The 72089-nt window shown below is 39.9% G+C and overlaps 1 protein-coding gene across 1 annotated transcript; it reads left to right on the forward strand.

Annotated features, from left to right (window-relative positions):
• The first annotated feature begins 7098 nt into the window (after positions 1-7098).
• On the forward strand, positions 7099-19675 carry LOC116985415 (patched domain-containing protein 3-like). Its single transcript, XM_033040223.1, has 4 exons — positions 7099-7824; positions 16036-16157; positions 16259-16404; positions 17946-19675. The coding sequence occupies exons 1-4, from the start codon at positions 7099-7101 to the stop codon at positions 19673-19675; spliced, it is 2724 nt and encodes a 907-aa protein (XP_032896114.1).
• The last annotated feature ends 52414 nt before the right edge of the window (positions 19676-72089 follow it).

The following is a 72089-nucleotide window of genomic DNA, read 5'->3' on the forward strand; positions in this document are numbered from 1 at the left end:
TTTTAAATGGGATCAGGGAGTAGATCATAAGTATTGATGTAGCTAGTGAATTGCAATTGATGCAAGTCAATTAATCTAAGTAGAACCCTTGGACGATCCAGGTGATCCACAATCTACTGAGGCATTCAGGTCTGGCGATACACTGTCATATAAATAGTCCAGGTGAACCCTCAGACAACATTTGGCCACAATGGTGTAATAATAATAATAATAATAATGGGTGGGATTTATATAGCGCCTTTCTAATACTCAAGGCGCTTTACATCGTTCTTAAATCTTGTGCGGAATAACAAGTTGGACTTCTGGTGGAGATCTTCAATCCCTCACTACTTAGGTCAGAGGTCCCCGCCTACTTTAAAAGGACTTCCATAACCCAAGAAGAACAAGGTGGCATACTTCAATGACAACTGGATGGCACAGATATTCGTGGCAATTAAGTACTTTGAGAGGTTGATTATGACACATATCAATGCCTGCATTAGTAAGGTTCTGGATCTAATACAATTTGCCTCCCACCATAATAAATCTACAGGGGATGTGATTCCACTGGCTCTTCACCCTGTACGGAACCACTTAGACAATAAGAACATGTACATCCGAACATACAATGAAGCAGGGCTACCAACTCTCACGCTTTGAGCGTGAGACTCACGCCCTCAAGCAAACTCTCACGCCCTCACGCTCATCAGACATTTCTCACGCTCAGTGGTGAGAAATTTTGTGATCAACGAAAATGTCAAAACTCGGATAAACTGCATGGTCCGTGGGTGTTGGAGAGCAGGGGCTGCGGGAGGGATGGGAGCAGAACTAGCGGCGGGAACAGATGCGGGGAGCCGGGATGGACGAGTGTTTGCGGCGCTGTCGAGTGTATGCGGCGCTGTCGTGTGTTTGCAGCGCTGCGAGTCGCTCGCTGCAGCTCTGGCCATGGAGCGCTCCGGACAGTGTGAGTGTCCCGGTCCGCGGAGCCGTCGGACGCACCGCTGCCGCGAGAGTCTCTGTGCCGAAGGGACAGACTCTCAAAGGGAGGTGGAGATAGAGAGAGGGGAAGGAGACAGGGAGACAGGGGAGAGAGAGAGAGGGGGATGAGTGGAGAGAGAGGGGGGAGACAGAGGGGGCGTGAATGGAGAGAGAGAAGAGGTAGAGAGGGGGAGAGAGAGGTAGGGGAGAGAGAGGGGTGGTAAAAGAGAGAGGGAGAGAGGGGGAAAGAGAGAGAGAGAGATGGGGGGGGAACAAAGAGAAAGAGGAGATAGAGACAGAGGAGAAAGAGAGAGGGGAGAGAGAGCCAGGGGAGAGTGAGATGGGAGGGAGAAATGGGGGAGAGAGGGAGAGAGAGATGAGAGAGAGAGGGGGGGAAGAGAGAGAGGTGAGAGGAGAGACAGAGAGAGAGGGGAGAGTGTGTAGAGAGGGAGAGAGATGGGAGAGACAGAGAGGGAGGGAGAAAGAGAGAGAGGGGGGAAGAGAGGGAGAGAGAGAGAAGAGGGGGAGAGAGAGAAGAAAGAGAGGGGGAGAGAGAGAGAGGGGGGGGAGAGTTAGGGGGAAGAGAGGGGAGAGAAAGTTAGGCAAAAGAGAGGGGAGAGAGAGTTAGGGGAAAGAGAAGGGAGAGAGAGGGAGAGAGGGGAGAGGGGTTAGAGAGAGGAGAGAGGGGACGAGAGAGAGGGTGAGAGTGAGGTGGAAGAGAGAGAGGGAGAGAGAGAGGGGGAGAGAGGGGAGAGAGAGGGGAAGAGAGGAGAGAGAGAGGGGGAGAGGGAAAGGGGGGGTAGAGAGTTAGGGGAAAGAGATTGGAGAGAGAGTTAGGGGAAAGAGAGTGGAGAGGAGAGAGAGGAGAGAGGGGACGAGAGAGGGGGAGAGTGAGGTGGGAGGGAGAGAGGGGGAAGAGAGAGAGGGAGAGAGAGAGAGGGGGGAGAGCGAGGGGAGAGAGAGGGGAAGAGAGGAGAGAGGGGGGGAGTGAGGGGGGGAGAGAGAGAGGGGGAGAGAGAAGAGAGAGGGAAGTGGAGAGAGTGTGAGAGGTGAGACAGGGGAGAGAGGAGAGAGAGAGGGGGAGGGGGACAGAGGGGGAGAGAGATAGGGGTTGAGAGGAGAGAGAGCGGAAGAGAGGGGGAGAGGGGAGAGAGAGAGGGATGAAAGTGAGGTGGGAGAGAGAGAGGGGAGAGAAAGAGAGGTGGAGAGAGGTGAGAGAGAGAGGAGAGAGAGAGAGGGAGAGAGAGGGGGGGAGGGAGAGGGGGATAGAGAGGCAGGGCTGCCAACTCCCATGCATTGAGCGTGAGAATCACGCATTTCGCCAAATTCTCACACTGATCACAAATTTCTCTCGCTCTGTTGTGAGAAATTCTGTGACCAACGAAAATTTCAAAACTCATATCAACTGCATGGGCCGCGGGTATTGGAAGCAGAAGCAGCGGCGGGGACAGATGCGGACGGGGAGCGGGGCTGGCGAGTGTTTGCCGGGCTGGCGAGTCGCTCACTGCAGCTCCAGCCATGGAGCAGCCTCAGTGCAAGAGTCCCGGGCCGTCAGAGGCGTCGAAGCGTTGCGCCGCTGCCGTGAGAGTCTCTGTGCTGAATTTGCCCAGGTGACCGGCATGGATCAGGCTGCGGCTCGGTGCATCCTGGAGGACAACCAGTGGCTGCTGGAAGTAAGTACCAAGCACTGGGTAGATACGGTAGAAGATAGTGGACTTCAAATGGGGGTGGTTGGGGAAAGCATCCAGCTTGCCTGCTAGATTTTCACTTACTGTAACTGCAGGAAAAATGTTCCTGATGTTGGGGGCGTTCAGAACCATGGGTCACAGTTTAAGAATAAAGGGGGGGCCAGTTAGGACTGAGATGAGAACAAACTTTCTTCAAGCAGAGAGTTGTGAATCTGTGGAATTCTCTGCCACAGAAGGCAGTGCAGGCCAATTCACTGGATGTTTTCAAGAGAGAGTTACATTTAGTTCTTGGGGCTAACGACATCAAGGGATATGGGGAAAAAACAGGAAAGAGGTACTGATTTTAGATGAATAGCCATGATCATATTGAATGGCAGTGCTGGCTCGAAGGGCCGATGGCCTATTCCTGCACTTATTTTCTATGTTTCTATGCTTGAGTATATGGCAATAAAACTTGATCACTTGATTTTGAAGCATTCATGCATGGTGGAGGCATAATGTAATCATAGAGTGATACAGTGTGAAAACAGGCCCTTCGGTGCAACTTGCCCACACCCGCCAACATGTCCCAGCTACGCCACCTGCTTTTGGTCCATACCTCCAAACCTGTCCAATCTATGAATCAGTCTAACTTTTTCTTAAATGTTGGGATGGTCCCTGCCTCAACTACCTCCTCTGGCAGCTTGTTCCATACACCCATCACCCTTTGTGTGGATAAAGTTACCCCTTAAAAAGTTACCTCTTAAAAATACTTCATACAAAAAACATTGAAATCATACTTCTACAGTGCACTAAAACATGATTATAATACATCAAATTTCAAAAGGTTCCTACCCTGGGAGGGGGGACACCCTTCTTCCACACCCTCTCCCCACTCGGTTGCTCCACTCCCTCACCGGGTACCCCCAAGGCCAGTGATCAGTGATCGCACAGCCTCCCCCTTTCAAAAACGCTCCAATCCAATTTAAAGCATATATATTGCATTCAAGTGTGTTAAAAGACTCGCTACAGTATGTACCATATTGCACAATTTCAAGCTGAAAAATGCAAATGTTCTATACCAATGGGAGGGGGACACTCTCCCCCCCCCTCCCCCCGGTCGCTATGCTCCCTTGGGCTTGGTCTCTCGCAATTTCTCACTCCCAACTTTCACCCAATGTTGGCAGCCCTGAATGAAGTTTAATGTGGATAAATGTGAGGTTATCCACTTTGGTATCAAAAACAGGAAGGCAGATTACTGGCGTCATGTTGGGAAAAGGGGAAGTACAACGGGATCTAGGGGTCCTTGTACATCAGTCTTTGAAAGTAAGCATGCAGGTACAGCAGGCAATGAAGAAAGCGAATGGCATGTTGGCCTTTATAACAAGAGGAGTTGAGTATAGGAGCAAGTGTCTGGCAGGGCATTCAGCAACTTACCAACTACAAGGGCAAGGGGGGGCCGACCATCAGCAGCAGTAACAACTCGCTAGCTGAGGAGCTCAACCACTTTTTCGCCCGTTTTGAGCTGAATGAGGCGGAGCCTGCACCTGCAGCCGCACCCAGCACTGACGACCTGGCACTCACTGTGAGTACGGAGGACGTCAGAAGAACACTCCGCAGGGTCAACCCCAGGAAGGCTGCTGGCCCAGATGGCATCCCAGGGAGAGTATTGCGGGACTGTGCAGACCAGTTAGCGGAGGTTTTTAGCGACATCTTTAACCTCTCTCTGTCAACATGCACTGTCCCTAAATGCTTCAAGACTGCTACCATCGTGCCTGTACCCAAAAAAACATCTATTACCAGCTTGAATGACTATAGACCTGTTGCTCTCACTTCGACCGTGATGAAATGTTTTGAACGGCTGGTCCTGGCCCACATTAAGTCCTCACTCCCATCCACCCTGGATCAGCATCAGTTTGCATATAGAGCTAATAGGTCAACGGAGGATGCCATCAACATAGCTCTACATTCTGCACTGACACATCTGGACCGCCCTGACTCATATGTGAGGAAGTTATTTGTAGATTTTAGTTCTGCATTTAATCCCACATCCCCAGCAGAATGGTGGACAAACTGTCTGATCTGGGTGTTAATGCAAACACATGCAGATGGTTAAGGACTTCTTAACAGACCGCCCACAGACTGTCAGGATGGGGTCCAATTACTCCCCAGTCCTGACGCTCAGCACAGGAGCGCCACAAGGTTGTGTGCTGAGTCCCATCTTGTATACAATATACACTTATGACTGTACACCAACACACAGTACAAACAGGATCATCAAGTTTGCGGACGATACGACTGTGGTGGGACTGATAAACAACAACGACGAGTCTGCCTACAGAGATGAAGTCCAAAAACTGACTGTCTGGTGTACCAAAAACAACCTGGTACTCAACCCATCAAAGACAAAAGAACTGGTCGTTGACTTCAGGAGGAAGAGGAGAGAGGAACCTGCTCCTTTATACATCAAAGGAGACATGGTGGAGAGAGTCACTGGCTTTAAGTTCCTGGGAATAAACATCTCCCAGGACCTCAAATGGCAAATGAACACCGTCACTCTCGTGAAGAAGTCACAGCAGCGGCTGTATTTCCTGAGGTCTCTGCGGAGAGCAAACGTCTCACAGCCGCTGCTGCTGTCCTTCTACCGATGCGCCGTGGAAAGTATCCTCTCCTATGGCATCCTGGTGTGGTTTGCTAGCTGCACTGTGGCTGAGAGGAGGACGCTGCAGAGAGTTATAGAAACTGCACAGAGCATTACAAACGCTCAACTGCCCTCCTTGGATGATATATATAGGGCCCGATGCTTGCGCCGGGCCACAAACATCAAGCAGGACACATCCCACCCTGCCAACCACCTTTTCACTCTGCTACCCTCTGGGAGGCGATTCAGGTCTCTGAAGGCTCGCACCGGTAGACTAAAAAATAGTTTCTACCCATGTGCGATAAAATAACTTAATTCCAACAGAGAACACTGGGGAAGCAAAATGTAATTCCAAGAAATGCAACATTCTTTTTAAATTCTTTTTAAATACTTATTTATTATTTTTACTAATAAGTGTACATATGTGTCAATGGTTGTCGTGTTTGTATTTTTTAACCGGAGGAGATGCAATGGAATTTCGTTGCACAGTATTGTGCAATGACAATAAACGTATTCATTCATTCATTCATTCAAATAGGTCCTTCTGCAGTTGTACAGGGTTCTAGTGAGACCACACCTGGAGTATTGTGTGCAGTTTTGGTCCCCTAATTTGAGGAAGGACATTTGTGCTATTGAGGGAGTGCAACGTAGGTTTACAAGGTTGAATCCCGGGATGGTGGGACTGTCATATGTTGAGAGGATGGAGCGGCTGGGCTTGTACACTCTGGAGTTTAGAAGGAGGAGAGGATATCTTATTGAAAAAAAAGAACATGTGATTCTGTTACATTCTGTTTGTAGTTTGTTTGGTTGTTTGTTTGTCTTTTTGCACAAAGTCCGCTAGCATTGCCACTTTTCATTTCACTGCACATCTCATATGTGTATGTGACGAATAAACTTGACTTGACTTGATAAGATTGTTAAGGGTTTAGACACGCTAGAGGCAGGAAACATGTTCCCGATGTTGGGGGAGTTCAGAACCAGGGGCCACAGTTTAAGACGAGGAAACAATTTTTCTCACAGAGAGTTGTGAGTCTGTGGAATTCTCTGCCTCAGAGGGCAGTGGAGGCCGGTTCTCTGGATACTTTCAAGAGAGAGCTAGATAGGGCTCTTAAAGATAGTGGAGTCAGGGGATATGGGGAGAAGGCAGGAACGGGGTACTGATTGGCGATGATCAGCCATGATCACATTGAATGGCGGTGCTGGCTCGAAGGCCGAATGGCCTACTCCTGCACCTATTGTCTATTGTCTATTGTCTATCAATCCTACATACTTTTCCCAATGTGCACTCTCAGTCCAGGAAGTTCAGATTCCACTAATGGTAAAATCCCAAGAGCTAATCACAAACAATTGTTGTAGATAAGGGGATATACTGTTTGAGTCATGAAATGGAATTTGACAATTTGTCATGTATAAGTTACTTGACTATTCCCAGTTTTCTGAGAAGTAATTACTCAATGATTAATTTTTAATTTGCCCTGCACCATACTCTGGCATCGTTACTGATTTCCTAACCCCCTGCTGAAACATATCAACAATCTTTTGATGTCTCAATGTGGTGTCGAAGAGATGATTTAATTTTTAATCCAAGTTACTGGCATAACAAAAGGGAAGGTCAAATTGACCAGCAGAATAGGACACTGGCAGTTTCCACAGCAACTAGCTACATGCAAATTGTGCACAGAGTTGTCACACACTATTCATCTGAGTCAATTTCAGTTTACCAATCCACTGATCCAGTATGCCCAAGCCTTACTCTGCAGGATGTTTGTTCTCTTCCTCATCGCCTTTAAAACTTCAAGGGCCTGAAGCAATGGGTTCCAATTGACTTACATCATGTGTTATTGTCAGACAGACTGCATCGAGAAACCTCTCTGTAAAGCTTTCAGGAAACTTGGATATATCGTGGGCAAAAATCCCTGGTGGTTCTTCACAATTCCTCTGCTTCTTTCTGCAGGACTGGGAGTGGGTTTTTATTTTTTGCCAGTACGTGAAGCTAATGATTTGGAAGAGCAATTCACACCCATCAGTGGATCAGCAAAGTCCGAGAGAGAGTTTATACGAGAACATTTTCCAACCAATGATTCTGAATTCTTCTTTGCACAGAGACTTTACACGGAGGGGACATATGTTTCCTTTATTGCTGTATCAAAAGGTAACAACATCCTTACCAGTGATGCACTTAAAGTGATTCTAGCACTCGATGAAAAAGTAAAGCAGCTTCGTATTGCTGACAATAACAATGTCACATGGAACTATTCTTCTCTCTGTGCACGGGAATCGGGCTCTTGCTTTTCAAATACAAATTTAGATTTTATAAAACTCATCCCTATTTTAGTTGATGGCTACAACTTTACTTATCCAATAATGAATGGTGTCTTTATTGGTTCAACTGTTGGAGGTGTAGAAGTAAAAGGCAACATCATTGCATCAGCAAAGGCGATTAAATTTGACTATTATTTGCAAGAAGATAATGAAGAAATGAAAGTGAAAAGTTTGCTGTGGATCAAAAATTTCCTCTCCGTCTATCCTAAGGAACAGATGAACCTGAAAAACATTGAGGTTAGATTTTAAAGTTTATCTCTATTTAAATTTAAATTTCTTTATTTATATAGCACATTTTTAGTCAACTTGCATTGACCCCAAAGTGCTTCACATAATTACATTCACACACACAGGCAAAGGTGGGTGAAGTGTCTTGCCCAAGGACACACACAGGCAAAGGTGGGTGAAGTGTCTTGCCCAAGGACACAACGACAGTATGCACTCCAAGCGGAATTCGAACCAGCTACCTTCCGGTTGCCAGCCGAACACTTAGCCCATTCTGCCATCTGCGCAATGAATGTAATTAATACTCATAATTGATGCTGGACTGTGAAAGAATACATATGATGGTCAGTAGATACGTTATGGCTAGGATGTTGGGTAACCGTGAAATATTGTGTTGCGTCTTGGTGAAAAGTTGACTGTTTAGTGTCTGATCTCCTTCACATTGTGAAATGATGAAACAAAAAAACGGGAAAATAGCGTACGTTCTCTTGCGTTCACTCTGTCACTCAATTAGCTTCCCTTCAACAACAGCTTGGAATTTTGTATGTTTTTTTGCTCAATGAACTTCTCAGGAACATAAATGACAGAAGGAGACAGTAGGGCAGTGATTAAAATTAGAGATGTGCAAAAGGACAGTATATATAGAGCACAATTATTTAGATGGGGTAGAATTCTAATGGAGACCACTAAAATGGATGGACGATTTGAAAGTAAATAGGCAAATTTAAAAATTAAGGCATTTAATGTCCTCCAGGTCTCACCCCACATACTTATATGTTATCCCAAAGTATTTTAACAATTAAAGAGAGTAATAGAGTCATAGAGCACAGAACCAGCCCATCATTGCACGATCAAGTACCTATCTCATTAATGAACTCACTTGGCTCGTAGACTGCTAAATCTGGCCGATTCAAGTGTTCGCCCAGATACCGTAAATGTGGTGAGAGTACCTGGTTCCAAAACCTTTTCCAATAGTGCAGATGAGATTGTAGGCAAGACAATCTACCTCAGATGCCATCTAAACCACTTACTCCTTACATAAACCCATGTCACCTGGTCCTAAACACATCTCCCATGGGGAACCATTTTTTAGTATCTAGCCTGTATCTTGCATATTTTTTATACTTTTACCATGTCTCCTCTCAGCCTCTTCTGCTCCAAGGAAAACAGGCCCAGCCTATCCAGTTTCTCCTCATAACTAAACATTCCCTCTCAGGCAACATCCTGGTGAATCTCCACTGCAGACATCTATAGTCTAACAACCAGAACTGCATATAATATTCTAGGTGTGGCCTAGTAAATGTTTCATCGAGTTATACCAAGACCTCTTCACACTTATATTTAATGCTTCAGTTGATAAAAGCAATCATCCTGTATGCCTTCTTCTTGTCTGTCTGTGATCTTTGGTCTTGAACAACAAGGTCTCTTTGTTCTACACCACTCCTCTACCATGGTGCATGTTCTACCCTTATTTGACCCTTCAAAATGTATCACCTCACATTTTTTAGGTTTAAATCCCATCTGCCATAACTATCAGTTTACCAGTTGATCTATATCATTCTTTAACGTAAAACTACCATCTCACTATTAATAATATCACCAATTTTCATGTAACCTGTCACCTTACTAATCATACAATCCACATTCACATCTAAACCATGTAAGCATATAACAATTTGCCTGCCATTGCAACAGGTCCAGGCATAGATAGGGCAGACAGTCAGAATCCTTTTCCCAAGGTAGAAACATAGAAAATAGGTGCAGGAGTAGGCCATTCGGCCCTTTGAGCCTGCACCGCCATTCAATATGATCATGGCTGATCATCCAACTCAGTATCCCGTACCTGCCTTCTCTCCATACCCCCTGATCCCTTTAGCCACAAGGGCCACATCTAACTCCCTCTTAAATATAGCCAATGAACTGGCCTCAACTACCTTCTGTGGCAGAGAATTCCACAGGGCCTGTGTAAAAAATGATTTTCTCATCTCGGTCCTAAAAGACTTCCCTCTTATCCTTAAACTGTGACCCCTTGTTCTGGACTTCCCCAACATCGGGAATAATCTTCCTGCATCTAGCCTGTCCAACCCCTTAAGAATTTTGTACGTTTCTATAAGATCCCCCCTCAATCTTCTAAATTCTAGCGAGTACAAGCCAAGTCTATCCAGTCTTTCTTCATATGAAAGTCCTGCCATCCCAGGAATCAGTCTGGTGAACCTTCTCTGTACTCCCTCTATGGCAAGAATGTCTTTCCTCAGATTAGGAGACCAAAACTGTACGCAATACTCCAGGTGTGGTCTCACCAAGACCCTGTACAACTGCAGTAGAACCTCCCTGCTCTTATACTCAAATCCTTTTGCTATGAATGCTAACATACCATTCGCTTTCTTCACTGCTTGCTGCACCTGCATGCCTACTTTCAATGACTGGTGTACCATGACACCCAGGTCTCGTTGCATCTCCCCATTTCCTAATCGGCCACCATTCAGATAACAGTCTACTTTCCTGTTTTTGCCACCAAAGTGGATAACCTCAGTAGAAATGTCAAATACTAGAGGCCATAGGTTTAAGCATAGAGGAGTATCGTTTATGATGATTTACGAGGCAATTACTTTTCACAGCATTGATGTGCAGAGGAATCTTGGACTCCAAGTTCATAGCTCACTGAAGGTGGCAGCACAGGTAGAGATGACGGTAAAAATGGCTTATGGTGTGCTTCATTGCTGGGGGCATTGAATATAAGATTTAGGACGTCAAGATGCAGATAAGACTAAGGTGAGAGGCGTAAAGTTGCAGGGCAAGTATTTTACACAGAGAGCGGTGAGGACCTGGAACACATTGCCAGGGGTGGAGGCAGATATGATAATGGCATATAAAAGGCTTTTTGATAGGCACATGGAAGAGGAAGGAAATAGAGGGATATGGAGCAGGCATACAGGCAGATGAGAACAAACAATGTGGGCCAAAGGGCCTGTTCGTGTGCTGTACTGTTCTATGTTCAATATGTTGGCAGGTTAATTGACTTTTGTAAATTTCCCCTGGAATAGGTGGGTGGCAGGGAGGATTGGTGTGGTTGATGTGCATGTGAGAGAGAATAGGTATTGGGGAAATAAGTGGAGGTATGGAGAGGATGTGGAGAGGAAGTTTCCACAAATGGGAGAGTCTAGCACCAGAGGTCATAGCCTCAGAATAAAAGGACGTACCATCAGTAAGGAGATGAGGAGGAATTCCTTTAATCACAGGGTAGTGAATCTGTGGATTTATTGCCACAGAAAACTGTGGAGGCCGTCAATGGATATTTTAATGGTGAAGAATGATAGATTCTTGGTCAATAAGGGTTTCAAGGGTTATGGGGAGAAGGCAAGAGAATAGGGTTGACACGGAAAGATAGATCAGCCATGATTGAATGGCAGAGTAGACTTAATAGGTCAAATGGTCTAATTCAGCTCCTTCAAACTATGAACATGAACTTATGGATAGAACTATATAACCATATAACCATATAACAATTACAGCACAGAAAAACAGGCCATCTCGGCCCTACAAGTCCGTGCCAGACAATTATTTCCCCCTAGTCCCATCTACCTGAACTCAGACCATAACCCTCCATTCCTTTCCCATCCATATACCTATCCAATTTATTTTTAAATGATAAAAGCGAATCTGCCTCCACCACTTCCACTGGAAACTCATTCCACACAGCTACCACTCTCTGAGTAAAGAAGTTCCCCCTCATGTTAACCCTAAACTTCTGTCCCTTAATTCTGAAGTCATGTCCTCTTGTTTGAAACTTCCCTACTCTCAATGGGAAAAGCTTGTCCACGTCAATTCTGTCTATCACTCTCATCATTTTAAAGACCTCTAATCAAGTCCCCCCTTAACCTTCTGCGCTCCAGAGAATAAAGACCTAACTTATTCAACCTTTCTCTGTAACTTAGTTGCTGAAACCCAGGCAATATTCTAGTAAATCTCCTCTGTACTCTCTCTATTTTGTTGACATCCTTCCTATAATTGGGCGACCAAAATTGTACACCATACTCCAGAATTGGTCTCACCAATGCCTTGTACAATTTTAACATTACATCCCAACTTCTATACTCAATGCTCTGACTTATTAAGGCTAGCATAACCAAAAGCTTTCTTTACCACCCTATCTACATGAGATTCCACCTTCAGGGAACTATGCACAGTTATTCCTAGATCCCTCTGTTCAACTGCATTCCTCAATTCGCTACCATTTACCATGTACGTCCTATTTTGATTTGTCCTGCCAAGATGTAGCACCTCACACTTATCAGCATTAAACTCCATCTGCCATCTTTCAGCCCATTCTTCCAGATGGCCTAAATCTCTCTGTAGACTTTGGAAATCTACTTCATTATCCACAACACCACCTATCTTAGTATCATCTGCATACTTACTAATCCAATTTACCACACCTTCATCCAGATCATTGATGTACATGACAAACCACAGTGGACCCAACACAGATCCCTGAGGCACCCCACTAGTCACCTGCCTCCATCCTGACAAACAGCCATCCACCATTACTCTCTGGTGTCTCCCATTCAGCCACTGTTGAATCCATCTTGCTACTCCTGCATTTATACCCAACAATTGAACCTTCTTAACCAACCTTCCATGAGGAACCTTGTCAAAGGCCTTACTAAAGTCCATATAGACAACATCCACTGCTTTACCCTCATCAATTTCCCTAGTAACCTCTTCAAAAAATTCAAGAAGATTAGTCAAACATGACCTTCCAGGCACAAATCCATGTTGACTGTTCCTAATCAGACCCTGTTTATCCAGATGCTTATATATATTATCTCTAACTATCTTTTCCATTAATTTTCCCACCACTGAAGTCAAACTAACAGGTCTATAATTGCTAGGTTTACTCTTAGAACCCTTTTTAAACAATGGAACAACATGCGCAGTACGCCAATCCTCCGGCACTATTCCTGTTTCTAATAACATTTGAAATATTTCTGTCATAGTCCCTGCTATTTCTACACTAACTTCCCTCAATGTCCTAGGGAATATCCTGCCAGGACCTGGAGACTTATCCACTTTTATATTTTTCAAAAGTGTCAGTACTTCCTCTTCTTTGAATCTCATAGTTTCCATAGCTACTCTACTTGTTTCCCTTACCTCACATAATTCAATATCCTTCTCCTTGGTGAATACCGAAGAAAATAAATTGTTCAATATCTCCCCCATCTCTTTTGGCTCTGCAGATAGCTGTCCACTCTGACTCTCTAATGGACCAATTTTATCCCTCGTTATCCTTTTGGTACTAATATAGCTGTAGAAACCCTTTGGATTTACTTTCACCTTACTTGCCAAAGCAACCTCATATCTTCTTTTAGCTTTTCTAATTTCTTTCTTAAGATTCTTTTTACATTCTTTATACTCCTCAAGCACCTCATTCACTCCATGCTGCCTATAATTATTGTAGATCTCCCTCTTTTTCCGAACCAAGTGTCTAATTTCCCTTGAAAACCATGGCTCTTTCCAATTTTTACTATTTCCTTTCAACCGAACAGGTACATAAAGATTCTGTACTCTTAAAATTTCCCCTTTAAATGTCCTCCATTTCTCTTCTACATCCTTCCTATAAAACAAAATGTCCCAATTCACTCCTTTTAAATCCTTTCGCATCTCATCAAAGTTAGCCTTTCTCCAATCAAAAATCTCAACCCTAGGTCCAGTTCTGACCCTCTCCATAATTATATTGAAACTAATGGTGTTGTGATCACTGGACCCGAAGTGCTCCCCAACGCATACCTCCGCTACCTGACCTGTCTCATTTCCTAACAGGAGGTCCAGCACTGCCCCTTCTCTAGTAGGTACCTCTATGTATTGCTGGACACATTTTACAAACTCCAAACCATCCAGCCCATTTACAGAATGTGTTTCCCAGTCTATGTGTGGAAAGTTGAAATCTCCCACAATCACTACCTTGTGCTTACTACTAATATCTGCTATCTCCTTACATATTTGCTCTTCCAATTCTCGCTCCCCATTTGGCAGTCTATAATACACCCCTATAAGTGTTGCTACACCTTTCCCATTTCTCAGTTCCACCCAAATAGCCTCCCTGGACGAGCCCTCCAATCTATCCTGCCAAAGCACTGCTGTAATATCTTCCCTGACAAGCAATGCAACACCTCCACCTCTTGCCCCTCCAATTCTATCACAACTGAAGCAACGAAATCCTGGAATATTTAGTTTCCAATCACAGCCCTCCTGCAACCATGTTTCACTGATCGCCACAACATCATACTTCCAGGTGTCAATCCAGGCTCTTAGCTCTTCCACCTTTCTTACAATGCTCCTAGCATTAATATATACACATTTAAGAAACCCACCGCCTCCTATTCTCTGTTTATTTTCTTTTTCTTCTTTCTCCCCTAGATTTTGGATCCGAGTGCTTCCCTTCTCTGCCTCCTGCCTCACACTCTGTCTACTAGCTTTCTCTATTTGAGTCCCTCCCCCCAACCATTCTAGTTTAAAGTCTCCCCAGTAGCCTTTGCAAATCTCCCCGCCAGGATATTGGCCCCCCTCGGGTTCAAGTGCAACCCGTCCTTTCTGTACAGGTCACACCTTCCCCAAAAGAAGTCCCAATGATCCAGAAACTTGAATCCCTGCCCACTGCACCAGTCCTTCAGCCACGCATTTATCCTCCACCTCGCTCCATTCCTACTGACGGGACTGTTGGGAACAGGCGCAGGCCCTAAGGCAGGGGTCGGCAACCTGCGGCCCCCGGGCCGAATGCGGCCCTTAACGCGAAATCATCCGGCCAGCAGGCATTTTTATTTTCCAGTAATTATCCAGCCAGCAGAATTCCATCATCTCCGGTACCTCCCGAGCCCGAGGCCGCGGTGCCCAGGCGCGGTGACAAAAGGAGGTCTGCGCTGGCGACCGCAATGGCGGAGCCGGTGAGCATTGGCAAGCAACGGTGAGCAGCGCCAAGCAGCGCTGAATCCATATTGAATTATGGCTTGTAAGATTTGATTCCTTATCTACTATCTCAACTTTGTTAGTTTAAACTGAACTAGAGACAATGGGTGTTATTCATTAGCATTAACCCTATGGGGATGAATAGAACTCAGAGCAGAGCAGCACAGGGAAAGGCCTTTGGCCTACATTGTCTGGGCCAAATATAATGGCGTTTTGTAGAGGAATCATTCTACATTTCCTTGATACTGCATTTTTCATTCTACATTTCCTTGATTATTGTCTACTTTAATCTGTCATTTTCACACCTTGCCCTTCCTCTCCCCTGACTTTCATTCTGACGAAGGGTCTTATAGACAATAAACAATAGACAATAGGTTCAGGAGTAGCCCATTCGGCCCTTCGAGCCAGCATTGCCATTCACTGTGATCATGGCTGACCCGAAACGTCACCCATTCCATCTCTCCAGGTGCTGCCTGTCCCGCTGAGTTACTTCAGCATTTTATGTCTATCTATAATACAGATTTAAACTGATTTCCTCTGCCTTCATGTGGTTCATGTCCCTCCATTCCCTGCATATTCACGCGCCTATCCAAAAGCCTGTTAAACACCAATATTGTATCTCTTCCACAATTACCCCTAGCAGCATGTTCCAGGCACCCACCTCTCTGTGTAAGAAACATGCCCAGTACATCTCCGAGAAACTTTGTCCCTCTCACCTTAAAGCTATACCCTCTAGTCTTCGACATTTCCATGTGCGAAAAATATTCTAATTGTCTCCCCTTTCTATGTCTATCATAATATTATATATCTATCAGGTCTCTGTTCAATCTCCAACACCATAAAAAACAAGCCAAGTTTGTCCAACCTCTCCTTGGAGCTTATACCCAATAATCCAGGTGGCACAGTGGGAAACCTCATGTGCACCCTCTCCAAATCCTGCACATCCTTCCTCTAATGGGAGAACTGCACATGCACTATGTGCAGCCAAACTAAACTTTTATACAGCTGCAACATGACTTCCTGATTTTTACACTCGCCGATGAAGGCAAGATACCTTACACATCCTTTATCACTCTTCCTAACACCAACGTCAAATCAAGTCAAGCTTTAAATTAGTTGCAAGTTATTTCAAAATAAACAGACTTAATAAAGATTTGTTTTCATGATACAGTGGAAAATCTTTGTAGATAGGTTGATATTTACTTGACTATGATGCTGCATTGTTTATGTAATAATATAACCTTTGTGCCTGAATTATAGGTGTCGTATTTTACATCAGTTTCAAGACAAGAAGAATTTGAAGGAAGTGCTAAACGAATTATTCCGTTGTTCTCAATCACCTATTTTCTTTCAATCTTTTTTTCCATCACATCTTGCATGAGGTAAAATGTGTTATTGGCAGATTTCTTTGTAATACATTTTCATTGAATATATAAAATAGAAAGTGTGTTGCCTTATAAAATACTTCCAAACTTACTTTCAGGTTTGACTGTGTGCGGAATAAAGTCTGGGTTGCTGCTCTGGGAGTGATATCAGCTGGATTTGCTGTACTATCAGGATTTGGACTGCTGCTGTTTTGTGGGGTGAAATTTGCCATCAATACAGCCAATGCACCTTTTCTCATTCTAGGTTAGTCATATTTACCTCAACACTATAAGCATGCTTACAATTTAAATAATTGTCCTCCATAATTTGTCTTTCTAGAATCAAAGCCCAAAAATGTCTAACTAAAATATGTTTATTTTTCACTCCACCTCTGAAGTAGTAATCTCTCACCACAAATTACATCAATCACCACCTCTACTCACCATGGTTCCCTCTAACAGCCCCCTAGCTCTACTTCTATTCAAATGTTGACCTTAATTCACTGCCAATCCACCGACCTGGTCAATCTTATTATGGATTGTCATAGTTTAGTTGAGTTTAGTTTAGTTTATTGTCACATGTACCGAGGTACCGTGAAAAGCTTTTGTTCCATGCTAACAAGTCAGCGGAAATGGGCTAAGTTACTCAGCTCGTAGCCTCATAGATGGCAAAATTACAGCTTGTGATGCAATCTTGCACTCATGACATAAATATAATGACTTATCATTATCGTTTTTGAGAACTGACAAGCTGTCTACTGCTTATCACTGTTGCTATTTCCTAAGTTTGGTTGCAGCACTTTGTACCTAGAAACATAGCAACATAGAAAATAGGTGCAGGAGTAGGCTATTCGGCCCTTCGAGCCTGCACCGCCATTCAATATGATCATGGCTGATTATCCAACTCAGTATCCTGTACCTGCCTTCTCTCCATACCCCCTGATCCTTTTAGCCACAAGGGCCACATCTAACTCCCTCTTAAATATAGCCAATGAACTGGCCTCAACTACCTTCTGTGGCAGAGAATTCCACAGATTCACCACTCTCTGTGTAAAAAAAGATTTTCTCATCTCGGTCCTGAAAGACTTCCCCCTTATCCTTAAACTGTGACCCCTTGTTCTGGACTTCGCCAACATCGGGAATAATCTTCCTGCATCTAGCCTGTCCAACCCCTTAAGAATTTTGTAAGTTTCTATAAGATCCCCCCTCAATCTTCTAAACTTGTGATGGCTCCATGTCCATCTTTGGTTCTTTTCCTGCAATGAAGTTAATGACCAGTCCAAAACCCCATGGTGGTGGGAGTGAGCTGCCTTGAACCACTTTGTTATTGTGCCACACCAGCACAGCCCATACCCTATGTAGGTAAAGAAGAAAAGATGAACATGGAGCAAATACAGTGCCAGGTCTGGCATGCAACAACAGTGAGGATTAGTAGTCAGGCTATGTTAGCAGGCAGGGTTGCTGTTTTCAAAACAAACCAGCTATTACCTAGTCACAATGATGCCCGCTATATTCCCATTCTAAGATTATAGTTAGCTCACAGTGCAGCACTATATTTGTCCATCAGGAGTAAAGCTGCAGTGTATTCCTGGAAGCAGGACGAAAATGCAACAAATACGTCCGAGGCCTATTGTCTACATTAATTTACAATAGTTTTGTTCTTAATTTCTTAAAGATTTTTATATGTGATTGGAAATTTTTAACACAAACATTACGCTCTAATCATGTCACGATGTTATTATCTAATTGGTGATCATTCAAAGGCATTAAGTGTCAGACTAATTCATCACATTCTCACATCTCTAGGTATCGGCGTGGACGATATGTTTGTTATGCTCGCCAGCTGGCAAAAGACAAAAGTTCATGCTAAAGTTGAAGATCGCTTGGCAGATACGTACGCGGAAGCAGCTGTTTCCATCACAATCACCACTCTGACTGATGTTCTGGCCTTTTATATTGGCATTGCGACACCTTTTCGATCCGTGCAATCATTTTGTGTTTACACTGGTACAACTGTTCTGTTCTGCTTCATTTACAACATTACATTTTTTGGAGCTGTTCTTGCCCTGAATGGGAGAAGAGAAGCCAGTAACAGGCATTGGCTGACATTCAGAAAGGTTGAAATGGTTCCTAAACAAGGAGAATCTACACTCAGTGCAATGTGTTGTGTAGGTGGTGCTTATGATCAGGAATCAGGCACAGAATTGGAACATCCAGTCTACTTCTTCTTTAAAGAATATTATGGCCCATTCCTCACAAAAGGATGGACCAAGGCAGCTGTGATTCTTCTGTATTTAGGATATTTAGCTGGCAGTATTTATGGCTGTTTACAGATCAAAGAAGGAATAGATCTCAAAAATCTGGCCTTTGATGATTCATATGCGATTCCATTCTATGATGATGCAAATGAATATTTCTCAGAGTTTGGACCACGAGTCATGGTCACTGTTACTGAATCTGTAGATTATTGGAATTCCAGTGTGCGAGATGAAATTGAAACCTGCATGGGTAGGTTTGAAAACCTCTCGTACGTAGATCGTGAACTGTCAGAGTCTTGGCTTCGTGCTTACATTGGGGTTTATGGAACTAACACCAGCGCCATAAACACAGAAAAAATGTTCATGACAAAATTATATAAATTCCTTCAGTTTCTCCCGTCAATCAAACAAGATGTTGACATTTCAGAAAATAACCAAAGCATTAAGGCTTCCCGTTTTTTCATTCAGACCATTAATATCAATAATTCGGTTGCAGAAAAAAACATACTGATTGAATTAAGGGAACTAGCGAAGGAATGTAGAATTCCATTGCTAGTATATCACTCTGCATTCATCTATTATGATCAATATCTTGTTATAATAGCCACCACAATACAGAATATAATTGTGGCTGCTGCTGCCATGCTCCTTGTTGCCTTATTGTTAATACCTAATCCAGTTTGTTCTCTGTGGGTCACATTTGCTACTGCCTCAGTATTAGTGGGTGTGGCTGGATTTATGTCTTTCTGGGGTGTCAATTTAGACTCAATATCAATGATTAATCTGGTCATTTGTATTGGCTTTTCAGTGGATTTTTCCGCTCACATTTCATATGCATATGTTTCAAGTGCCAAAGGAAATTGCAATGATAGAGCTGTAGATGCATTGTATGCTCTTGGCTATCCCATTATTCAGGGAGCTCTTTCAACCATACTGGGTGTTATCGTGTTGGCTGCTGCCGAAAGTTACATATTTAGGACGTTTTTTAAAATCATGTTTCTTGTCATATCTTTTGGGGCAGTTCATGGTCTCGTATTTCTGCCCGTTTTTCTAACTCTCTGTGGAAAGAATAGAAAGCCAAATAGCATAAAAATAGACAAAGGAAGAAATAAGCAGCAATGCATTTATCCAAACAGAGGACAGTCAAATGCTGTAAAAATAGGCCATGTAGTTAATAGGCATAAAAAAAACATGTATTGCAATGAAGCATATGAAAATACACATCCTGGCCACCTAAATGGCAGATTTGAAGAAGTGCCTGATCCAGACTGTCCATAATGATTTTCTGTCTTATAATTGATTACATTCTAGCTGTCCAGATAACCTTTACAGCCACACAGCAACATTTCTGTTATAATGTTTAGAGAAAATTATCAAGCAGCTTTGGAATTTGTTCGATTTAAAAAAAATAAGTTATAAATAATTTTATAATTGAAACAGACAGTATATATTTCTGAGGCAAAGAAAAAATAATGTTGAAGAATAGAGATGGGCACATGACAGAAGACTAAGGATTTATTTATTGCAAATATTGGTATGTTTTGTTTCCAGTTGTATAAGTAGATCTAGTTTTAAATGTTTGAAATACATGTATTCTGAGAACACTTCAAGACATAACAGTGTTCATCTTAAATCAATTGTATTTGCACTATTAACATATGTAATCTGTGATGGTTAATTAGATAATCCTGTAGTGGCCATTTGGCATATTTTGTGTGTCATTAATTATGGCATTTGTCTTTAAATCTTAGTCTGCCCGTAATTATGTGGGTGGGATTTATTACGTAGTCAGGGGCATGTTTGCTGCTGGCTTTCTTGCGCAGAAGCTTAGTTTTAGTTTAGTTTTTGAGCTTCATGGCAGAAGGAACACCTTTCGACCATTTAGAGTTTTGCTGAGACACGAGGAGTTTTCTAACGTTTAAACGTGCTTGTGTTTGACGAAGATTAAAGTGTACGAGTCAGAGAAGAAGGTCGGATGTATATCTTATTGATTTTCTTCAACAATAAAGAAACTATTAATCAAAAGACAGTGTTATGAAGATTTATCTGTCGAGAAGCTCTGAAAGTCTCGGAGAGCTCACATGCGTATTACGACATTCTCCCAAAGCCATGTAGTCTGTTAAATGGTTAGAGGGAGTAATCTCTTGAACGATATAAAAATCTGGATGGTAGCCTGCAAACCATTGATTTATAAGGTAATATTTAATTGGATGCTTCATTGAGTACACAGTTGATATCGAAACTACACCTAGGACCAGAGGCCATAGCCCCAGAATAAAAGGACGTACCTTTAGAAAGGAGATGAGGAGGAATTTCTTTGGTCAGAGGATGGTGAATCTGTGGAATTCATTGCCACAGAAGGCTGTGGAGGCCAAGTCAATGGATATTTTTAAGGTGGCGATTGACAGATTCTTGATTAGTAACGGTGTCAGGGGTTATGGGGAGAAAGCAGTAAAATGGGGTTGAGAGGGAACGATACATCAGCCATGATTGAGTGGTGTGGAGTAGACTTATTGGGCTGAATGACCTAATTCTTCTCCTATAACTTATGAATTTATGAACTTACACTTTCTGCAGCACAATGGAAGGTGAGAAGAGGAATGGAGGTAGGGGATAGCCAACAGAGTAGAGTGCTCCCCCACATTTATTGTATACTAGACCAAGTGCAGACCCGTTGGGTCTGTTTCCCCAACGGCGTTGCGGGGGGGGGGGGGGGCAGCGGCATCAAACTCACATTAACCACCCCCCAAACACACAGGTGGGTGGAGGGGGGGTGAGAAGAGGGGAGGGAGGGGAGAGGAGGAGGAGGAAACGGGACAGATTTGGGAGGGAAAGGAGAGCGGGGTAGGGGGTGAGAGAGGGGGATGGGGAGAGAGATGTGGGGGAGGGGGGGATGGGGAGGTAGGGAGGAGGGAGGGAGGGGGAGAGGGGTCGGGGAGAGAGGGGAAAGAGTGGAGAGGGAGAGTGGAGGGGGAAGGGGGAGCGGTGGAAGAGTGGGGAGGGAGGAGGAGAGGGGTAGGGGGAGTGATGGAAGAGGGACAGAGGGGTAGGAGGAAGGGGGCGGGTTGAGAGAGCGAAGGGGGTGGCGTAGAGAGGGAAGGGGGGTGGGGGAGAGAGTGATGGGTGGCAGAGGGAGAGGGGTGAAGAGAGGGAAACATAGAACCATAGAAATTAAGTGCAGGAATTGGCCATTCGGCTCTTCGAGCCTGCACCACTATTCAACATGATCGTGGCTGATCATCCAACTCAGTATCCTGTACCTGCCTTCTCTCCATACCCCCTGATCCCTTTAGCCACAAGGGCCACATCTAACTCCCTCTTAACTATAGCCAATGAACTGGCCTCAACTACCTTCTGTGGCAGAGAATTCCAGAGATTCACCACTCTCTGTGAAAAATGTTTTTCTCATCTCTGTCCTAAAGGATTTCCCCCTTATCTTTAAACTGTGACCCCTTGTTCTGGACTTCCCCAACATCGGGAACAATCTTCCTGCATTTAGCCTGTCCAACCCCTTAAGAATTTTGTACGTTTCTATAAGATCCGCCCTCAATCTTCTAAAATCTAGCATGTACAAGCCGAGTCTATCCTGTCTTTCTTCATATGAAAGTCCTGACATCCCAGGAATCAGTCTGGTGAACCTTCTCTGTACTCCATCTATGGCAACAATGTCTTTGAGCATTGGGCATTGTGACATCACACGATGGAACGTTCACCAGGGGCTGGGGCTGGTGCTGCTTCTATGGGTGAGAAGCCAGTTTATTTTTGAAATATTGGAGGCGGGGGGAGGGGGGGGAGAAGGATTTGATTAAAAACGTGTACTTAAACACGACAAAATGTAATGAGGAGCGGATACTTAGAAAGAAAAGTGAAATCTCTACCGAAATGGAAAAGATGTCGGCGATTCTGCGTCTGGCTTCGGAGTTGCAGGGAATCAAAGGAAGAAAGGCGGCCGACAGCCGTCCATGTAAATAGATCCGTTCCGATTGGACATCTGCGAGTCTTGGGCATTGTGACATCACACGATGGAACGAATCAAAAGGCAGAAAGGCAGCCGGATGGTAGGCGGCAGCCACAGACTTTTATATAATAACTAGACCAAGTGCAGACCCGTTGGGTCTGTATCCCCAACGGCGTATGCGGGGGGGGGGGGGGGGCTGTGGGAACAAACTCACATTAACCACCCCCCAAACACACAGGTGGGGGGAGGGGTGGGTGAGAAGAGGGGAGGGAGGGGAGAGGAGGAGGAGGAAACGGGACAAATTTGGGAGGGAAAGGAGAGCGGGGTAGGGGGTGAGAGAGGGGGATGGGGAGAGATGTGGGGGAGGGGGGATGGGGAGGGAGGGGAGGAGGGAGGGAGGGGGAGAGGGGTGGGGGAGAGAGGGAAAAGAGTGGGGAGGGAGAGTGGAGGGGGAAGGAGGGAGAGAAGTGGAAGTGTGGGGAGGGAGGAGGAGAGGGGTAAGGGGAAGGGGGGAGAGATGGAAGAGTGGGGAGGGAGGAGGAGAGGGGTAGGGGAGTGATGGAAGAGGGACAGAGGTGTAGGAGGAAGGGGGCGGGTGGAGAGAGGGAAGGGGGTGGGGTAGAGAAGGAAGGGGGGTGGGGAGAGAGGGATGGGTGGGAGAGGGAGAGGGGTGAAGAGAGGGAAACATAGAAACAGAAATTAAGTGCAGGAGTAGGCCATTCAGCCCTTCGAGGCTGCACAACCATTCTATATGATCATGGCTGATCATCCAACTCAGTATCCTGTACCTGCCTTCTCTCCATACCCCCTGATCCCTTTAGCCACAAGGGCCACATCTAACTACCTCTTAAATATAGCCAATGAACTGGCCTCAACTACCTTCTGTGGCAGAGAATTCTGGTGTTTAAAGGTGTTTCAAAATTGATTGACATGTTTTTTTCACTTTTAACCATTTTAAATTATTTAATTAGTTATTAAAGATCTTTGAAAGCTTCTGAATATCAGACAAAAATATGTGATAGTGGCTTTCCTGGCTGTTAAATATTTTTTTCATGCAGGCTATTTCCTCGGGTTGCCTATGTGATGGCATAACTTAAGGCAATGCAGGACATCATCATCTAGGATAATATTTACCAGAAAATCAATATTGGGAGATCTGTGAGTACTATCTATATTTAACAAGTATATATTAACTGTCGTCCCAACAGCAGCAAGTTCTGGTTAATAAACAATTTTCAGGGTACAATCGTTACTAGACCATCACAGATTAAATATGGCAATATCTCAAATACAATATCATACAGAAAGGAATGGAAGTTGAATGCTGTTAACAATTATTTAGGGTCAGGACAGTTCAGTTCAGTTTAGTTTATTGTCACGTGTACTGAGGTAAAAGCTTTTGTAGGTCAAGTACAACTAAACATACACCAAAAGTGGAAATCCATATCTATCTATCTATCTATCTATCTATCTATCTATCTATCTGTCTATCTATCTGTCTATCTATCTATCTATCTATCTATTATATATTAAAACTCTGTGGCTGCCGCCTGCCGCCTGGTGTCCGGCTGCCTTTCTGCCTTTTGATTCGTTCCATCGTGTGATGTCACAATGCCCAATACTCGCAGATGTCCAATCGGAATGGATCCATTTACATGGACGGCTGCCGGCCGCCTTTCTTCCTTTGATTCACTGCAACTCCGAAACCAGACGCAGAATCGCCGACATCTTTTCCATTTCGGTAGAGATTTCACTTTTCTTTCTAAGTATCCGCTCCTGATTACATTTCGTCGTGTTTAAGTACACGTTTTTAATCAAATCCTTCTCCCCCCCCAATATTTCAAAAATAAACTGGCTTCTCACCCATAGAAGCAGCACCAGCCCCAGCCCCAGCCCCTGGTGAACGTTCCATCGTGTGATGTCACAATGCCCAATGCTCAAAGACATTCTTGCCATAGAGGGAGTACAGAGAAGGTTCACCAGACTGATTCCTGGGATGTCAGGAATTTCATATGAATAAAGACTGGAAGACGGCTTGTACTCGCTATATTTTAGAAGATTGAGGGGGTATCTTATAGAAACTTACAAAATTCTTAAGGGGTTGGACAGGCTAGATGCAGGAAGATTGTTCCAGATGTTGGGGAAGTCCAGAACAAGGAGTCACAGTTTAAGGATAAGGGGTAAATCTTTTATGACCGTAATGAGAAAATCTTTTTTTACACAGAGAGTGGTGAATCTCTGGAATTCTCTGCCACGAAAGGTAGTTGAGGCCAGTTTATTGGCTATATTTAAGAGGGAGTTAGATGTGGCCCTTGTGGCTAAAGGGATCAGGGGGTATGGAGAGAAGGCAGGTACAGGATACTGAGTTGGATGATCAGCCATGATCATATTGAATGCCGGTGCAGGCTCGAAGGGCCGAATGGCCTACTCCTGCACCTATTTTCTATGTTTCTATGTTTCTATGTAAACAATCAAATACATCAGAGGAAACTGAACTAATGCAAAATTAAAGGTTGATTCATTTCCTCTCTGTTCAAATGAAAGGATTAATCTGACAGCAGCATAAATGTGGTGGGCAGCACATCCAGCCAGATTGCAATATTAGAAGCAGCCAGGAAACTTGTAATTGCCCCAAACTTGATGTTAAGTCATTAAAAAAGGGGATTGAGCAACTAGATATCCTCAACTTGGTCAAAAGGACCCACTTCAAAATTTAAATACTACTCTACTCACTCCGACCTGCACGAGGTAACCACTGATGAGGTGTTTGCGCAGTAATCAACCAGAACCAGAACCGTTCAAGAAGGAACTGCAGATGCTGGAAGATTGAAGGTACACAAAAATGCTGGAGAAACTCAGTGGAAAACTCAACTTCTTGTCTCTTATTGTGAGTTAAATGCCAATGGTTCCACATCGAACTCCTGCACCATATCCTGGTGAGTTGCAGGTTATTGTCTCCTTCACTCCTTTCTTATTCTCCCTCTTTTTATTATTTTATTTTCTGTTGTTTTGTTTTTTTTTGTCCCTTCTTGTAAATATAATGATAAAATAAGCTGTAGATAAATCAAAGGGAGAAATAATTTGGGCTACCCATTTGTGACAGTATAACTTTATAACAACAGTGAGATGAACTCGACGACTAATTTGTTATGTTGTAAACTAGGAATGGCACCATATGAATTAAAATAGCTTCCAAGAATCATACCTCCCATACAACATTTACAAAATAATAATGTAATGGATCTGTCAACATAACAAAGTATGGAACTTGAAATGAACATACTCCTATTTGTCTGTGGATATCTGAAAGTGAATGATGAACCTTTAAACTTACATAATACAAAATCACATTTTTTTGAGATGATTATTTTTCACAAGGTTTGATATAAAAGCCTGCGAAAGAGGCCAGAGGGAGGCGGAAAAATCCATGTAAGAGTTATTATTATGCCTTGTGTTCTTGATAAATTCTCAACTGGCTTAGAATTGTAGTGGAAAGACAATAGTCAGGCAGTGGTCTGTGACCAGTGGGGTTCCGCAGTGATCAGTGCTGGGACCACTGTTGTTTGTAGTGTATATAAATGACTATAAATGTATATAATTACTTTAACATAAACATAGGAGGGTTGCTTAGTAAATTTGCAGAAGACACCATGATTGGACTGTGAGGAAGGCTGTCAAGTAAAATGGATGAAGGGGAGCCAGTGGATGTAGTGTATCTAGACTTTCAGAAAGCCTTTGATAAGGTCCCGCACGGGAGACTGGTGACTAAAATTAGAGCACATGGTATTGGGGGTAGGGTGTTGACATGGATAGAAAATTGGTTGGCAGACCGGAAGCAAAGAGTAGGAGTGACCGGGTCCTTTTCAGAATGGCAGGCAGTGGCGAGTGGAGTGCCGCAAGGCTTGGTGTTGGGGCTGCAACTGTTTACCATATATATTAATGATTTGGAAGAGGGAATTAGGAGCAACACAAGCACGTTTGTGGATGACACAAAGCTGGGTGGCAGTGTGAGCTGTGAAGAGGATGTTAGGAGGTTGCAGGGTGACCTGGACAGGTTGAGTGAGTGGGCAGATGCCTGGCAGATGCAGTATAATATAGATAAATGTCAAAAACAAGGGGGAAGATTATTATCTCAATGGGGTAAGGTTAGGTAAGGGGGAGGTACAGCGAGACCTGGGTGTCCTTGTACACCGGTCACTGAAAGTTGGCGTGCAGGTACAGAAGGCAGTGAAGAAAGCTAATTGAATGTTGGCCTTCATAACAAGAAGATTTCAGTATAGGAGTAAAGAGGTTCTTCTGCAGTAGTATAGGGCTCTGGTAAGACCACATCTGGAGTATTGTGTACAGTTTTGGTCTCCTAATTTGAGGAAGGGCATCCTTTTGATTGAGGCAGTGCAGTGTAGGTTCACGAGATTGATCCCTGAGATGGCGGGAGTGTCATATGAGGAAAGATTGAAAAGATTAGGCTTGTATTCACTGGAGTTTAGAAGGATGAGGGGATATCTTATAGAAACATATAAAATTATGAAAGGACTGGACAAGCTAGATGCAGGAAAAATGTTCCCAAGTCCAGAACCAGGGGCCACAGTCTTAGAATAATGGGGAGGCCATTTAAGACTGAGGTGAGAAAAAACATTTTCACCCAGAGAGTTGTGAATTTGTGGAATTCCCTGCCACAGAGGGTAGTGGAGGCCAAATCACTGGATGGATTTAAGAGAGAGTTAGATAGAGCTCTAGGGGCTAGTGGAATTCAGGGATATAGGGAGAAGGCAGGCATGGGTTATTGATAGGGGATGATCGGCCATGATCACAATGAATGGTGTGCTGGGTTGAAGGGCTGAATGGCCTCCTCCTGCATCTATTTTCTATGTTTCTATGTTTCTATGTAGTGGGATCTAGATCAGCCACAGAAATGGCAGATTTAGTTTAGCCTGGACAAATGTGAGGTGTTGAACTTTATACGGTTAAATATACGGAGAAAATAAACAATTAATGGCAAGATCGAGTGGTAACATAGAAACATAGAAACATAGAAAGTAGGTGCGAGAGTAGACCACCAGGTCCGTCGAGCCCGCACCGCCATTCGCTCATGGCTGAACACTAAACAGACACACTTACCCACAAACAGTAGACACAAGACACAGAACACAAGACACTACCCTCCCCTTTATACCGCTATCACCCCTCTCCACCCCAAGAACCTCGTGATCTCCTGGGGGAGGCAAAAAAACGGATAAAAACCCAGGTCCAATTCGGGAAAAAAATCCGGGAAATTCCTCTCCGACCCCAATCCAGGCGATCGACACTTGTCCAGGAGATCACTCAGGTCTTACTATACTAACCATACCTAGGTCCATATCCCTGCCCTCTCCCCGTAGCCCCTTATCCCCTTGGCAGCTAAAAAACCATCTATTTTAGACTTAAATATATTTAACGTTTCTGCTTCCACTGCTCCCTGGGGCAGTGAATTCCATAAATTAACCACCCTCTGGGTGAAGAAGTTCTTCCTCATCTCAGTTTTAAAAGAGCCCCCCCTTATTCTGCAACTATGTCCCCTAGTTCTAGTTTCCCCGATCATTGGGAACATCCTCGGTGCATCCACCCGATCAAGGCCCCTCACGATCTTATATGTTTCAATGAGATCGCCTCTCATTCTTCTAAACTCCAAAGAGTAGAGTTCCAGCCTACTTAACCTTTCCTCATATGTCAATCCCCTCATTGCAGGAATTAATCTTGTAAACCTTCGCTGCACTGCCTCCAGGGCTAGTACATCCTTTCTTAAGTATGGACCCCAGAACTGTACACAGTATTCCAAATGTGGTCTCACTAATACTGTGTACAGCTGCAGCAAGACCTCCGTGTTTTTATACTCAATCCCCCTAGCAATAAAGGCCAAAACTCCATTGGCCTTCCTGATTGCTTGCTGCACCTGCATACTAACTTTTAGTGATTCATGTACTAATACCCCTAGATCCCTTTGCGTTGCATTACAACGCAGCTCCTCCTCATTTAGAAAATAACTTGCCCTATCATTTTTTTTCCCAAAGTGAATGACTTCACATTTATTAGTATTAAATTTCATCTGCCAAGTTGTTGCCCACTCACCTAGCTTATCTATATCCTTTTGCAGACTCTTCCTATCCTCCTCATACCCTACTTTTCCTCCCATTTTTGTATCGTCCGCAAATTTTGATATATTACACTTGGTTCCCTCCTCCAAATCATTTATATAAATTGTGAACAACTGGGGTCCCAGCACCGACCCTTGCGGAACCCCGCTAGTTACCGGTTGCCATCCCGAGTATGAACCATTTATCCCCACTCTCTGCTTCCTATTTGTTAGCCAATCCTCTACCCATGCTAATATATTACCCCCAATCCCATAATTTTTTATTTTTAGCAATAGTCTCTTATGTGGCACCTTGTCAAAAGCCTTTTGGAAGTCCAAGTATACCACATCCACCGGTTCCCCTTTATCCACCCGGGTTGTTACTTCCTCAAAGAATTCGAGCAGATTCGTTAAACAGGACTTCCCCTTCACAAAACCATGCTGGTTCTGTCCGATGAAGTCATGTTTATCCAAGTGCCCCGTTAGTGTTTCTTTAATAATTGTCTCTAACATTTTACCCACCACCGATGTTAGACTAACCGGTCTATAGTTACCCGCCTTCTGTTTACTTCCTTTTTTAAATATAGGTGTTACATTGGCCATTTTCCAATCCACTGGGACCATTCCTGCCTCCAGGGAGTTTTGGAAAATTATCACCAATGCATCCACAATCCCCACCGCTATCTCCCTCAAGACCCTTGGATGTAATCCATCAGGCCCAGGGGATTTATCCTCCTTCAGTCTCATTAATTTCCCTAATACCACCTCCTTGGTGATCTTAATAGTATTTAGCTCCTCCATTCCTACCGCCCCCTGTTTATCCAGCGTTGGAATATTTTTTGTGTCTTCTATGGTGAAGACTGATACAAAATACTCGTTTAATGCCTTTGCCATTTCCATGTTCCCCACCAACAACTCTCCAGTCTCACCCTCCAATGGACCAACGTTCACCTTAGCCACCCTTTTTCTTTTTATATAGCTATAAAAACTCTTACTATTAGTTTTTATGTTGTTCGCTAAATTCCTTTCATAGTCTATTTTCCCCGTCTTAATTAATCTCTTAGTTATTTTTTGCTGACCTTTAAATGCTTCCCAATCCTCTACCCTCCCACTATCTCTGGCTACCTTATATGCCCTTGCCTTCAGCCGAATACTATCCTTTATAGTTTTACTGAGCCATGGCTGACTGTTCTTACCCTTACCCCTTTTTTTCTTCATAGGAATAAATTTTTCTTGAAGGTTATACAGTAGATCCTTAAACGTACACCACTGCTCATGTACCGTCTTATTCTTGAGTCTGCTATCCCAGTCAACTTTGATCAGCTCAGTCCTCATACCTTCATAATCCCCCTTATTTAGACTAAGCACCCTAGCCTGAGTTTCAACCTGCTCCCCTTCTATTTGAATATGGAATTCGACCATATTGTGGTCACTTGTTCCCAACGAGTCCCTAACTATGACATTTTAATTAATCCTGCTTCATTACACAGGACCAGATCCAAGATTGCCTCCCCCCTTGTCGGTTCTGTGACATACTGTTCTAGGAACCCGTCTCTAATACATTCTATAAACTCTTCCTCTAGTCTACCCTGCCCAGTTTGGTTTGCCCAATTAATATGAAAATTGAAGTCCCCCATGATTACAGCAGTTCCCTTTTACATGCGTCAACTATTTGCAGATTTATGTTCTGACTAACAGCGTCACAGCTATTTGGAGGTCTATAAATTACACCCACTAGTGTTTTTTTCCCCTTGTTATTCTCTATCTGTGCCCAAGCTGTTTCACTATCCTGATCCTTCAACGCAATATCCTTCCTCTCTATTGCCGTTATTCCCTCCCTTATTAAAAGGGCCACCCCTCCTCCCTTTCTTTCCTGTCTATCTTTTCTAATTGTCGAGTACCCCTCTATATTTAATTCCCAGTCCTGATCCCCTTGCAGCCATGTCTCCGTAATGGCCACGATATCATAACTATATATACTTAATTGCACCGTTAATTCATTTATCTTATTTCGAATACTCCGTGCATTTAGATAAAGCACTTTCAGATGATTTTACTACCCTTCCTTTCCGTTTTTGCCCCTTTTACATCTAGAGCTTTATCTTCACACATTCTGGATCCTCCTGTCACATTTTGATTTTCCGCTTCCCCACTGATACCCTGCTCTATTTCCTCTACCCCTGCCGTTATTACCCCCATTGATACCTCCCCCCCGCTACTTAGTTTAAAGACCTCTCTACTGCCCTAGTTATATGATTTGCCAGGACCCCAGTCCCAGCACCGTTCAGGTGAAGTCCGTCCTTACAGAACAGATCCCCCCTGTCCCAGTACTGGTGCCAGTGGCCCAAGAAACCAAACCCATTTTTCCCACACCAGTCTTTGAGCCACGCATTCAGCTTTTTAATTTTACGTACCCTCGCCGATTTGGCCCGTGGCTCAGGTAGCAATCCGGAGATCAGTACCCTCGAGGTTCTGCTTTTTAATTTATTCCCTAACTGCTCAAACTCCTTCAGCAGATCCTCCTTCCTCGTCCTTCCTATGTCATTGGTCCCCACATGGACCACGACCACTGGATCCTCCCCCTCCCTCTGCAAATTTCTCTCCAGCATCGCAGAGATATCCTTAACCCTAGCACCGGGTAGGCAACACAGCCTTCGGGACATGTTCTGCTGGCCGCAGAGAACCTTATCTACCCCCCGAATAATACTATCCCCTATCACTACGGCATTTCTTCTAACTCCCCCCTCTTGAATGACCCCCTGATCCACGGTGCTGCAGCCAGGTTGCTCATCCCTCCCACAGCCCCTGATCCCGTCCTTACATTGAGTAAGAGCCTCGGTCATGCTCGTCAGGGACAAGGGCTGTGGCTCCTGCCGCATCTCCTCCTGGTTCCCCCTACCTGCCTCGCTTATGGCCACACCTTCCTTTCCTTGCTCACTGACTACTGAATTAGTTAAACTGGTCGGTGTGACCATCCCCTGGCACAAAACATCCAGGTAATACTCCCCCTCCCTGATGTACCGCAGCGTATGAAGTTGGGTCTCCAGCTCATCAATGCGGAGCTCGAGTTCCTCTAGCCTCAAACACTTACTGCAGCTGTAGGGATCTTCTACATCAATGGTGTCGACAAATTCCCACATCTCACAGTATTGGCACATCTCCTGGCCGCCCATCTTATATAAGTAATTAACTGGTCCTATTTAAGAATCCCCTACCCGGATTACTGTATTGATACACCCCTTATTTATATAATCCTACCTCCTATAAATGGGAAAGTACTCACCCCAGCCGTAAATTACCTACTGGTTTGGCTGTCTAGTGGTAATTCCGTCCGCTCTTCCTGTCTGGTCCACTGCTCCCTTGCAGTGCGTGGCAAACCTCTTAGCCTCTGTTAGTCTCTGTTAGTCTCTCGAGCCGCGGCTCCGTCCGTCCTCGTGAGTGGTAACGAAGCTCGACTTCATAGGTCAGGCCATTCAGTATAAGAGTCAGTAAGATTATGCAGCTTTATAGGACTTTGGTTAGGCTGCATCTGGAGTATCGCATGCAGTTCTGGGCACACCAATACAGGAAGGATGTGAAGGCTTTGGAATGGGTGCAAAGGAGGTTTATCAGAATGATGCCTGGATTAATGGGTATTAGCAACAGGGGGAGTTTGGACAGACTTTGATTGCTTTCTCTTGAATACTGGTGGTTGGTGGGAGACCTGATAGAAATATATAAAATTACTAGACTAAGTGGGACCCGTTGGGTCCCATCATCACACAGGAGGGCTGGTCATCCAACGCAATATTCCACCTCACCACCAATTCTAATATTGGTGGCCAGTTGAGGGGGGGGGGGGCTTTCTGGAGCGCTAATATGGGTGTTGTGGGCAGAAGGGACTGGTTTCCAGAGGGCTAGTATGCAAATTGTGCGCCAAATGGATTCTTGGGCTGGCGTCTCAGTCAATCAAGCCTGTTGTGCTGGCAACTCACTCACTCACGGCTGGTGGGCTGGTAGTTGACTCACGGCTAATCCTTGAAATTCTATTTCAAGCAGGGTATAAGGCCACTAAATTCAAGTGCAGTTTCTTACCACTTCTAGCAGGGTGCAAGGCCACCAAATTCAAGTGCAGTTTCATACCATTTGAAGTAGGGTGCAAAGCCACTAAAGACAGCGAGTCGTGACATCTCCCTCCTCCATCTTGCAGAGACTGAGCCACACCCACATTTCTGGGTTTTATAACCCCCCCCCCCCCCACCGGAAAAGGTGTGGCTTTCATGGAGTGATTGACAGGAGAGAGATTCTCAACATTTTTTTTAAACTAATAACACTTTTATTTTTCATTGATGGGAAGAGTTCTCTGCACCTGCTCAGTGGAGGGGGACTGAGTAAGATGGCCAAAAATCTCAGCCGTAAGTGGTAGCGTTTTATCTAAAATCAATATACAGTGCAAACAGGAAGTAAGTGCATTTACAGTAGTGCCTTTCAGCTTCAAGCCAAAGCAACCAATCCACCATTTGCAGCAAGTAGTGCCTTTCAACTTCATGCCACCATTTGCAGTAAGTAGTGGCTTTCAACTTCATGCCACCATTTGCAGTAAGTGGTGTCTTTCAACTTCAAGCCACACCCAAGCCATCATTTACAGTAAGTGGTGTCTTTCAACTTCAAGCCACACCTAAGCCACACCCAAGCCATCATTTGCAGTAAGTAATGCCTTTCAGCTTCAAGCCAAAGCAACCAATCCACCATTTGCAGTAAGTAGTGCCTTTCAACTTCAAGCCAATGCACCCACGCCCCCATTTGCAGTAATAATGCCTTTCAACTTCATTCCACCATTTGCAGTAAGTGGTGTCTTTCAACTTCAAGCCACACCCAAGCCATCATTTGCAGTGTAGTGCCTTTTAACTTCAAAGCTCCCAAGCCACCATTTGCAGTAAGTGGTGTATTTCAACTTCAAGCCACACCCAAGCCACCATTTGCAGTAAGTAGTATCTTTCAACTTCATTCCACCATTTGCAATAAGTGGTGTCTTTCAACTTCAAGCCACACCCATGCCACACCCAAGCCACCATTTGCAGTAATGGGGCTTTTTCACAGGGCTAGTTGACGCAAGATGTCACCAGAGTGAAGAGGTCGTGGTCCAGCACGAGTCTCGCACGATATAACGGGGGTAGATAAAGAGTTCCCACGGTACTCGGCATTTCTGTTATTTGTGCGAGTGACTTGTCCGTTTCCCGAGCTTTCGCGTTAAATCTTGAATGAACATCGTGAACTACACGTGACACAAATGATGTAACTTTTTTTTTCACACATTATATATATCCTCCCTTGGTTGAATTGGCTCATTTGGAGACATATTTTACCGTGTATGTGGGAGACACAGATGGACTGAGCACAGTACCTCGGTCTTACTGTGTGTGGGAGAGGGGGAGAAAGACGTACACTCACAGAGGCAGAGTCTCTCAGCCTGTGTAAGAGGGAGGGAGAGAGAGAGAGAGGCACACACAAGGTGGATGTGAAATCTCACCTGCCTGTTTCAGTGACAGACACCCGCCGCCAGTAAATGAAGACACCCCCATCTGTCTCCCCCTCCTCTCCCTCGACTCTCCCACCTTTCCCTCCCAACTCCAGTCCCGTCCCGACCCCCTGGGAAACTGAATAGAGCAACAATATAGATATAGAAACTGAAACAATATAGAAACTGAATAGCGCAACATGGCAAAAACATCTCTGACACGCTTTACCCCCTTTCTTTGAGATTTTCTGGGAGCCATCTCTGCAAGTGTTCCTGTTAAAAAGATTATCCAACAATGACAATTAGGTGGGACGTCCTCGAAGGACACATGTTCCCTTGTCGATATTGAGACCACGTTTTTTACTCACCTTCTGTCCCCTCTGTCCAGCTTCCGGGTTTACCGTTCGCAGGAGTTCCCACGTGCTATATCTCTAAAATCTGAAGTTAGGTAATGTCTAAAGGAACTGCAGACGCTGGTTAATGCTGGTTAATACGCACAGAAGGACACAAAATGTTGGTGTAACTTAGCAGGTAAGTCAGATCTGGGAAGAAAAACATAAAAAGCTGGAGTAAGTCAGCGGGTCAGGCAGCATCTCTGGAGAAAAAGAATAGGTGACGATTCGAATCGGAGCCCTTCTTCAGACAACCTAATCGGAATTGAGTCTGAAGATGTGTCTCGTCCCGAAACATCAGCTTTTTTTCTCCAGAGATGCTGCTTGACTCGCTGAGTTACTCCAGCTTTGTGTCTGTCTTCGGTTTAAACCAGCATGTGCAGTTCACTCCTTACACGGGTCTCTGTACAACATTGATTGTTAGCGTTCCGGACCCCTGGACCCGAGGACTCCGACCTGTATCTCTCAAAGAAGTACATGTGAAAAATTTCTCACGGACCATAAAAATGCGTAACCTTTCAGTAAAGTCCCTTTTAAAGATTATAGTTATTTTCTTGAATCTCATTAACATAACTCATGAATAAGTTGATGTCCATATGCGGATGCAAATCTTTATTTTTATTTATTTTTTAAATTCAATCCCACAGAAGATAATTTTTACTCACCTTCTGTCCCCTCTGTCCAGCTTCCGGGTTCACCGTTCGCAGGAGTTCCCACGGTACCCGCAAGAGTTATTACGGATATCGCACTGGCCACTACGTTCATATAATGTTGCAATACTCAACCACAAGTGTACAAGTCAATCTTGGAGAAATTCAAACTTTCTTGAATTTTCTCCCGAGTGACCAAGTTACACGATGACCTGCCGTTAGCGCTACGGTGGTCCACGGTGGTCCACGAATGCCGTACTGTTATCGCACGAGGTTCCCACGATGTTAAACTCCGGTTAACTCTTGCGTCAAGTCGCCCCGTGAAAAGGCCGCTTAAGAAGTGCCTTTCAACTTCAAGCCAAAGCAACCAAGCCACCATTTTCAGTAATAGGGCCTTTCAGGGCAAAGGGGGCTTTCTGGAGCGCTAGTATGAACCATTTTAGAACCAATATACATTTTATTTTGCAAGCTTTAGAACCAATAGACATTTTTTGCAAGCTTTAGAACCAATAGACATTTTTTGCAAGCTTTAGAACCAATAGTCATACTTTTTCAAGCTTTAGAACCAATAGACATTTTTTTGCAAGCTTTAGAACCAATAGACTTTTTGCAAGCTTAGAACCAATAGACATTTTTTGCATGCTTTAGAACCAATAGTCATTTTATTGCAAGCTTTAGAACCAATAGACTTTTTGCAAGCTTAGAACCAATAGACATTTTTTTGCAAGTTTTAGAACCAATAGACATTTTTTTGCAAGCTTTAGAACCAATGGACATTTTAGAATCAATGGACATTTTCTTTGCCAGCTTTAGAATCAATAGAGACATTTAATTGCAAGCTTAGAACCAATAGAGACTTATTTTTGCTAGCTTAGAACCAATAGAGACATATATTTGCCAACTTAGAACCAATAGAGACATATTTTTGCCAGCTTTAGAACCAATAAACATAGTTTTGCCAGCTTTAGAACCAATAGACATATTTTTGCCAGCTTTAGAACCAATAGACATATTTTTGCCAGCTTTAGAACCAATAGACATATTTTTGCCAGCTTTAGAATCAATAGACATATTTTTTGCCAGCTTTAGAACCAATAGACATATTTTTGCCAGCTTTAGAACCAATAGACATATTTTTGCCAGCTTTAGAACCAATAGACATATTTTTGCCAGCTTTAGAACCAATAGACATGTTTTTGCAAGCTTAAGAACCAATGGACATTTGAGAACCAATGGACATTTTTTTGACAGCTTTAGAACCAATAGAGACGTTTATTGCAAGCTTAGAACCAATAGAGACATTTTTTTGCAAGCTTTAGAACCAATGGACATTTTTTTTGCAAGCTTTAGAACAAATAGACATTTTTTTACAAGCTTTAGAACCAATAGACATTTTTTTTGCAAGCTTTAGAACCAATAGACACATTCTGCAAGTATTTTAGAACCACTAAGGGCACTTACATTTGAGTAGACTTGTGTTCAGTGTTTTTCACAGCTCAGAGAAACGTGACCCTCTGCCTTCCTCCATCTTGAAGGGACTGTGTGGCACACCACTTCCTGGTTTTATAGTCCCTCCCCCCTGCCGCCAGCGGGGGCAACAGAGAGAATGGGGAATTTTGTAAAAAGATTAATATCTCTGGCCAAAAATGACGGCCATAGGTGTCGGCGTTCTCTCGGAAATCGCAGCACAGATGGCCAAAACCGGTCAAGAACAGACTTTGAGTAATATACTAGACTAAGTGGGACCCGTCGGGTCCCAGCATCACACAGGAGGGCTGGTCATCCAACGCAATATTCCATCTCTCCACCAATCCTAATATTGGTGGCCAGTTGAGGGGGGGGGGGGGGGGGGGGCTTTCTGGAGCGCTAGTATGGGTGTTGTGGGCTGAAGGGACTGGTTTCCAGAGGGCTAGTATGCAAATTGTGCGCCAAATGGATTCTTGGGCTGGCGTCTCAGTCAATCAAGCCTGTTGTGCTGGCAACTCACTCACTCATGGCTGGTGGGCTGGTAGTTGACTCACGGCTAATCCTTGAAATTCTATTTCAAGCAGGGTACAAGGCCACCAAATTCAAGTGCAGTTTCTTACCACTTCTAGCAGGGTGCAAGGCCACCGAATTCAAGTGCAGTTTCATACCATTTGAAGTAGGGTGCAAAGCCACTAAAGACAGCGAGTCGTGACCTCTCCCTCCTCCATCTTGCAGAGACTGAGCCACACCCACATTTCTGGGTTTTATAACCCCCCCCCCCCCACCGGAAAAGGTGTGGCTTTCATGGAGTGATTGACAGGAGAGAGATTCTCAACATTTTTAAAAAACTAATAACACTTTTATTTTTCATTGATGGGAAGAATTCTCTGCACCTGCTCAGTGGAGGGGGACTGAGTAAGATGGCCAAAAATCACAGCCGTAAATGGTAGCGTTTTATCTAAAATCAATATACAGTGCAAACAGGAAGTAAGTGCATTTACAGCAGTGCCTTTCAGCTTCAAGCCAAAGCAACCAATCCACCATTTGCAGCAAGTAGTGCCTTTCAACTTCATGCCACCATTTGCAGTAAGTGGTGTCTTTCAACTTCAAGCCACACCCAAGCCATCATTTGCAGTGTAGTGCCTTTCAACTTCAAAGCTCCCAAGCCACCATTTGCAGTAAGTGGTGTCTTTCAACTTCAAGCCACACCCAAGCCATAATTTGCAGTAAGTGGTGTCTTTCAACTTCAAGCCACAATCAAGCCATCATTTGGAGTAAGTGGTGTCTTTCAACTTCAAGCCACACCCAAGCCATCATTTGCAGTAAGTAGTGCCTTTCAACTTCAAAGCTCCCAAGCCACCATTTGCAGTAAGTAGTGTCTTTCAACTTCATGCCAAAGCAACCAAGCCACCATTTGCAATAATAGTGCCTTTCAACTTCAAGCCAAAGCAACCAAGCCACCATTTGCAGTAATAGTGCCTTTCAACTTCAAGTCAAAGCAACCAAGCCACCATTTGCAGTAATAGTGCCTTTCAACTTCAAACCAAAGCTCCCAAGCCACCATTTGCAGTAAGTAGTGCCTTTCAACTTCAAGCCAATGCAGCCACGCCCCCCCCCCATTTGCAGTAAGTAGTGCATTTCAACTTCAAGCCACACCCAAGCCACCATTTGCAGTAAGTAGTGCCTTTCAACTCCATGCCGCCATTTGCAGTAAGTAGTGTCTTTCAACTTCATGCCACCATTTGCAGTAAGTGGTGTCTTTCAACTTCAAGCCACACCCATGCCACACCCAAGCCACCATTTGCAGTAAGAAGTGCCTTTCAACTTCAAGCCAATGCAGCCATGCCCCCCCCCCCCATTTGCAGTAAGTAGTGCCTTTCAACTTCAAGCCAAAGCAACCAAGCCACCATTTGCAGTAATAGTGCCTTTCAACTTCAAGCCAATGCACCCAAGCCACAATTTGCAGTAAGTAATGCCTTTTAACTTCAAGCCATTGCATCCAAGCCACCATTTGCAGTAAGTGGTGTCTTTCAACTTCAAACCGAGATGAGAAGAACTTTTTTCACACAGAGTGGTGAATCTCTGGAACTCCCTGCCACAGAGGGTAGTCGAGGCCAGTTCATTGGCTATATTTAAGAGGGAGTTAGATGTGGCCCTTGTGGCTAAGGGGATCAGAGGGTATGGAGAGAAGGCAGGTACGGGATACTGAGTTGGATGATCAGCCATGATCATATTGAATGGCGGTGCAGGCTCGAAGGGCCGAATGGCCTACTCCTGCACCTAATTTCTATGTTTCTATGTTCTAAACCACACCCAAGCCACACCCAAGCCACCATTTCCAGTAAGTAGTGCCTTTCAACATCAAGCCAATGCTCCCAAAGGAGGAATGAGGGAGGGAGGGGGCTTTCTGGAGCGCTAGTATGAACCATTTTAGAACCAATAGTCATTTTGTTTTGCAAGCTTTAGAACCAATAGACATTTGTTGCAAGCTTTAGAACCAATAGACATTTTTTGCAAGCATTTTAGAACCAATAGACATTTTTTGCAAGCTTTAGAACCAATAGTCACTTTTTGCAAGCTTTAGAACCAATAGTCAATTTTTGCAAGCATTTTAGAACCAATAGACATTTTTTTTGCAAGCTTTAGAACCAATAGAGACACTTTTTGCAAGCTTTATAACCAATAGTCATTTTTTTTGCAAGCTTTAGAACCAATAGACATTTTTTGCAAGCTTTAGAACCAATAGACATTTTTTGCAAGCATTTTAGAACCAATAGACATTTTTGGCAAGCTTTAGAACCAATAGAGACACTTTTTGCAAGCTTTAGAACCAAGTCATTTTTTTGCAAGCATTTTAGAACCACCAGACATTTTTATGCAAGCTTTAGAACCAATAGAGACACTTTTTTTGCAAGCTTTAGAACCAATAGGCATTTTTTTGCAAGCTTTAGAACCAATAGGCATTTTTTTGCAAGCTTTAGAACCAATGGACATTTTAGAACCAATGGACATTTTTTTGCCAGCTTTAGAACCAATAGAGACATTTTATTGCAAGATTAGAACCAATAGAGACATTTTTTTGCAAGCTTTAGAACCAATAGGGACATTCTTTGCAAGCTGTAGAACCAGTAGAGAAACTTTTTGCAAGCTTTAGAACCAATGGACATTTTTTTGCAAGCTTTAGAACCAATGGACATTTTTTTGCAAGCTTTAGAACCAATGGACATTTTTTTTTGCAATCTTTAGAACCAATAGACATTTTTTTTGCAAGCTTTAGAACCAATAGACATTTTTTTTGCAAGCTTTAGAACCAATAGAGGGTAGTCGAGGCCAGTTCATTGGCTATATTTAAGAGGGAGTTAGAGTGGCCCTTGTGGCTAAAGGGATCAGGGGTTATGGAGAGAAGGCAGGTACGGGATACTGAGTTGGATGATCAGCCATGATCATATTGAATGGCGGTGCAGGCTCGAATGGCCGAATGGCCTACTCCTGCACCTAATTTCTATGTTTCTAATAGACATTTTTTTGCAAGCTTTAGAATCAATAGACATTTTTTGCAAGCTTTAGAACCAATAGACATTTTTTTTGCAAGCTTTAGAACCAATAGACACTTTTTGCAAGCTTTAGAACCAATAGAGACACTTTTTGCAAGCATTCGAACCAATAGACACTTTTTGCAAGCTTTCGAACCAATAGACATTTTTTTTGCAAGCTTTAGAACCAATAGACATTTGTTTGCAAGCTTTAGAACCAATAGACATATTTTTGCCGGCTTTAGAACCAATAGACATATTTTTGCCAGCTTTAGAACCAATAGACATTTTTTTTGCAAGCTTTAGAACCAATAGACATTTTTTTGCAAGCTTTAGAACCAATAAACATTTTTTTGCCAGCTTAGAACCAATAGACATCTTTTTGCCAGCTTTAGAACCAATAGACATATTTTTGCCAGCTTTAGAACCAATAGACATATTTTTGCCAGCTTTAGAACCAATAGACATATTTTTGCAAGCTTTAGATCCAATAGAGACGTTTTTTTGCAAGCTTTAGAACCAATAGAGACGTTTTTTTGCAAGCTTTAGAACCAATAGAGACACTTTTTGCAAGCTTTAGAACCAATAGAGACACTTTTTGCAAGCTTTAGAACCAATAGACATTTTTTTGCAAGCTTTAGAACCAATGGACATTTTAGAACCAATGGATATTTTTTTGCCAGCTTTAGAACCAATAGGGACATTTTTTGCAAGCTTAAAACCAATAGACATTTTTTTGCAAGCTTTAGAACCAATAGAGACATTTTTGCAAGCTTTAGAACCAATAGAGAAACCTTTGGCAAGCTTTAGAACCAATGGACATGTTTTTGCAAGCTTTAGAACCAATAGACATTGTTTTGCAAGCTTTAGAACCAATAGACATTTTTTTGCAAGCTTTAGAACCAATAGACATTTTTTTGCAAGCTTTAGCACCAATAGACATTTTTTTTGCAAGCTTTAGAACCAATAGACATATTTTTGCAAGCTTTAGAACCAATAGACATATTTTTGCCAGCTTAGAATCAATAGACATATTTTGCCACCTTAGAACCAATAGACATATTTTTGCAAGCTTTAGAACCAATAGACATTTTTTTTGCCAGCTTTAGAACCAATAGAAATTTTTTTTGTCAACTGTATTCTTCAATTCCCTACCATTTACCATGTACGTCCTATTTTGATTTGTCCTGCCAAGGTGTAGCACCTCACATTTATCAGCATTAAACTCCATCTGCCAACTTTCAGCCCATTTTTCCAAATGGCCTAAATCACTCTGTAGACTTTGGAAATCCTCTTCATTATCCACAACACCCCCTATCTTGGTATCATCTGCATACTTACTAATCCAATTTACCACCCCTTCATCCAGATCATTGATGTACATGACAAACAACAAAGGACCCAACACAGATCCCTGAGGCACCCCACTAGTCACCTGCCTCTTTCCTGACAAACAGCCATCCACCATTACCCTCTGGCTTCTCCCATTCAGCCACTGTTGAATCCATCTTGCTATTCCTGGATTTATACCCACCAGTTGAACCTTCTTAACCAACCTTCCATGAGGAACCTTGTCAAAGGCCTTACTAAAGTCCATATAGACAACATCCACTGCTTTACCCTCGTCAATTTCCCTAGTAACCTCTTCAAAAAATTCAAGAAGATTAGTCAAACATGACCTTCCAGGCACAAATCCATGTTGACTGTTCCTAATCAGACCCTGTTGCCCACCACTGACGTCAAACTAACAGGTCTATAATTGTTAGGTTTACTCTTCGAACCCTTTTTAAACAATGGAACAACATGCGCAGTACGCCAATCCTCCGGCACTATTCCCGTTTCTAATGACATTTGAAATATTTCTGTCATAGCCCCTGCTATTTCTACACTAACTTCCCTCAATGTCCTAGGGAATATCCTGTCCGGACCTGGAGACTTATCCACTTTTATATTTTTCAAAAGTGTCAGTACTTCCTCTTCTTTGAATCTCATAGTTTCCATAGCTACTCTACTTGTTTCCCTTACCTCACATAATTCAATATCCTTCTCCTTGGTGAATACCGAAGAAAATAAATTGTTCAATATCTCCCCCATCTCTTTTGGCTCTGCAGATAGCTGTCCACTCTGACTCTCTAATGGACCAATTTTATCCCTCGTTATCCTTTTGCTATTAATATAGCTGTAGAAACCCTTTGGATTTACTTTCACCTTACTTGCTAAAGCAACCTCATATCTTCTTTTAGCTTTTCTAATTTCTTTCTTAAGATTCTTTTTACATTCTTTATACTCCTCAAGCACCTCATTTACTCCATGCTGCCTATAATTATTGTAGATCTCTCTCTTTTTCCGAACCAAGTGTCCAATTTCCCTTGAAAACCATGGCTCTTTCCAATTTTTACTATATCCTTTCACCCGAACAGGGACATAAAGATTCTGTACTCTTAAAATTTCCCCTTTAAATTTCCTCCATTTCTCTTCTACATCCTTCCCATAAAACAAAATGTCCCAATTTACTCCTTTTAAATCCTTTCGCATCTCCTCCAAGTTAGGCTTTCTCCAATCAAAAATCTCAACCCTAGGACCAGTTCTGACCCTCTCCATAATTATATTGAAACTAATGGCATTGTGTGTTTTGTTATTTTATTCTATGTAATGACTGCAAGGCACAACATTTCATTCAGACTGAAAAGTTATGAATGACAATAAAGGAAACTTGATACTTGATACCTAAGGGTATAGGTACACAAATGGCAACACAGATAGTAAGGGTGGTGAAGAAGGTGCTTGATATACTTGAAAGGACATTTAACACAGAAGTTGGGATGTTATGCGACAGCAGAAGAAGACATGGGTGATACCACATTAATTGTATTTATGTGCAGTATGTGAAGGGATGTAATTAAACTGGAAAGGCTGCAGTAAACATTCAGCAGGATGATACTCGGACTTGAAGATTCGATTTATAAGGAGAGGCTGGGACATTTCCCTGGAGCATAGGGGGCAGAGGTGATGACATTCCTGAGATATATAAATGTCCTGACCCGAAACATCACCTATCCTTTTTCTCCAGAGATGCTGCCTGATTCGCTGAGTTACTCTAGCACTTTGTGTCTATCTTTAGTATAAACCAGCATCTGCAGTTCTTTGTTTCTACAAATGCATGAGGGGCATGGGTAAGGTAAATGTTAATAGTCTTGTTCCAGGATAGTGCAGTGCAGAACTAGAGGGCAGAGTTTAAGGTGAAAGGGTAACAATTTAAAATAGACTTGTGGTGTAATTTCTTCACGCAGAGGATGAAGCATATATGGAGTGTGCTGTCAGAAGAAGTAGTAGAGGCACAGACAACGTTGACTTTTAAAACACATTTACACATGTACATGAATAATAAAGATTTAGAGCGATATGGACCAAATGCAGGCAAATGGGACTTCCTCAGTTATAAAACCTGGTCAGCATGTTTGAGGTGAGTTAATGGGCCCGCTTCCGTGACTCTATGATTCTAATTAAAGTATTAAGAAATGGAATCTCAGGGTCACCTTTGCAAATTGAACATAGCTGCTCTGCAAAGCAGTCACACGATCTGAATTTGTTTTCCCCAATGTAGAGGCAACCATATTGTTACCATTAAATGCGCTACAAGAAAGCGAATGGCATGTTGGCCTTTATAACAAGAGGAATCGAATATAGGAGCAAAGAGGTCCTTCTGCAGTTATACAGAGCCCTAGTGAGACCACACCTGGAGTATTGTGTGCAGTTTTGGTCCCCTAATTTGAGAAAGGACATTCTTGCTATTGAGGGAGTGCAGCGTAGGTTTACAAGATTAATTCCCGAGATGGCGGGACTGTCATATGATGAGAGAATGGAGCAGTTGGGCTTGTACACTTTGGACTTTAGAAGGATCAGAGGGGATCTAATTGAAACATATAAGATTGTTAAGGGCTTGGACACGCTAGAGGCAGGAAACATGTTCCCGATGTTTGGGGAGTCCAGAACCAGGGGCCGCAGTTTAAGAATAAGGAGTAAGCCATTTGGAACAGAGACAAGGAAACACTTACAGAGAGTGGTGAGTCTGTGGAATTCTCTGCCTCAGTGGGCCGGTTCTCTGGATTCTTTCAAGAGAGAGCTAGATAGGGCGTCAGGGGATATGGGGAGAAGGCAGGAATCGTGTACTGATTGGGGATGATCACCCATTATCACATTAAATGGCGGTGCTGGCTCGAAGGGCTGAATGGCCTACTCCTGCAACTATTGTCTATTGTCTATTAATAGCCCTGTCCCACGGTGCGAGTCCACCCATGAGTTATCCCGAGTTAAAGAAAAAATCAAACTTGTGGTTTTCTACGAGATTCCAAGTTTATGGTCACGAGTTTTAACGAGTTTCCACGTGTATGTCTAAGTTTGCAGATTACTTCTCATTTCGGCAATGTACCAAGTTCCTCTCCCGAGTTACTCTTGAGCCAACAATGACTACCGACGTGTGGAAAAATCATCACATGATAAAAATGATGTAATGCAGTTTTTTTTCCACTATAAATAGCCTCTCATGCTTAAATTTCTTAGGGTTATGAAATCAAGGGATATGGGAGAAAGCAGAAATGGGGTATTGATTTTGGATGATCAGCCATGATCATATTGAATGGCAATGCTGGCTCGAAGGGCTGAATGGCCTACTGCACCTATTTGCTATGTGTTTATACCTTTTAAATGTCTCTGCCACAGAAGGTAGTTGAGGCCAGTTCATTGGCTTCCAGAGGGAGTATGATGTGGCCCTTGTGGCTAAAGAGATCAGGGGGTATGGAGAGAAGGCAGGTACAAGATCAGACCCTGTTTATCCAGATGCTTATATATATTATCTCTAAGTATCTTTTCCATTAATTTGCCCACCACTGAAGTCAAACTAACAGGTCTATAATTGCTAGGTTTACTCTTAGAACCCTTTTTAAACAATGGAACCACATGCGCAGTACGCCAATCCTCGGGGACTATTCCCGTTTCTAATGACATTTGAAATATTTCTGTCATAGCCCCGGCTATTTCTACACTAACTTCCCTCAATGTCCTAGGGAATATCCTGTCAGGACCTGAAGACTTATCCACTTTTATATTTTTCAAAAGTGTCTGTACTTCGTTTAAAATAGACATTGTTTTGCAAGCTTTAGAACCAATAGACATTTTTTTGCAAGCTTTAGAGCCAATAGACATTTTTTTGCAAGCTTTAGAACCAATAGACACTTTTTGCAAGCTTTAGAACCAATAGAGACACTTTTTGCAAGCATTCGAACCAATAGACACTTTTTGCCAGCTTTCGAACCAATAGACATTCTTTTGCAAGATTTAGAACCAATAGACATATTTTTGCCAGCTTTAGAACCAATAGACATATTTTTGCCAGCTTTAGAACCAATAGACATATTTTTGCCAGCTTTAGAACCAATAGACATATTTTTGACAGCTTTAAAACCAATAGAGACATTTTCTGCAAGCTTTAGAACCAATAGAGACAATTTTTTGCAAGCTTTAGAACCAATAGAGACATTTTTTGCAAGCTTTATAACCAATAGAGACACTTTTTGCAAGCTTTAGAACAAATAGGCATTTTTTTGCAAGCTTTAGAACCAATAGGCATTTTTTTTGCAAGCTTTAGAACCAATGGACATTTTAGAACCAATGGACATTTTTTTGCCAGCTTTAGAACCAATAGAGACATTTTATTGCAAGATTAGAACCAATAGAGACATTTTTTTGCAAGCTTTAGAACCAATAGGGACATTCTTTGCAAGCTGTAGAACCAGTAGAGAAACTTTTTGCAGGCTTTAGAACCAATAGACATTTTTTTTGCAATCTTTAGAACCAATAGACATTTTTTTTGCAAGCATTAGAACCAATAGACATTTTTATTGCAAGCTTTAGAACCAATAGACATATTTTTGCTAGCTTAGAACCAATAGACATATTTTTGCCAGCTTTAACCATATATAACCATATAACAATTACAGCACGGAAACAGGCCATCTCGGCCCTACAAGTCCGTGCCGAACAACTTTTTTCCCTTAGTCCCACCTGCCTGCACTCATACCATAACCCTCCATTCCCTTCTCATCCATATGCCTATCCAATTTATTTTTAAATAATACCAACGAACCTGCCGCCACCACTTCCACTGGAAGCTCATTCTACACCGCTACCACTCTCTGAGTAAAGAAGTTCCCCCTCATGTTACCCCTAAACTTCTGTCCCTTAATTCTGAAGTCATGTCCTCTTGTTTGAATCTTCCCTATTCTCAAAGGGAAAAGCTTGATCACGTCAACTCTGTCTATCCCTCTCATCATTTTAAAGACCTCTATCAAGTCCCCCCTTAACCTTCTGCGCTCCAGAGAATAAAGACCTAACTTATTCAACCTATCTCTGTAATTTAGTTGTTGAAACCCAGGCAACATTCTAGTAAATCTCCTCTGTACTCTCTCTATTTTGTTGACATCCTTCCTATAATTGGGCGACCAAAATTGTACACCATACTCCAGATTTGGTCTCACCAATGCCTTGTACAATTTTAACATTACATCCCAGCTTCTATACTCAATGCTCTGATTTATAAAGGCTAGCATACCAAAAGCTTTCTATACCACCCTATCTATATGAGATTCCACCTTCAAGGAACTATGCACGGTTATTCCCAGATCCCTCTGTTCAACTGTATTCTTTAATTCCCTACCATTTATCATGTACGTCCTATTTTGATTTGTCCTGCCAAGGTGTAACACCTCACATTTATCAGCATTAAACTCCATCTGCCATCTTTCAGCCCATTTTTCCAAATGGCCTAAATCACTCTGTAGACTTTGGAAGTCCTCTTCATTATCCACAACACCCCCTATCTTGGTATCATCTGCATACTTACTAATCCAATTTACCACCCCTTCATCCAGATCATTGATGTACATGACAAACAACAAAGGACCCAACACAGATCCCTGAGGCACCCCACTGGTCACCTGCCTCCAACCCGACAAACAGCCATGCACCATTACCCTCTGGCTTCTCCCATTCAGCCACTGCTGAATCCATCTTGCTATTCCTGCATTTATACCCAACAGTTTAACCTTCTTAACCAACCTTCCATGAGGAACCTTGTCAAAGGCCTTACTAAAGTCCATATAGACAACATCCACTGCTTTACCCTCGTCAATTTCCCTAGTAACCTCTTCAAAAAATTCAAGAAGATTAGTCAAACATGACCTTCCAGGCACAAATCCATGTTGGTTGACAAATCCATTGACTGTTCCTAATCAGACCAATGGACATATTTTTGCCAGCTTTAGAACCAATAGAGACATTATTTTGCATGCTTAGAACCAATAGAGACATTTTTTGCCAGCTTTAGAACCAATAGGCATATTTATGCCAGCTTTAGAACCAATAGACATATTTTTGCAAGCTTTAGAACCAATAGAGATTTTTTTGCAAGCTTTAGAACCAATAGAGACATTTTTTTTGCAAGCTTTAGAACCGATAGAGACACTTTTTGCTAGCTTTAGAACCAATAGAGACACTTTTTGCAAGCTTTAGAACCAATAGACATTTTTTAGCAAGCTTTAGAACCAATGGACATTTTTTTGCCAGCTTTAGAACCAATAGACATTTTTTTTGCCAGCTTTAGAACCAATGGACATTTTTTTGCCAGCTTTAGAACCAATAGACATTATTTTTGCCAGCTTTAGAACCAATAGACATATTTTTGCCAGCTTTAGAACCAATAGACATATTTTTGACAGCTTTAGAACCAATAGACACTTTTTGCAAGCTTTAGAACCAATAGACATTTTAGAACCAATGGACATTTTTTGCCAGCTTTAGAACCAATAGAGACATTATTTTGCATGCTTAGAACCAATAGAGACATTTTTTGCCAGCTTTAGAACCAATAGGCATATTTTTGCCAGCTTTAGAACCAATAGACATATTTTTGCCAGCTTTAGAACCAATAGACATATTTTTGCAAGCTTTAGAACCAATAGAGATTTTTTTGCAAGCTTTAGAACCAATAGAGACATTTTTTGCAAGCTTTAGAACCAATAGAGACACTTTTTGCAAGCTTTAGAACCAATAGAGACATTCTTTGCAAGCTGTAGAACCAGTAGAGAAACTTTTTGCAGACTTTAGAACCAATAGACATTTTTTTGCAATCTTTAGAACCAATAGACATTTTTTTTGCAAGCTTTAGAACCAATAGACATTTTTATTGCAAGCTTTAGAACCAATAGACATATTTTTGCTAGCTTAGAACCAATAGACATATTTTTGCCAGCTTTAACCATATATAACCATATAACAATTACAGCACGGAAACAGGCCATCTCGGCCCTACAAGTCCGTGCCGAACAACTTTTTTCCCTTAGTCCCACCTGCCTGCACTCATACCATAACCCTCCATTCCCTTCTCATCCATATGCCTATCCAATTTATTTCTAAATAATACCAACGAACCTGCCGCCACCACTTCCACTGGAAGCTCATTCCACACCGCTACCACTCTCTGAGTAAAGAAGTTCCCCCTCATGTTACCCCTAAACTTCTGTCCCTTAATTCTGAAGTCATGTCCTCTTGTTTGAATCTTCCCTATTCTCAAAGGGAAAAGCTTGATCACGTCAACTCTGTCTATCCCTCTCATCATTTTAAAGACCTCTATCAAGTCCCCCCTTAACCTTCTGCGCTCCAGAGAATAAAGACCTAACTTATTCAACCTATCTCTGTAATTTAGTTGTTGAAACCCAGGCAACATTCTAGTAAATCTCATCTGTACTCTCTCTATTTTGTTGACATCCTTCCTATAATTGGGCGACCAAAATTGTACAACATACTCCAGATTTGGTCTCACCAATGCCTTGTACAATTTTAACATTACATCCCAGCTTCTATACTCAATGCTCTGATTTATAAAGGCTAGCATACCAAAAGCTTTCTTTACCACCCTATCTATATGAGATTCCACCTTCAAGGAACTATGCACGGTTATTCCCAGATCCCTCTGTTCAACTGTATTCTTCAATTCCCTACCATTTATCATGTACGTCCTATTTTGATTTGTCCTGCCAAGGTGTAACACCTCACATTTATCAGCATTAAACTCCATCTGCCATCTTTCAGCCCATTTTTCCAAATGGCCTAAATCACTCTGTAGACTTTGGAAGTCCTCTTCATTATCCACAACACCCCCTATCTTGGTATCATCTGCATACTTACTAATCCAATTTACCACCCCTTCATCCAGATCATTGATGTACATGACAAACAACAAAGGACCCAACACAGATCCCTGAGGCACCCCACTAGTCACCTGCCTCCAACCCGACAAACAGCCATGCACCATTACCCTCTGGCTTCTCCCATTCAGCCACTGCTGAATCCATCTTGCGATTCCTGCATTTATACCCAACAGTTTAACCTTCTTAACCAACCTTCCATGAGGAACCTTGTCAAAGGCCTTACTAAAGTCCATATAGACAACATCCACTGCTTTACCCTAGTCAATTTCCCTAGTAACCTCTTCAAAAAATTCAAGAAGATTAGTCAAACATGACCTTCCAGGCACAAATCCATGTTGGTTGACAAATCCATTGACTGTTCCTAATCAGACCAATGGACATATTTTTGCCAGCTTTAGAACCAATAGAGACATTATTTTGCATGCTTAGAACCAATAGAGACATTTTTTGCCAGCTTTAGAACCAATAGGCATATTTTTGCCAGCTTTAGAACCAATAGACATATTTTTGCAAGCTTTAGAACCAATAGAGATTTTTTTGCAAGCTTTAGAACCAATAGAGACATTTTTTTTGCAAGCTTTAGAACCAATAGAGATTTTTTTGCAAGCTTTAGAACCAATAGAGACATTTTTTGCAAGCTTTAGAACCAATAGAGACACTTTTTGCAAGCTTTAGAACCAATAGAGACACTTTTTGCAAGCTTTAGAACCAATAGACACTTTTTGCAAGCTTTAGAACCAATGGACATTTGTTTGCCAGCTTTAGAACCAATAGAGGCATTTTTTTTGCAAGCTTAGAACCAATAGAGTCATTTTTTTGCAAGCTTCAGAACCAATAGAGACATTTTTTTGCAAGCTTTAGAACCAGTAGAGAAACTTTTTGCAAGCTTTAGAACCAATAGAGACACTTTTTGCAAGCTTTAGAAACAATAGACATTTTAGAACCAATGGACATTTTTTGCCAGCTTTAGAACCAATAGAGACATTATTTTGCATGCTTAGAACCAATAGAGACATTTTTTGCCAGCTTTAGAACCAATAGGCATATTCTTGCCAGCTTTAGAACCAATAGACATATTTTTGCCAGCTTTAGAACCAATAGACATATTTTTGCCAGCTTTAGAACCAATAGACATATTTTTGCCAGCTTTAGAACCTATAGACATATTTTTGCCAGCTTTAGAACCAATAGAGTCGTTTTTTTGCACGCTTTAGAACCAATAGAGTCGTTTTTTGCAATCTTTAGAACCAATAGAGACACTTATTCTACGTTTTAGAACCAATAGAGACAAGTTTTGCAAGCTTTAGAACCAATAGACATTTTTTTGCAAGCTTTAGAACCAATGGACATTTTAGAACCAATGGACATTTTTTGCCAGCTTTAGAACCAATAGAGACATTTTTTTTGCAAGCTTAGAACCAATAGAGACATTTTTTTGGCAAGCTTTAGAACCAATAGAGACATTTTTTGCAAGCTTTAGAACCAGTAGAGAAACCATTTTTTGCAAGCTTTAGAACCAATAGACATTTTTTTGCAAGCTTTATAACCAATAGACATATTTTTGCCAGCTTTAGAACCAATAGAGACATTTCTTTGCCAGATTTAGAACCAATAGGCATATTTTTTGCCAGCTTTAGAACCAATAGACATATTTTTGCCAGCTTTAGAACCAATAGACATATTTTTGCCAGCTTTAGAACAAATACATATTTTTGCCAACTTTAGAACCAATAGACATATTTTTGCCAGCTTTAGAACAAATAGACATATTTTTGCCAGCTTTAGAACAAATAGACATATTTTTGCCAGCTTTAGAACCAATAGAGACTTTTTTTGCAAGCTTAGAACCAATAGAGACATTTTTTGCAAGCTTTAGAACCAATTGAGACATTTTTTGCGAGCTTTAGATCCAGTAGAGAAACTTTTTGCAAGCTTTAGAACCAATAGAGACACTTTGTGCAAGCTTTAGAACCAATAGAGACACTTTTTGCAAGCTCTAGGACCAATAGACTTTTTTTGCAAGCTTTAGAACCAATGGACATTTTAGAACCAATGGACATTTTTTTTGCCAGCTTTAGAACCAACACAGACAATTTTTGCAAGCTTAGAACCAATAGAGACTTTTTTTGCAAGCTTTAAAACCAATAGAGACATTTTTTGCAAGCTTTAGAACCAGTAGAGAAACTTTTTGCAAGCTTTAAAACCAATAGAGACATTTTTTGCAAGCTTTAGAACCAGTAGAGAAACTTTTTGCAAGCTTTAGAACCAATAGAGACACTTTTTTGCAAGCTTAGAACCAATAGAGACATTTTTTGCAAGCTTTAGAACCAATTGAGACATTTTTTGCGAGCTTTAGAACCAGTAGAGAAACTTTTTGCAAGCTTTTGAACCAATAGAGACACTTTTTGCAAGCTTTAGAACCAATAGAGACACTTTTTGCAAGCTCTAGAACCAATAGACTTTTCTTGCAAGCTTTAAAACCAATGGACATTTTAGAACCAATGGACATTTTTTTTGCCAGCTTTAGAACCAATAGAGACATTTTTTGCAAGCTTAGAACCAATAGAGACATTTTTTTGCAAGCTTTAAAACCAATAGAGACATTTTTTGCAAGCTTTAGAACCCGTAGAGAAACTTTTTGCAAGCTTTAGAACCAATGGATATTTTTTTGCAAGCTTTAGAACAAATAGACATTTTTTTGCAAGCTTAAGAACCAATAGACATTTTTTTGCAAGCTTTAGAACCAATAGACATTTTTTTGCAAGCTTTAGAACCAATAGACATTTATTTTTGCAAGCTTTAGAACCAATAGACATTTTTTTGCAAGCTTTAGAACCAATAGACATTTTTTTTGCAAGCTTTAGATCCAATACACATTTTTTTGAAGCTTTAGAACCAATAGACACTTTTTGCAAGCTTCAGAACCAATAGACACTTTTTTTGCAAGCTTTTTATCCAATAGACATTTTTTGCAAGCTTTAGAACCAATAGAGACACTTTTTGCAAGCTTTAGAACCAATAGAGACACTTTTTGCAAGCTTTAGAACCAATAGACATTTTTTTTGCAAGCTTTAGAACCAATAAACATTTTTTGAAGCTTTAGAACCAATAGACACTTTTTGCAAGCTTCAGAACCAATAGACACTTTTTTTGCAAGCTTTTGATCCAACAGACATTTTTTGCAAGCTTTAGAACCAATAGAGACACTTTTTGCAAGCTTTAGAGTGTTAAAATTGTACAAGGCATTGGTGAGGCCAATTCTGGAGTATGGTGTACAATTTTGGTCGCCTAATTATAGGAAGGATGTCAACAAAATAGAGAGAGTACAGAGGAGATTTACTAGAATGTTGCCTGGGTTTCAGCAACTAAGTTACAGAGAAAGGTTGAACAAGTTAGGGCTTTATTCTTTGGAGCGCAGAAGGTTAAGGGGGGACTTGATAGAGGTTTTTAAAATGATGAGAGGGATAGACAGAGTTGACGTGCAAAAGCTTTTCCCACTGAGAGTAGGGAAGATTCAAACAAGGGGACATGACTTGAGAATTAAGGGACTGAAGTTTAGGGGTAACATGAGGGGGAACTTATTTACACAGAGAGTGGTAGCTGTGTGGAATGAGCTTCCAGTGAAGGTGGTGGAGGCAGGTTCGTTTTTATCATTTAAACATAAATTGGATAGTTATATGGATGGGAAAGGAATGGAGGGTTATGGTCTGAGCGCAGGTATATGGGACTAGGGGAGATTATGTGTTCGGCACGGACTAGAAGGGTCGATATGGCCTGTTTCCGTGCTGTAATTGTTATATGGTTGTTATATGGTTGTTATATGGTTGTTATAGACACTTTTTTGCAAGCTTTAGAACCAATGGACATTTTTGAACCAATGGACATTTTTTTGCCAGCTTTAGAACCAATAGATACATTTTTTTGCAAGCTTAGAACCAATAGAGACTTTTTTTTCAAGCTTTAGAACCAATAGAGACACTTTTTGCAAGCTCTAGAACCAATAGACATTTTTTTGCAAGCTTTAGAACCAATGGACATTTTAGAACCAATGGACATTTTTTTTGCCAGCTTTAGAACCAATAGAAACATTTTTTGCAAGCTTAGAACCAATAGAGACATTTTTTGCAAGCTTTAAAACCAATAGAGACATTTTTTGCAAGCTTTAGAACCAGTAGAGAAACATTTTGCAAGCTTTTGAACCAATGGACATTTTTTTGCAAGCGTTAGAACAAATAGACATTTTGCTCTAGAACCAATAGACTTTTTTTGCAAGCTTTAGAACCAATAGACATTTTTTTGTAAGCTTTTGATCCAATAGACATTTTTTGCAAGCTTTAGAACCAATAGAGACACTTTTTGCAAGCTTTAGAACCAATAAAGACACGTTTTGAAAGCTTTAGAACCAATAGAGACACTTTTTGCAAGCTTTAGAACCAATAGACACTTTTTTTGCGAGCTTTAGAACCAATGGACATTTTAGAACAAATGGACATTTTTTTGCCAGCTTTAGAACCAATAGATACATTTTTTTGCAAGCTTAGAACCAATAGAGACTTTTTTTTTCAAGCTTTAGAACCAATAGAGGCATTTTGTTCCAAGCTATAGAACCAGTAGAGAAACTTTTTGCAAGCTTTAGAACCAATGGACATTTTTTTTGCAAGCTTTAGAACAAATAGACATTTTTTTGCAAGCTTTAGAACCAATAGACATTTTTTTTGCAAGCTTTACAACCAATAGACATTTTTTTGCAAGCTTTAAAACCAATAGACACTTTTTTGCAAGCTTTAGAACCAATAGACACCTTTTGCAAGCTTTAGAACCAATAGACATTTTAGAACCAATGGACATTTTTTCGCCAGCTTTAGAACCAATAGAGACATTATTTTGCATGCTTAGAACCAATAGAGACATTTTTTTGCCAGCTTTAGAACCAATAGGCATATTTTTGCCAGCATTAGAACCAATAGACATATTTTTGCCAGCTTTAGAACCAATAGACATATGTTTGCCAGCTTTAGAACCAATAGACATATTTTTTGCCAGCTTTATAACCAATAGACATATTTTTGCCAGCTTTATAACCAATAGACATATTTTTGCCAGCTTTAGAACGAATAGAGACATTTTTTTGCAAGCTTTAGAACCAATAGAGACATTTTTTTCCAGTTTTACAATCAATAGACATATTTTTGCCAGCTTTAGAACCAATACATATTTTTGCCAGCTTTAGAACCAATAGACATATTTTTGCCAGCTTTAGAACCAATAGAGACTTTTTTTGAAAGCTTTAGAACCAATAAAGACATTTTTTGCAAGCTTAGAACCAATAGATACATTTTATTGCAAGCTTTAGAACCAATAGAGACATTTTTGCGAGCTTTAGAACCAGTAGAGAAACTTTTTGCAAGCTTTTGAACCAATAGAGACACTTTTTGCAAGCTTTAGAACCAATAGAGACACTTTTTGAAAGCTCTAGAACCAATAAACATTTTTTTGCAAGATTTAGAAACAATGGACATTTTAGAACAAATGGACATTTTTTTTGCCAGCTTTAGAACCAATAGAGACATTTTTTGCAAGCTTAGAACCAATAGAGACATTTTTTTGCAAGCTTTAAAACCAATAGAGACATTTTTTGCAAGCTTTAGAACCAGTAGAGAATCTTTTTGCAAGCTTTCGAACCAATGGACATTTTTTTGCAAGCTTTAGAACAAATAGACATTTTTTTTGCAAGCTTTAGAACCAATAGACATTTTTTTGCAAGCTTTAGAACCAATAGACATTTTTTTGCAAGCTTTAAAACCAATAAACATTTTTTGCAAGCTTTAGAACCAATAGACACTTTTTGCAAGCTTTAGAATCAATAGACACTTTTTATGCAAGCTTTTGATCCAATAGACATTTTTTGCAAGCTTTAGAACCAATAGAGACACTTTTTGCAAGCTTTAGAACCAATAGAGACACTTTTTGCAAGCTTTACAACCAATAGACATTTTTTAGCAAGCTTTAAAACCAATAGACAATTTTTTGCAAGCTTTAGAACCAATAGACACTTTTTGCAAGCTTTAGAACCAATAGACATTTTAGAACCAATGGACATTTTTTCGCCAGCTTTAGAACCAATAGAGACATTATTTTGCATGCTTAGAACCAATAGAGACATTTTTTGCCAGCTTTAGAACCAATAGGCATATTTTTGCCAGCTTTAGAACCAATAGACATATTTTTTGCCAGCTTTAGAACCAATAGACATATTTTCGCCTGCTTTAGAACCAATAGACATATTTCTGCCAGCTTTAGAACCAATAGACATATTTGTGCCAGATTTAGAACCAATAGACATATTTTTGCCAGCTTTATAACCAATAGACATATTTTTGCCAGCTTTATAACCAATAGACATATTTTTGCCAGCTTTAGAACCAATAGACATATTTTTGCCAGCTTTAGAACCAATAGACATATTTTTGCCAGCTTTAGAACGAATAGAGACATTTTGTTGCAAGCTTTAGAACCAATAGAGACATTTTTTTGCCAGTTTTACAATCAATAGACATATTTTTGCCAGCTTTAGAACCAATACATATTTTTGCCAGCTTTAGAACCAATAGACATATTTTTGCCAGCTTTAGAACCAATAGACATATTTTTGCCAGCTTTAGAACCAATAGAGACTTTTTTTGAAAGCTTTAGAACCAATAAAGACATTTTTTACAAGCTTAGAACCTTAGATACATTTTTTTGCTAGCTTTAGAACCAATAGAGACATTTTTTTGCGAGCTTTAGAACCAGTAGAGAAACTTTTTGCAAGCTTTTGAACCAATAGAGACACTTTTTGCAAGCTTTAGAACCAATAGAGACACTTTTTGAAAGCTCTAGAACCAATAAACATTTTTTTGCAAGCTTTAGAAACAATGGACATTTTAGAACCAATGGACATTTTTTTTGCCAGCTTTAGAACCAGTAGAGACATTTTTTGCAAGCTTAGAACCAATAGAGACATTTTTTTGCAAGCTTTAAAACCAATAGAGACATTTTTTGCAAGCTTTAGAACCAGTAGAGAATCTTTTTGCAAGCTTTAGAACCAATGGACATTTTTTTGCAAGCTTTAGAACAAATAGACATTTTTTTGCAAGCTTTAGAACCAATAGACAATTTTTTTGCAAGCTTTAGAACCAATAGACATTTTTTTGAAAGCTTTAAAACCAATAAACATTTTTTGCAAGCTTTAGAACCAATAGACACTTTTTGCAAGCTTTAGAATCAATAGACACATTTTATGCAAGCTTTTGATCCAATAGACATTTTTTGCAAGCTTTAGAACCAATAGAGACACTTTTTGCAAGCTTTAGAACCAATAGAGACACTTTTTGCAAGCTTTAGAACCAATAGAGACACTTTTTGCAAGGTTTACAACCAATAGACACTGTCAAGTCAAACTGAAATGAAAGAACAGGTGCAGAGAAATGCTACAATTGAAATCACGAGACAGTGATTAAAGTGGGCGGAACCCCAGCCTGCCGAGTTCTGCCTGGGGGTCAAAAGGGCACACAGCACCAGAAGCCAGTGAAGAAGTGACAAAAAACTTGCGAGCAGAGAACTTGAACAGTAAATCAAAAGGACTGTCTGAAAAGACTGCCGCGATAGCCAGAAAAGGCAAGCAGGACTGATTTTCTACAGACCCGATTGGCAGCCGGTTTTTCACCTGTTAAAGACCAAAACTGTTAAAGACCAAAACTGTTAAAGACCAAAACTGATAAAGACCAAAAATGGTAAAGACTAATCTGCCAAAATAAAAGAAGGAGAAAATAAAAGGTGGAAAAGAAGTGTTTGGTCTGAGTGAATCCAGTTCATCATTTCGGGGTAGATAAATCAAATCCCTTTCATGCGGGGAAACTGCGAAAACATTAGAAGACTTGACAGACACTTTTTTGCAAGATTTAGAACCAATAGACACTTTTTGCAAGCTTTAGAACCAATAGACATTTTAGAACCAATGGACATTTTTTCGCCAGCTTTAGAACCAATAGAGACATTATTTTGCATGCTTAGAACCAATAGAGACATTTTTTGACAGCTTTAGAACCAATAGGCATATTTTTGCCAGCTTTAGAACCAATAGACATATTTTTTGCCAGCTTTAGAACCAATAGACATATTTTTGCCTGCTTTAGAACCAATAGACATATTTTTGCCAGCTTTAGAACCAATAGACATATTTGTGCCAGATTTAGAACCAATAGACATATTTTTGCCAGCTTTATAACCAATAGACATATTTTTGCCAGCTTTATAACCAATAGACATATTTTTGCCAGCTTTAGAACCAATAGACATATTTTTGCCAGCTTTAGAACCAATAGAGACATTTTTTTGCCAGTTTTACAATCAATAGACATATTTTTGCCAGCTTTAGAACCAATACATATTTTTGCCAGCTTTAGAACCAATAGACATATTTTTGCCAGCTTTAGAACCAATAGACATATTTTTGCCAGCTTTAGAACCAATAGAGACTTTTTATTAAAGCTTTAGAACCAATAAAGACATTTTTTGCAAGCTTAGAACCAATAGATACATTTTTTGCAAGCTTTAGAACCAATAGAGACATTTTTTGCGAGCTTTAGAACCAGTAGAGAAACTTTTTGCAAGCTTTTGAACCAATAGAGACACTTTTTGCAAGCTTTAGAACCAATAGAGACACTTTTTGAAAGCTCTAGAACCAATAAACATTTTTTTGCAAGCTTTAGAAACAATGGACATTTTAGAACCAATGGACATTTTTTTTGCCAGCTTTAGAACCAATAGAGACATTTTTTGCAAGCTTAGAACCAATAGAGAAATTTTTTTGCAAGCTTTAAAACCAATAGAGACATTTTTTGCAAGCTTTAGAACCAGTAGAGAATCTTTTTGCAAGCTTTAGAACCAATAGACACTTTTTGCAAGCTTTAGAATCAATAGACACTTTTTATGCAAGCTTTTGATCCAATAGACATTTTTTGCAAGCTTTAGAACCAATAGAGACACTTTTTGCAAGCTTTAGAACCAATAGAGACACTTTTTGCAAGCTTTACAACCAATAGACATTTTTTTAGCATAATTTAAAACCAATAGACACTTTTTTGCAAGCTTTAGAACCAATAGACACTTTTTGCAAGCTTTAGAACCAATAGACATTTTAGAACCAATGGACATTTTTCGCCAGCTTTAGAACCAATAGAGACATTATTTTGCATGCTTAGAACCAATAGAGACATTTTTTGCCAGCTTTAGAACCAATAGGCATATTTTTGCCAGCTTTAGAACCAATAGACATATTTTTTGCCAGCTTTAGAACCAATAGACATATTTTTGCCTGCTTTAGAACCAATAGACATATTTTTGCCAGCTTTAGAACCAATAGACATATTTGTGCCAGATTTAGAACCAATAGACATATATTTGCCAGCTTTATAACCAATAGACATATGTTTGCCAGCTTTAGAACCAATAGACATATTTTGCCAGATTTAGAACCAATAGACATATTTTTGCAAGCTTTAGAACCAATAGACATTTTTTGCAAGCTTTAGAACCAATAAAGACACCTTTCTCAAGCTTTAGAACCAATAGAGACACTTTTTGCAAGTTTTAGAACCAATAGACACGTTTTGTAAGATTTAGAACCAATAGACACTTTTTTGCAAGCTTTAGAACCAATGGACATTTTAGAACCAATGGACATTTTTTTGCCAGCTTTAGAACCAATAGACATTTTTTTTGCAAGCTTTAGAACCAATAAACATTTTATTGCAAGCTTTAGAACCAATAGACACTTTTTGCAAGCTTTAGAACCAATAGACACTTTTTTTGCAAGCTTTTGATCCAATAGACATTTTTTGCAAGCTTTAGAACCAATAGAGACACTTTTTTGCAAACTTTAGAACCAATAGAGACACTTTTTGCAAGCTTTACAACCAATAGACATTGTTTTGCAAGCTTTAGAACCAATAGACATTTTTTGCAAGCTTTAGAACCAATAAAGACACTTTTTGCAAGCTTTAGAACCAATAAAGACACTTTTTGCAAGCTTTAGAACCAATAGACACTTTTTTGCAAGCTTTAAAACCAATAGAGACATTTTTTGCAAGCTTTAGAACCAGTAGAGAATCTTTTTGCAAGCTTTAGAACCAATGGACATTTTTTTGCAAGCTTTAGAACCAATAGACATTTTTTTGCAAGCTTTAGAACCAATAGACATTTTTTTGCAAGCTTTAAAACCAATAAACATTTTTTGCAAGCTTCAGAACCAATAGACACTTTTTGCAAGCTTTAGAATCAATAGACACTTTTTATGCAAGCTTTTGATCCAATAGACATTTTTTGCAAGCTTTAGAACCAATAGAGACACTTTTTGCAAGCTTTAGAACCAATAGAGACACTTTTTGCAAGCTTTACAACCAATAGACATTGTTTGGCAAGCTTTAAAACCAATAGACACTTTTTGCAAGCTTTAGAACCAATAGACATTTTAGAACCAATGGACATTTTTCGCCAGCTTTAGAACCAATAGAGACATTATTTTGCATGCCTAGAACCAATAGAGACATTTTTTGCCAGCTTTAGAACCAATAGGCATATTTTTGCCAGCTTTAGAACCAATAGACATATTTTTTGCCAGCTTTAGAACCAATAGACATATTTTTGCCTGCTTTAGAACCAATAGACATATTTTTGCCAGCTTTAGAACCAATAGACATATTTGTGCCAGATTTAGAACCAATAGACATATTTTTGCCAGCTTTATAACCAATAGACATATTTTTACCAGCTTTATAACCAATAGACATATTTTTGCCAGCTTTAGAACCAATAGACATATTTTTGCCAGCTTTAGAACCAATAGACATATTTTTGCCAGCTTTAGAACGAATAGAGACATTTTTTTGCAAGCTTTAGAACCAATAGAGACATTTTTTTGCCAGTTTTACAATCAATAGACATATTTTTGCCAGCTTTAGAACCAATACATATTTTTGCCAGCTTTAGAACCAATAGACATATTTTTGCCAGCTTTAGAAACAAAAAACATATTTTTGCCAGCTTTAGAACCAATAGAGACTTTTTTTGAAAGCTTTAGAACCAATAAAGAATTTTTTTGCAAGCTTAGAACCAATAGAGAATCTTTTTGCAAGCTTTAGAACCAATGGACATTTTTTTGCAAGCTTTAGAACAAATAGACATTTTTTTGCAAGCTTTAGAACAAATAGGCATTTTTTTGCAAGCTTTAGAACCAATAGACATTTTTTTGCAAGCTTTAGAACCAATAGACATTTTTTTGCAAGCTTTAAAACCAATAGAGACATTTTTTGCAAGCTTAGAACCAATAGAGACATTTTTTTGCAAGCTTTAAAACCAATAGAGACATTTTTTGCAAGCTTTAGAACCAGTAGAGAATCTTTTTGCAAGCTTTAGAACCAATGGACATTTTTTGCAAGCTTTAGAACAAATAGACATTTTTTTGCAAGCTTTAGAACCAATAGACATTTTTTTGCAAGCTTTAGAACCAATAGACATTTTTTTTGCAAGCTTTAAAAGCAATAAACATTTTTTGCAAGTTTTAGAACCAATAGACACTTTTTGCAAGCTTTAGAACCAATAGAGACACTTTTTGCAAGCTTTACAACCAATAGACATTTTTAGCAAGCTTTAAAACCAATAGACACTTTTTTGCAAGCTTTAGAACCAATAGATACTTTTTGCAAGCTTTAGAACCAATAGACATATTAGAACCAATGGACATTTTTTCGCCAGCTTTAGAACCAATAGAGACATTATTTTGCATGCTTAGAACCAATAGAGACATTTTTTGCCAGCTTTTAGAACCAATAGGCATATTTTTGCCAGCTTTAGAACCAATAGACATATTTGTTGCCAGCTTTAGAACCAATAGACATATTTTTGCCTGCTTTAGAACCAATAGACATATTTTTGCCAGCTTTAGAACCAATAGACATATTTGTGCCAGATTTAGAACCAATAGACATATTTTTGCCAGCTTTATAACCAATAGACATATTTTTGCCAGCTTTAGAACCAATAGACATATTTTGCCAGATTTAGAACCAATAGACATATTTTTGCAAGCTTTAGAACCAATAGACATTTTTTGCAAGCTTTAGAACCAATAAAGACACTTTTTGCAAGCTTTAGAACCAATAGAGACACTTTTGCAAGCTTTAGAACCAATAGAGACACTTTTTGCAAGATTTAGAACCAATAGACACTTTTTTGCAAGCTTTAGAACCAATGGACATTTTAGAACCAATGGACATTTTTTTGCCAGCTTTAGAACCAATAGATACATTTTTTTGCAAGCTTAGAACGAATAGAGACTTTTTTTAAGCTTTAGAACCAATAGAGACACTTTGTGCAAGCTCTAGAACCAGTAGGGAAACCTTTTGCAAGCTTTAGAACCAATGGACATTTTTAGAACCAATGGACATTTTTTTTGCCAGCTTTAGAACCAATAGAGACATTTTTCTGCCAGCTTTAGAACCAATAGGCATATTTTTGCCAGCTTTAGAACCAATAGGCATATTTTTGCCAGCTTTAGAACCAATAGACATATTTTTGCCAGCTTTAGAACCAATAGACATATTTTTGCCAGCTTTAAAACCCATAGACATTTTTTTGCAAGCTTTAGAACCAATAGACATTTTTTTTGCAAGCTTTAGAACCAATTGACATTTTTTTGCAAGCTTTAGAACCAATAAACATTTTTTTGCAAGCTTTAGAACCAATAGACACTTTTTGCAAGCTTTAGAACCAATAGACACTTTTTTTGCAAGCTTTAGAACCAATGGACATTTTAGAACCAATGGACATTTTTTTGCCAGCATTAGAACCAATAGACACATTTTTTTGCAAGCTTAGAACCAATAGAGACTTTTTTTTTCTAGCTTTAGAACCAATAGAGGCATTTTTTGCAAGCTTTAGAACCAATAGAGACACTTTTTGCAAGCTTTACAACCAATAGACATTTTTTTGCAAGCTTTAAAACCAATAGACACTTTTTGCAAGCTTTAGTACCAATAGACACTTTTTGCAAGCTTTAGAACCAATAGACATTTTAGAACCAATGGACATTTTTTTGCCAGCTTTAGAACCAATAGAGACATTATTTTGCATGCTTAGAACCAATAGAGACATTTTTCTGCCAGCTTTAGAACCAATAGGCATATTTTTGCCAGCTTTAGAACAAATAGACATATTTTTGCCAGCTTTAGAACCAATAGACATATTTTTGCCAGCTTTAGAACCAATAGACATATTTTTGCCAGCTTTAGAACCAATAGACATATTTTTGCCAGCTTTAGAACCAATAGACATATTTTTGCCAGCTTTAGAACCAATAGACATATTCTTGCCAGCTTTATAACCAATAGACATATTTTTGCCAGCTTTAGAACCAATAGACATATTTTTGCCAGCTTTAGAACCAATAGACATATTTTTGCCAGCTTTAGAACGAATAGAGACATTTTTTGCAAGCTTTAGAACCAATAGAGACATTTTTTTTGCCAGCTTTAGAACCAATAGACTTATTTTTGCCAGCTTTAGAACCAATAGATATTTTTGCCAAATTTAGAACCAATAGACATATTTTTGCCAGCTTTAGAACCAATAGACATATTTTTGCCAGCTTTAGAACCAATAGAGACTTTTTTTGAAAGCTTTAGATCCAATAGAGACATTTATTGCAAGCTTAGAACCAATAGAGACATTTTTTTGCAAGCTTTAGAACCAATAGAGACATTTTTTGCGAGCTTTAGAACCAGTAGAGACACTTTTTGCAAGCTTTTGAACCAATAGAGACACTTTTTGCAAGCTTTAGAACCAATAGAGACACTTTTTGCAAGCTCTAGAACCAATAGACATTTTTTTGCAAGCTTTAGAAACAATGGACATTTTAGAACCAATGGACATTTTTTTGCCAGCTTTAGAACCAATAGAGACATTTTTTGCAAGCTTAGAACCAATAGAGACATTTTTTTGCAAGCTTTAAAACCAATAGAGACATTTTTTTGCAAGCTTTAAAACCAATAGAGACATTTTTTGCAAGCTTTAGAACCAGTAGAGAAACTTTTTGCAAGCTTTAAAAACAATGGACATTTATTTTGCAAACTTTAGAACAAATAGACATTTTTTTGCAAGCTTTAGAACCAATGGACATTTTTTTGCAAGCTTTAGAACCAATAGACATTTTTTTGCAAGCTTTAGAACCAATAGACATTTTTTTGCAAGCTTTAGAACCAATAAACATTTTTTTGCAAGCTTTAGAACCAATAGACAGTTTTTGCAAGCTTTAGAACCAATATACACTTTTTTTGCAAGCTTTTGATCCAATAGACATTTTTTGCAAGCTTTAGAACCAATAGAAACACTTTTTGCAAGCTTTAGAACAAATAGAGACACTTTTTGCAAGCTTTACAACCAATAGACATTTTCTTGCAAGCTTTAAAACCAACAGACACTTTTTGCAAGCTTTAGTACCAATAGACACTTTTTGCAAGCTTTAGAACCAATAGATATTTTAGAACCAATGGACATTTTTTCGCCAGCTTTAGAACCAATAGAGACATTATTTTGCATGCTTAAAACCAATAGAGACATTTTTCTGCCAGCTTTAGAACCAATAGGCATATTTTTGCCAGCTTTAGAACCAATAGGCATATTTTTGCCAGCTTTAGAACCAATAGACATATTTTTGCCAGCTTTAGAACCAATAGACATATTTTGCCAGCTTTAAAACCAATAGAGACATTTCTGCAAGCTTTAGAACCAATAGAGACATATTTTTGCCAGCTTTAGAACCAATAGACATATTTTTGCCAGCTTTAGAGCCAATACATATTTTTGCCAGCTTTAGAACCAATAGACATATTTTTGCCAGCTTTAGAACCAATAGACTTATTTTTGCCAGCTTTAGAACCAATAGAGACTTTTTTTGAAAGCTTTAGATCCAATAGAGACATTTATTGCAAGCTTAGAACCAATAGAGACATTTTTTTGCAAGCTTTAGAACCAATAGAGACATTTTTTGCGAGCTTTAGAACCAGTAGAGACACTTTTTGCAAGCTTTTGATCCAATAGAGACACTTTTTGCAAGCTTTAGAACCAATAGAGACACTTTTTGCAAGCTCTAGAACCAATAGACATTTTTTTGCAAGCTTTAGAAACAATGGACATTTTAGAACCAATGGACATTTTTTTGCCAGCTTTAGAACCAATAGAGACATTTTTTGCAAGCTTAGAACCAATAGAGACATTTTTTTGCAAGCTTTAAAACCAATAGAGACATTTTTTTGCAAGCTTTAAAACCAATAGAGACATTTTTTGCAAGCTTTAGAACCAGCAGAGAAACTTTTTGCAAGCTTTAAAAACAATGGACATTTATTTTGCAAACTTTAGAACAAATAGACATTTTTTTGCAAGCTTTAGAACCAATAGACATTTTTTTGCAAGCTTTAGAACCAATAGACATTTTTTTGCAAGCTTTAGAACCAATAGACATTTTTTTGCAAGCTTTAGAACCAATAAACATTTTTTTGCAAGCTTTAGAACCAATAGACAGTTTTTGCAAGCTTTAGAACCAATATACACTTTTTTTGCAAGCTTTTGATCCAATAGACATTTTTTGCAAGCTTTAGAACCATTAGAAACACTTTTTGCAAGCTTTAGAACCAATAGAGACACCTTTTGCAAGCTTTACAACCAATAGACATTTTCTTGCAAGCTTTAAAACCAACAGACACTTTTTGCAAGCTTTAGTACCAATAGACACTTTTTGCAAGCTTTAGAACCAATAGATATTTTAGAACCAATGGACATTTTTTCGCCAGCTTTAGAACCAATAGAGACATTATTTTGCATGCTTAAAACCAATAGAGACATTTTTCTGCCAGCTTTAGAACCAATAGGCATATTTTTGCCAGCTTTAGAACCAATAGGCATATTTTTGCCAGCTTTAGAACCAATAGACATATTTTTGCCAGCTTTAGAACCAATAGACATATTTTTGCCAGCTTTAAAACCAATAGAGACATTTTCTGCAAGCTTTAGAACCAATAGAGACATATTTTTGCCAGCTTTAGAACCAATAGACATATTTTTGCCAGCTTTAGAGCCAATACATATTTTTGCCAGCTTTAGAACCAATAGACATATTTTTGCCAGCTTTAGAACCAATAGACATATTTTTGCCAGCTTTAGAACCAATAGAGACTTTTTTTGAAAGCTTTAGAACCAATAGAGACATTTATTGCAAGCTTAGAACCAATAGAGACATTTTTTGCAAGCTTTAGAACCAATAGAGACATTTTTTTGCGAGCTTTAGAACCAGTAGAGAAACTTTTTGCAAGCGTTTGAACCAATAGAGACACTTTTTGCAAGCTTTAGAACCAATAGACATTGTTTTGCAAGCTTTAGAACTAATAGACATTTTTTGCAAGCTTTAGAACCAATAGAAACACTTTTTGCAAGCTTTAGAACCAATAGAGACACTTTTTGCAAGCTTTACAACCAATAGACATTTTCTTGCAAGCTTTAAAACCAACAGACACTTTTTGCAAGCTTTAGTACCAATAGTCACTTTTTGCAAGCTTTAGAACCAATAGATATTTTAGAACCAATGGACATTTTTTCGCCAGCTTTAGAACCAATAGAGACATTATTTTGCATGCTTAAAACCAATAGAGACATTTTTCTGCCAGCTTTAGAACCAATAGGCATATTTTTGCCAGCTTTAGAACCAATAGGCATATTTTTGCCAGCTTTAGAACCAATAGACATATTTTTGCCAGCTTTAGAACCAATAGATATATTTTTGCCAGCTTTAAAACCAATAGAGACATTTTCTGCAAGCTTTAGAACCAATAGAGACATATTTTTGCCAGCTTTAGAACCAATAGACATATTTTTGCCAGCTTTAGAGCCAATACATTTTTCTGCCAGCTTTAGAACCAATAGGCATATTTTTGCCAGCTTTAGAACCAATAGGCATATTTTTGCCAGCTTTAGAACCAATAGACATATTTTTGCCAGCTTTAGAACCAATAGACATATTTTTGCCAGCTTTAAAACCAATAGACATTTTTTTTGCAAGCTTTAGAACCAATAGACATTTTTTTTGCAAGCTTTAGAACCAATAGACATTTTTTTGCAAGCTTTAGAACCAATAAACATTTTTTTGCAAGCTTTAGAACCAATAGACACTTTTTGCAAGCTTTAGAACCAATAGACACTTTTTTGCAAGCTTTAGAACCAATGGACATTTTAGAACCAATGGACATTTTTTTGCCAGCATTAGAACCAATAGACACATTTTTTGCAAGCTTAGAACCAATAGAGACTTTTTTTTCTAGCTTTAGAACCAATAGAGGCATTTTTTGCAAGCTTTAGAACCAATAGAGACACTTTTTGCAAGCTTTACAACCAATAGACATTTTTTTGCAAGCTTTAAAACCAATAGACACTTTTTGCAAGCTTTAGTACCAATAGACACTTTTTGCAAGCTTTAGAACCAATAGACATTTTAGAACCAATGGACATTTTTTTGCCAGCTTTAGAACCAATAGAGACATTATTTTGCATGCTTAGAACCAATAGAGACATTTTTCTGCCAGCTTTAGAACCAATAGGCATATTTTTGCCAGCTTTAGAACAAATAGACATATTTTGCCAGCTTTAGAACCAATAGACATATTTTTGCCAGCTTTAGAACCAATAGACATATTTTTGCCAGCTTTAGAACCAATAGACATATTTTTGCCAGCTTTAGAACCAATAGACATATTTTTGCCAGCTTTAGAACCAATAGACATATTCTTGCCAGCTTTAGAACCAATAGACATATTTTTGCCAGCTTTAGAACCAATAGACATATTTTTGCCAGCTTTAGAACCAATAGACATATTTTTGCCAGCTTTAGAACCAATAGACATATTTTTGCCAGCTTTAGAACGAATAGAGACATTTTTTGCAAGCTTTAGAACCAATAGAGACATTTTTTTGCCAGCTTTAGAACCAATAGACTTATTTTTGCCAGCTTTAGAACCAATACATATTTTTGCCAAATTTAGAACCAATAGACATATTTTTGCCAGCTTTAGAACCAATAGACATATTTTTGCCAGCTTTAGAACCAATAGAGACTTTTTTTGAAAGCTTTAGATCCAATAGAGACATTTATTGCAAGCTTAGAACCAATAGAGAAATTTTTTTGTAAGCTTTAGAACCAATAGAGACATTTTTTGCGAGCTTTAGAACCAGTAGAGAAACTTTTTGCAAGCTTTTAAACCAATAGAGACACTTTTTGCAAGCTTTAGAACCAATAGAGACACTTTTTGCAAGCTCTAGAACCAATAGACATTTTTTTGCAAGCTTTAGAAACAATGGACATTTATTTTGCAAACTTTAGAACAAATAGACATTTTTTTGCAAGCTTTAGAACCAATGGACATTTTTTTGCAAGCTTTAGAACCAATAGACATTTTTTTGCAAGCTTTAGAACCAATAGACATTTTTTTGCAAGCTTTAGAACCAATAAACGTTTTTTTGCAAGCTTTAGAACCAATAGACAGTTTTTGCAAGCTTTAGAACCAATATACACTTTTTTTGCAAGCTTTTGATCCAATAGACATTTTTTGCAAGCTTTAGAACCAATAGACTTATTTTTGCCAGCTTTAGAACCAATACATATTTTTGCCAAATTTAGAACCAATAGACATATTTTTGCCAGCTTTAGAACCAATAGACATATTTTTGCCAGCTTTAGAACCAATAGAGACTTTTTTTGAAAGCTTTAGATCCAATAGAGACATTTATTGCAAGCTTAGAACCAATAGAGAAATTTTTTTGTAAGCTTTAGAACCAATAGAGACATTTTTTGCGAGCTTTAGAACCAGTAGAGAAACTTTTTGCAAGCTTTTAAACCAATAGAGACACTTTTTGCAAGCTTTAGAACCAATAGAGACACTTTTTGCAAGCTCTAGAACCAATAGACATTTTTTTTGCAAGCTTTAGAAACAATGGACATTTATTTTGCAAACTTTAGAACAAATAGACATTTTTTTGCAAGCTTTAGAACCAATGGACATTTTTTTGCAAGCTTTAGAACCAATAGACATTTTTTTGCAAGCTTTAGAACCAATAGACATTTTTTTGCAAGCTTTAGAACCAATAAACGTTTTTTTGCAAGCTTTAGAACCAATAGACAGTTTTTGCAAGCTTTAGAACCAATATACACTTTTTTTGCAAGCTTTTGATCCAATAGACATTTTTTGCAAGCTTTAGAACCAATAGAAACACTTTTTGCAAGCTTTAGAACCAATAGAGACACTTTTTGCAAGCTTTACAACCAATAGACATTTTCTTGCAAGCTTTAAAACCAACAGACACTTTTTGCAAGCTTTAGTACCAATAGACACTTTTTGCAAGCTTTAGAACCAATAGATATTTTAGAACCAATGGACATTTTTTCGCCAGCTTTAGAACCAATAGAGACATTATTTTGCATGCTTAAAACCAATAGAGACATTTTTCTGCCAGCTTTAGAACCAATTGGCATATTTTTGCCAGCTTTAGAACCAATAGGCATATTTTTGCCAGCTTTAGAACCAATAGACATATTTTTGCCAGCTTTAGAACCAATAGACATTTTTTTGTGCCAGCTTTAAAACCAATAGAGACATTTTTTTGCAAGCTTTAAAACCAATACATATTTTTTGCCAGCTTTAGAACCAATAGACATATTTCTGCCAGCTTTAGAGACAATACATATTTTTGCCAGCTTTAGAACCAATAGACATATTTTGCCAGCTTTAGAACCAATAGACATATTTTTGCCAGCTTTAGAACCAATAGAGACTTTTTTTGAAAGCTTTAGAACCAATAGAGACATTTATTGCAAGCTTAGAACCAATAGAGACATTTTTTGCAAGCTTTAGAACCAATAGAGACATTTTTTTGCGAGCTTTAGAACCAGTAGAGAAACTTTTTGCAAGTGTTTGAACCAATAGAGACACTTTTTGCAAGCTTTAGAACCAATAGAGACTTTTTTAAAGCTTTAGAACCAATAGAGACACTTTGTGCAAGCTCTAGAACCAGTAGGGAAACCTTTTGCAAGCTTTAGAACCAATGGACATTTTAGAACCAATGGACATTTTTTTGCCAGCTTTAGAACCAATAGATACATTTTTTTGCAAGCTTAGAACCAATAGAGACTTTTTTAAAGCTTTAGAACCAATAGAGACACTTTGTGCAAGCTCTAGAACCAGTAGGGAAACCTTTTGCAAGCTTTAGAACCAATGGACATTTTAGAACCAATGGACATTTTTTTGCCAGCTTTAGAACCAATAGAGACATTTTTTTGCAAGCTTAGAACCAATAGAGACATTTTTTGCCAGCTTTAGAACCAATAGACATATTTTTGCCAGCGTTAGGACCAATAGACATATTCTTGCCAGCTTTATAACCAATAGACATATTTTTGCCAGCTTTAGAACCAATAGACATATTTTTGCCAGCTTTAGAACCAATAGACATATTTTTGCCAGCTTTAGAACGAATAGAGACATTTTTGCAAGCTTTAGAACCAATAGAGACTTTTTTGCCAGCTTTAGAACCAATAGGCATATTTTTGCCAGCTTTAGAACCAATAGACATTTTTTTGCAAGCTTTAGAACCAATAGACATTTTTTTGCAAGCTTTAGAACCAATAAACATTTTTTTGCAAGCTTTAGAACCAATAGACAGTTTTTGCAAGCTTTAGAACCAATATACACTTTTTTTGCAAGCTTTTGATCCAATAGACATTTTTTGCAAGCTTTAGAACCAATAGAAACACTTTTTGCAAGCTTTAGAACCAATAGAGACACTTTTTTGCAAGCTTTACAACCAATAGACATTTTCTTGCAAGCTTTAAAACCAACAGACACTTTTTGCAAGCTTTAGTACCAATAGACATATTCTTGCCAGCTTTAGAACCAATAGACATATTTTTGCCAGCTTTAGAACCAATAGACATATTTTTGCCAGCTTTAGAACCAATAGACATATTTTTGCCAGCTTTAGAACCAATAGACATATTTTTGCCAGCTTTAGAACGAATAGAGACATTTTTTGCAAGCTTTAGAACCAATAGAGACATTTTTTTGCCAGCTTTAGAACCAATAGACTTATTTTTGCCAGCTTTAGAACCAATACATATTTTTGCCAAATTTAGAACCAATAGACATATTTTTGCCAGCTTTAGAACCAATAGACATATTTTTGCCAGCTTTAGAACCAATAGAGACTTTTTTTGAAAGCTTTAGATCCAATAGAGACATTTATTGCAAGCTTAGAACCAATAGAGCATTTTTTTGTAAGCTTTAGAACCAATAGAGACATTTTTTGCGAGCTTTAGAACCAGTAGAGAAACTTTTTGCAAGCTTTTAAACCAATAGAGACACTTTTTGCAAGCTTTAGAACCAATAGAGACACTTTTTGCAAGCTCTAGAACCAATAGACATTTTTTTGCAAGCTTTAGAAACAATGGACATTTATTTTGCAAACTTTAGAACAAATAGACATTTTTTTGCAAGCTTTAGAACCAATGGACATTTTTTTGCAAGCTTTAGAACCAATAGACATTTTTTTGCAAGCTTTAGAACCAATAGACATTTTTTTGCAAGCTTTAGAACCAATAAACGTTTTTTTTGCAAGCTTTAGAACCAATAGACAGTTTTTGCAAGCTTTAGAACCAATATACACTTTTTTTGCAAGCTTTGATCCAATAGACATTTTTTGCAAGCTTTAGAACCAATAGAAACACTTTTTGCAAGCTTTAGAACCAATAGAGACACTTTTTGCAAGCTTTACAACCAATAGACATTTTCTTGCAAGCTTTAAAACCAACAGACACTTTTTGCAAGCTTTAGTACCAATAGACACTTTTTGCAAGCTTTAGAACCAATAGATATTTTAGAACCAATGGACATTTTTTCGCCAGCTTTAGAACCAATAGAGACATTATTTTGCATGCTTAAAACCAATAGAGACATTTTTCTGCCAGCTTTAGAACCAATTGGCATATTTTTGCCAGCTTTAGAACCAATAGGCATATTTTTGCCAGCTTTAGAACCAATAGACATATTTTTGCCAGCTTTAGAACCAATAGACATATTTTTGCCAGCTTTAAAACCAATAGAGACATTTTCTGCAAGCTTTAGAACCAATAGAGACATATTTTTGCCAGCTTTAGAACCAATAGACATATTTTTGCCAGCTTTAGAGACAATACATATTTTTGCCAGCTTTAGAACCAATAGACATATTTTTGCCAGCTTTAGAACCAATAGACATATTTTTGCCAGCTTTAGAACCAATAGAGACTTTTTTTGAAAGCTTTAGAACCAATAGAGACATTTATTGCAAGCTTAGAACCAATAGAGACATTTTTTGCAAGCTTTAGAACCAATAGAGACATTTTTTTGCGAGCTTTAGAACCAGTAGAGAAACTTTTTGCAAGTGTTTGAACCAATAGAGACACTTTTTGCAAGCTTTAGAACCAATAGAGACTTTTTTAAAGCTTTAGAACCAATAGAGACACTTTGTGCAAGCTCTAGAACCAGTAGGGAAACCTTTTGCAAGCTTTAGAACCAATGGACATTTTAGAACCAATGGACATTTTTTTGCCAGCTTTAGAACCAATAGATACATTTTTTTGCAAGCTTAGAACCAATAGAGACTTTTTTAAAGCTTTAGAACCAATAGAGACACTTTGTGCAAGCTCTAGAACC

This window comes from Amblyraja radiata, chromosome 2 (genome assembly GCF_010909765.2).
Source record: "Amblyraja radiata isolate CabotCenter1 chromosome 2, sAmbRad1.1.pri, whole genome shotgun sequence".
NCBI classification, from domain to species: domain Eukaryota; kingdom Metazoa; phylum Chordata; class Chondrichthyes; order Rajiformes; family Rajidae; genus Amblyraja; species Amblyraja radiata.

Coding starts and splice junctions, on each gene's coding strand:
- LOC116985415 (XM_033040223.1), top strand. CDS start 7,099: ATGTGTTATTGTCAGACAGACTGCATCGAGAAACCTCTCTGTAAAGCT. Junction 7,825..16,035: donor TGAACCTGAAAAACATTGAG/GTTAGATTTTAA, acceptor CCTGAATTATAG/GTGTCGTATTTTACATCAGT. Junction 16,158..16,258: donor TCCATCACATCTTGCATGAG/GTAAAATGTGTT, acceptor ACTTACTTTCAG/GTTTGACTGTGTGCGGAATA.